The sequence below is a fragment of the Pseudophryne corroboree genome, chromosome 2 (assembly GCF_028390025.1).
Source record: "Pseudophryne corroboree isolate aPseCor3 chromosome 2, aPseCor3.hap2, whole genome shotgun sequence".
Lineage (NCBI taxonomy): Eukaryota > Metazoa > Chordata > Amphibia > Anura > Myobatrachidae > Pseudophryne > Pseudophryne corroboree.
Genome location: NC_086445.1, coordinates 869,806,444 through 869,878,532, shown reverse-complemented (window position 1 = coordinate 869,878,532; position 72,089 = coordinate 869,806,444).

Here is a 72,089-nt window from a genome sequence, read left to right as displayed (position 1 = left end):
TTGGGGTGTAGAGTTGGATTTTGATCCAAGGCACCAACAGGCTAAAGCTTTGACTGTTCCCAGGATGCACTGCACCGCCTCCTCTATATCCCCGCCTCCAGGCACTGGAGCTCAGTTTGTATTTTGGTGCCTGCAGTGCAGTCAGCAAACAGGGAGGGCTGCTTTCGGCAGCCCTGAAAAGAGCTTTTCTGACAAGAAAGAAGACTTCAAGTGCCGCGGCATAGGCACTTGATGCTATATGTCATACTGACAAATCGTGCTGCGGCTCCATCACCTCCCCCAGCGGCGCTGTATACTCCCGCGCCCTGGTTGCCGGGTACTTACAGTAGATGCGCTCTGGTCTTCTCAGGCACACACACCGCTGCTGCTCTCCAGGATCGCGTGGCCGCACGATAAGGAGGAGGTTAGAGGGTCCCCGAGGTGGGACCCGCTGAAATAGCGATCCGGCTGTGGTCTCCACTGGCATGGACACTGTGGCCGTACAGGGACCCCACTAAATCGACCAGGGCTTTGTTATTTTGTTAGTTTAGCCAGCAATGTCCATAACCTAGGTTATATTAAGCATCAGGTTAGAAACCTTAGCAACCAAGCCCGCTCAGTAACCAATATCCAGGACAGATTATTAGAGCCCAAGATAGAGGGCATTATATCAGTGTGGTTGCATGCCCATGTTAATCTTAAGTGGACCGGAGTGACTCACTAACCTAATGCTTAATATAACCTAGGTTATGAACATTGCTGGCTAAACTAACAAACTAACTCATTATTATATGGATGCACATGTGCTAAGTTCTTAATCTACACTTATGGACACAACTTTGACAGAGTATTGGATGCTATATGCTGTGGACATTTATAGCCTAATTGCCTTTGTGCTACAAAGCGACTGATGGATAAGTTTTAATCATCAGGGGCCCCTTAGTCAATTATACGCACCTAACTGTTTGATTAATGTGCAATACCAGTGTTGTACCATGTATTGGTGATGAATGAAATAGAGGTCATTCTGTGATATATGAAATCTGTATGGGTCGATGGTGTTTTTAATTTCTTAAATTTATAGGTCATTTTAATACCGGCCGGGTCTATGTGTGTGTGTTATGTTTGTTGTTTGTTTATTATACTGTGTGAATAAAATAATATGAATTGATTCTGGCTATGCAGCGCTTTATTTAATATTTTTCTTGTATCTGGATGACTTGCTGATCCTGGCGAACTCCCCAGAGGTTCTCATCCGTCATCTGGAACTGACGGTCCAATTCCTGCAAGCACTCGGGTGGCTCATCACTTGGAAGAAGTCCTCACTGGTCCCTCCTCAGAGCATGGTGCACCTGGGGGGCACTACTGGACACACACAACCAACATTTGTTCTTGTCTCCAGAGAAGGTCCTGAAACTTCAGGACAGGAAAATACGCTTCCTTTCTCACCCACGAGTGTTGATACACTCGGCGATGCAAGTACTAGGCCTCATGGTGTCGGCTTTCGACATGGTAGAGTACGCTCAATTTCACTCTCGCCCTCTGCAGAAGCTTATCCTTGACAAGTGGGATGGCCTGCCTCACCAGATCAGATCTCATATGATCTCCTTGACTTCGGAGGTTCGTCTGTCACTGAGCTGGTGGCTTCAGGATCAACAATTGAGCAGGGGTCGTCTTTTCTGGATTTATGGTAAGACTTACCATTGTTAAATATCTTTCAGTGAGATACACTGGATTCCACAGGGCGCCCACCCTGACGCACTTAGCTTCTTTGGGTTTGTATGGCATTAGCCACTGGTACCTTCTCCAGTCGCGATAATGTGGTTCTATGTGGCTAACTACTATCATCTCTTTTACCTTCTACTTGTTAGGGTCTCCTGCCCTGTGCTGCCACGTCGTCATGGCAACCGGGAGACAAGTGCTAGTGGAGTAACCTGAGCGCAGCTGATACTCCGGTTCGGGTCTTTTGCTGTGCAGTGGTTATAGGCTCTGTGCACGGCAGGGGATCCGGTGCTGGTTTTTGTGCTCACAGTCTGTGAGGTCTGAGTGGGGCGTGGACAGCACCTGCTTTATAAGGCCTCTTTTCAGGGTAAGCAGATGCTGCTGAATCTCTGTTGGTTAGTCAGTTCATGAAAGTTAGCCAGTACTGTGTAGCTTTGTATTTGTTTGTTGCTTACTGCAAATAGGCCTGGGGATTTGGTATTACACTCTGCCAATCCAGACCTAGCAGTAAGACTGGAGTCAGTCGTTTAGCTTGCTGGGGTTCTGTTATTACTCTGTGAACTTAGCAAGTTTGCGGCTGTATTCTAACACTTGCCTGTCTAATCCTGTCTCACTGTGCTAGGTGTCAGGGGTCAGTTTAGTGGCAGTAAGCTTAAACCTGTGCACTGCAAGTGAGAATCAGGATTGTGGAGGCTCTCCTTGTGTCTATCATTCCATCTCTGACCAAGGAGTTTACTGCCACACCCGTTGGTAACCCTTTAGGGTTTTGCTGTTGCCCTTAGCAACAGCATTTCGGGTTCTCTACGTATTAAAACACAACATCTTGCTTTTTACATCTGAGCAGTTCTAATACAAGGGAGATACCCAGTTCCTTAGCCTCTGGGCTTCTCTGTTCACTGTGTGTGTATTTTGTTACCCTATCACCTTCTGTGTACGTTATGTCATATTCCCCAGTTTGTCTGTGAGTCCATTTGTTTTGCATAACAGTTCAAACACCAGTACATTCCTGCAGACACTGGAGTGCATAACAGTTCTGACACTAGTACTTTCCTGCAGGCACTGGTGTGCATAACATATTCAGCAGCCTAATACTCCTGTTGAAATTTTGTGGGAATATGGAGCATACCCCTCAAAATACGTTGCAACAGGTGGTCGATCAGGTGCAGGTCCTGACTCGACAATTTAATGATTTGTCCATTAAAATGCACACCTCCCAGGCTGCTGGCGGAGCTCCCGCAGCAGCAGCACCTGCAGGGGTTAAGGAGCCGAAAGTAAATCTCCCGGATCGTTTTTCTGGAGATCGCTCGCAGTTCTTTTGTTTCAAGGAGAGCTGCAAGCTATACTTCCGGCTTAGGCCTCAGTCTTCTGGGTCGGAGATTCAGCGGGTGGGCATAGTGATTTCCTTGCTACAAGGAGACCCACAGGTCTGGGCATATGGGTTGCAGCCTGACTGTCCGTCGCTTAAAAGTGTTGATGCTTTTTTTACGGCACTGGGCATGTTGTATGATGACCCTGACAAGACGGCCTCAGCCGAGGCTCAGATTTCGATCCTTAAGCAAGGGCGAAGGCCAGTTGAGGTTTACTGTACGGAGTTTCGGAGGTTGGCCCATGATACCCAGTGGAATGACCAAGCCCTGAGACACCAGTACCGAAGAGGTCTTTCTAACCAGATAAAGGACCAACTGGTACAATATCCCTTGCCTGATAGCTTGGATCAGCTCATGCAGTTATCCATCCGGGTGGATAGACGGCTGAGAGAGCGTAGGCTTGAAAGGGAGACTGAGATTTCCTTCCTTCCCAAGGGAACCTCAGACTCTGAGGAATTTTCTGAGGAGCCTATGCAGATTGGGGCTACCCGCCTCTCCTCGCGTGAGAAGACGCGGAGGAGACAGCAGGGGTTGTGTTTGTACTGTGGGAATAAAGGTCATGTGGTAGTATCATGCCCAGAAAAGCCGGAAAACTTCAGGGCCTGAGGGTGATGGGAAATATCCTGTCAGGCCAGAAGTCAGAATTTCCCAAGAAGACTTTTATCATTCCGGTGACCTTGAAGATCCTCGGTCAAACTGTCAAGACTGAGGCCTTTGTGGACAGTGGGGCCGACGGGGTTTTTATGGACCGCCAATTCGCCCTAAAACACTCTGTTCCCTTAGTACCCTTGGCATCGGAAATTGAGATTTGTGGGTTAAACGGGGAACCATTATCCCAAGGTAAAATTAACTCTTGCACTAGCCAGATTTCTTTGTTTATTGGAGCCACACACTCTGAAAAATTGTCCTTTTATGTGACTGTCTGTACTTTTGCCCCATTGGTGTTGGGGTTACCCTGGTTAAGGGCCCACAATCCTCAATTTGACTGGGTCTCTGGGGAGATTCTTAGTTGGGGTACTGATTGTTTCAGGAGTTGCTTGAGCCTTCCAGTCAGGCTCTCGCAGCTAAGTTTGCCAGGATTGCCAGGGTGTTATGCAGATTTTGCGGACGTGTTCTCCAAAAAAGTTGCAGAGGTACTACCTCCCCATCGCCCCTATGACTGTGCCATTGATTTGTTGCCAAATGCTAAGCTTCCCAAGAGCAGGTTGTACTCCCTGTCACGTCCTGAGACTCAGGCTATGGCAGAGTACATTCAGGAGAACTTGGCTAAGGGATTTATCAGACCTTCACAGTCTCCAGTTGGGTCGGGGTTCTTCTTCGTGGGTAAAAAGGACGGTTCGTTGCGACCCTGCATCGACTTCAGGGAATTGAACCGTATCACGATTAAAAACTCATACCCACTGCCTCTCATTTCGGTCTTGTTTGACCAGCTTCGTACTGCCACCATTTTTTCTAAGATTGACCTACGCGGTGCGTACAATCTAATCCGAATAAGAGAGGGGGATGAATGGAAGACTGCCTTTAATACCCACTCAGGGCATTATGAATATTTGGTGATGCCTTTTGGGCTCTGTAATGCCCCGGCAGTCTTCCAGGATTCCATGAATGATGTGCTCAGGGAATATTTGGATAGATTCTTAGTTGTATACTTAGATGACATCCTAATCTTCTCCCATTCCCTGGAGGAACATCGGAAGCATGTACGCTTAGTCCTCCAGAAACTCAGAGACCACCGGCTTGGGGCGAAGCTGGAGAAGTGCGAATTTGAAGTTCAGCAAATCGCATTTCTAGGATATATTATCTCCCCAGAAGGTTTCCAAATGGAGGGTTCCAAGGTACAGGCAGTCCTGGATTGGGTGCAGCCCACTAGTTTGAAGGCGCTTCAGCGTTTCCTGGGCTTTGCGAATTTTTATAGACGATTTATCGCTGGATTTTCGTCTATAGTGGCGCCCTTGGTGGCACTCACTAAGAAAGGGGCGGATGTTGCTCACTGGTCTTGTGAGGCTAAAGCGGCTTTTGCCCGTCTCAAAAGGGCATTTGTTTCGGCCAAGGTGCTGCGACACCCAGATCCAGAGCGTCCTTTTGTGGTGGAGGTGGATGCCTCTGAGATGGGTATTGGGGCAGTGCTTTCTCAGATGGGAGTGTCTGATAATCGCCTTCATCCCTGTGCTTACTTTTCCCGTAAATTTTCGCCTGCCGAGATGAATTATGACGTGGGTAACCGGGAATTGTTGGCTATTAAGGATGCACTCGAGGAGTGGAGACACTGGCTTGAGGGGGCTAAGTTTGTGGTCTCAATTCTCACTAACCATAAGAATCTGGCATATTTAGAGTCAGCGAAGCGTCTCAATGCCAGGCAGGCACGATGGGCTTTGTTTTTTGCTCGCTTTAATTTTCTGATAACATATCGCCCTGGGTCAAAAAACATCAAGGCTGATGCGCTCTCGCTGAGTTTTGCTCCAATCCAGGAGACCACCGAGGAGCCGTTGCCCATTGTTTCCCCATCATGTATTAAAGTGGGCATTACCCAGGACCTCTTATCATTAGTCCTTAGAGCACAGGAGCAGGCTCCTCCAGACCTTCCGGTAGGTCTTTTGTTTGTGCCTCCTAGGTTAAGACAGCGAGTGTTCCTGGAATTCCATGCCAAGAAGTCTGCAGGTCACCCGGGTATTGCCAGAACTCGGGAGTTGCTATCTAGGGCGGTGTGGTGGCCCTCGGTGGCTAAGGATGTGGATCAGTGGGTTCGGGCATGTGACATCTGTGCCCGAAATAAGACTCCTAGAGGGGTTCCTGTTGGCCCATTACATCCACTCTCTATCCCATCTAAGCCATGGACCCACATTTCAATGGATTTTGTGGTGGACTTGCCCAAATCCTCGGGGATGACAGCCATCTGGGTTGTCGTTGACAGGTTTTCGAAGATGGCGCACTTCGTTCCACTGGTTGGGCTGCCATCAGCCAGACGCCTGTCTGAATTATTTATGCTGCATGTTGTGCGTCTCCACGGGTTGCCACTTGATGTGGTCTCTGACCGCGGATCCCAGTTTGTGGCCAAATTCTGGAGGGCATTTTGTTCCGATCTCCAGATTTCTGTCAGCTTGTCGTCAGGCTACCATCCGCAGTCTAATGGGCAGACTGAAAGGGTGAACCAGTCCTTGGAGCAGTTCCTCAGGTGTTATGTCTCCAAGTGTCAGACTGACTGGGTTGCTCATCTGTCCATGGCGGAGTTTGCCTATAACAACGCGGCTCACTCTGCTACAGGGATCTCTCCCTTCCTTTGTGTGTATGGGCATCATCCTAAGGCCAATTCTTTTGACCCCCTGGACTCCACGCCTGGTGGTTCCTCTGTGGTTTCGGTCCTTAGAGGTATTTGGCGGAAAGTGAAGAAAGCCCTTGTGTCTGTGTCATTAGTGACCAAAAGGGTTTTTGATAAGCGGAAAAGACCCTGCAGCTTCAAATTAGGAGACTTCGTCTGGTTGTCTACCAAGAATTTGAAGTTGAGACAGCCATCTCATAAGTTAGGGCCCCGGTTCATCGGCCCTTATAAGATCACCAGGGTTATCAATCCGGTGGCATTTCAGTTAGATCTGCCCCGTTCTTTGGGTATCAATAAAACATTTCATTGTTCCCTTTTAAAACGGGCGATTAGTAATCCTTCTTCCAGTGGAAGACCTTCCCCTCTTCTGATACGTGGCCAGAGGGAGTTTGTTGTTGAAAGGATTCTTGACTCCAAGGTGGTTCGGGGTCGGCTGTCATTTTTGGTGCACTGGAAGGGGTATGGCCCGGAGGAGCGGTCGTGGGTGCGCAGTTGTGATCTTCATGCCCCCAGACTGATACGCTCTTTCTTCTCGCAGTTCCCCGATAAACCCGGTGGTAGGGGTTCTTTGACCCCTCGTCAGAGGGGGGGTACTGTTAGGGTCTCCTGCCCTGTGCTGCCACGTCGTCATGGCAACCGGGAGACAAGTGCTAGTGGAGTAACCTGAGCGCAGCTGATACTCCGGTTCGGGTCTTTTGCTGTGCAGTGGTTATAGGCTCTGTGCACGGCAGGGGATCCGGTGCTGGTTTTTGTGCTCACAGTCTGTGAGGTCTGAGTGGGGCGTGGACAGCACCTGCTTTATAAGGCCTCTTTTCAGGGTAAGCAGATGCTGCTGAATCTCTGTTGGTTAGTCAGTTCATGAAAGTTAGCCAGTACTGTGTAGCTTTGTATTTGTTTGTTGCTTACTGCAAATAGGCCTGGGGATTTGGTATTACACTCTGCCAATCCAGACCTAGCAGTAAGACTGGAGTCAGTCGTTTAGCTTGCTGGGGTTCTGTTATTACTCTGTGAACTTAGCAAGTTTGCGGCTGTATTCTAACACTTGCCTGTCTAATCCTGTCTCACTGTGCTAGGTGTCAGGGGTCAGTTTAGTGGCAGTAAGCTTAAACCTGTGCACTGCAAGTGAGAATCAGGATTGTGGAGGCTCTCCTTGTGTCTATCATTCCATCTCTGACCAAGGAGTTTACTGCCACACCCGTTGGTAACCCTTTAGGGTTTTGCTGTTGCCCTTAGCAACAGCATTTCGGGTTCTCTACGTATTAAAACACAACATCTTGCTTTTTACATCTGAGCAGTTCTAATACAAGGGAGATACCCAGTTCCTTAGCCTCTGGGCTTCTCTGTTCACTGTGTGTGTATTTTGTTACCCTATCACCTTCTGTGTACGTTATGTCATATTCCCCAGTTTGTCTGTGAGTCCATTTGTTTAACAGTTCAAACACCAGTACATTCCTGCAGACACTGGAGTGCATAACAGTTCTGACACTAGTACTTTCCTGCAGGCACTGGTGTGCATAACACTACTGCATTGGCCTGGTTAACAAAACTGAGCTCCAGTGCCTGGAGACGGGGATATAGAGGAGGCGGTGCAGTGCATCCTGGGAACAGTCAAAGCTTTAGCCTGTTGGTGCCTCGGATCAAGATCCAACTCTACGCCCCGATGTTATTCCCTATGGAATCCAGTGTACCTCGCAGAAAGAGATTTAACAATGGTAAGTCTTACCATAATTCTCCTTTTATATATATCTATATATATAGATACCAATATGTAATGTCCGCACTCACAGCAATCAAAGTCACCATATAGATATATATAAAACACTCACTTCTCCAGCGATGCAGAAAAAGTAGACAAGCCAGCACTCACGTGTAGATGAAAGAAAAGCAGGATTTATTCCTTAACCAAACGGCATGGTGAAGTACAGCAAATAAAGCAAACACAGCCCGACAGCTGTTTCAACCGACTGGTCTTCCAGTCGGTTGAAGTTTACCCAAATGTATTTTGCATTATTATTAATATGATATGATTATTATAATAATAATAATTATTATTATTATTATTATTATTATTATTATTGTCAGAGACATCTTTTTCTATGGACTTTATAGAGTTTGCCAAAAACAAATTTGATGACCTAATTGCAACTTTAAAAAGCATCAAAATTAGTCCCCAAGCCAACATATCAATATAAAACAGGACAAAAGACTTCTAGCTAAAGGCACTTATCCTGTATAATACTCTAGGAATTTAGTATTCATGCCACTTGCTCATTCTTGTAATATCACAAGAGTTTCTACTGATTGCTATACCAAAACTTTTCTTAAACAATGAGGGTCTTGTTACCTATCGATCTAGAGAAGGAAATTTATAAGACTAGAATCCATTGACTTCGTCATGGCAGTGACCACACAAATCAATATTAATTGTAATAATGGACAGGATTGAATAAAACTAGTTACTAGCAAATCAATGCTGCTCAGCAAAGATAAGTGCCACTGTTTATTCATGTCATCCTAGAATAACCCTGACTTATGAATGTTTCTTTGTTCTATACTTCTAAAGACTGCATTCATTAGGGAAAACGATGTTAAGAAGAGTTGAGGAACATGGAGAAACTGCTTGTGCATTTCATTATTTGCATTAAAGTCTCCAGAGATCTGGTTTTCTATTGCTTTATGTAGTGAACACTTTAATCCTTTTTGTGCTAATGGTACATTACTACCAATTACAACAGTTTACTTAGCCGTCATGTAAAATTTACTTCTACAGTAGCCACACAGAATTAGGTTTCAAAGGGTGGTCACAAATTTACAATGTACATTTCATAACAAAAATTGCCCATTTAAATGATTACTTCGAGGGGTGTGCAATAAGTTTCCAGATGTGCAGTGTATAGGTAGACAGTCCAGACAGTCAGACATAATCTGACTGTCTGGTTGTGAACTGTGATCTCTGACTAAAGTTCTTGTGACATGTCAAGGCAGAGAACTGTATTTAAGCAGCACTGCACGCCAAAAAAATCTGCATGTTCCCTTCCTTCACAAACTCATTATGGAGCTCAACAGAGGCACTAGAGAACCATGATCTGCTACTACTACAAGAGTGGTCTGCAACACGACGAGAGTTTAGACCGACTGCAAGTTGCTTTTGGGGAGGAAGCACCATCCCAGACCACTGTATATGAGTTGTTTACAGAATTTCGGTGCAGGAGATAGAAGACAAGAAGTGTTGCAGCCGACCTGTGTCAGTCATCACTGGAGAAATTGCTGCCGTGCGGACCATTGTTGAGGTGGATGCCGGGAGTGACAGTGGTCCAGTTAGAGAAGGAGATAGGCATGTCATTGGCATCCACCCACTTGATACTCCACGCTTGGCTTTAGCAAAGTTTCCCGTCAGCAGACTCATGAGCAGAAGGAGGCTTGGGTGATTTGCTTGCCAGGTTTGATGGCGGTCGCTCAAACTGTGACTGGGAGATGAATTCTGGATCTACACTTTTAACCGCTAGACTAAACAACATTCAGCCCAGTGGACCCCTGTTGGAGGTGCACCACCACAGAAGTCCCAGTGTGAGCATGGCCAAGCAAATGGTTGCTGTTTTAGTGGCCAAGACTGTTAATGTAGCTTCCATACCACTCATGCAGCTGAAGATCATCACTGGGGACTGGTACGCCACCCAATGCCTGCCACAAGTGCTGGAAGCCATTTCCAGGTGGCAGCCAAGAGCTCATGCTCGTGGTGCCCTTCTCCATCGCAACAATGCACCTGCCAACAAGTCCAAGAAAGTGTTGGAATTTCTGGCCCATGAACGCATCAAGGAGCTTGGTCATCCACCTTACAGTCCAGACCTGGCCCCCTGTAGTTTCTTTGTGTTCCCACAAATCAACGCAAGATGCGTGGGATTCATTTTGAATCACCGGAAGCTGCAGTGAAGACCTTCATACAGCATGTAGAAGACATACCTGCTTCAGACTGTTCAAGCTGTAAGTGGTTTGAGCAGATGCAATTTTGTATGGACTCCTCTGGCGAATACTTTCAAAAAGTGTAATGTTCAGTTTGTAAATATAATACTTTTTGTGCATCCAGATACTTATTGCACACCTCTTGTATATTGGAGAATATAAAATACAAAGGTCAGTCTTTTGTGATCAACCAAATGATTTTTGGAAAATGTTGAACTAGATCTGTCTAGATCTCTCTAGTTGCACAATGTTCTTTTCTGTGTTTACAGTATGACTTGAAGTTCTTAAATGGACTGTACCAAACTGCTGCTATGAACAGCTGATTGTGTTATTAAAGGGAAGTCAGCTGTGACACTTTTGCAAGACTAAAATAAAAAAATTTTTGTGGTGTTATGGGTCAAAGTGAACTGCATGTGATTAGATGGAAGCTGACCATTTCAGAAATTCTCCTGCTCCTAAATTTAAGACACTTTCTCTAGGAAGAAATGGATTGCTGTTTTTAGTCTTTGCAGTGTCTCATCAAATCACAGTAAGGGGGTCATTTTGACCCGTTCGCTCGCTGCATTTTAATGCAGCAGAGCGCGAACGGGTCCCTACTGCGCATGCGCCGGTGCCGTTGTGCGCCGGCGCATGCCAGACGGCCGAAGGACGTAGCAGGGAAGCGATCGCCTCTGCCTGATTGGCAGGCAGAGGCGATCGCTGGGTGGGAGGGGGCAGAACGGCGGCGGTAGGCTGCTGTTCCATGGGTGCAGTCCGGCCACGCCTGCGTTGGCCGGCTCGAATGGGGGGCGGGCCGTAGCGGCTGCAAGACATCACACACAGCCGCTGTGGGCCGGGGAGCGATGAGTAGCTCCCGGCCAGCACGCTAAAGCTGCGCTGGTCGGGAGGTACTCTTGAAGTGCAAAGGCATCGCAGCTGTGTGATGCCTTTGCACTTCTGTGGGGGTAGGGAGGGCCGGACTGACATGCGGAGCGGACTAGCCCTGTGCTGGGCGTCCCCCCGCATGTCAGGGAAGATGATCATAGCTGTGCTAAATTTAGCACAGCTACAATCAACTCGGAATGACCCCCTAAATTCAGCAATCCACTGATTATTACAACTCATTAGCCTTTTTTTAGGTCTGGATCCTGAGCAAGTCAGGGAATCAGATTTATGACCTCTGTTTCAATTATGAATGTAATAATTTATTTCAGTAAAGTGCTGAAATAAAATATAACAACATTAAATTATACAAACTAAATATACACACTAAAATATAAATAAATAATTTATTTGTTTGAAGTACACACTATTTTAGCAAATTTGCCAAGAGGATAATTACCAGTTTCTATTGGTTTTGACTCATTGGATGAGAATCTATAGTCTAAACTACATCTCTGATTTCCTATCTGGGAGATGCCCAGAGAGGAGAAGCAGGTGGGTAGTCACAGGGGCGAGGCTGAGCTAATCGTGTCATTAGGTGCTGTCCCCCTCCTCACAGATACCTCCGGGGGCATTAACCATCGGGGGCTCCCCTCCCACCTGCTGTCACAGTAATTGCGCTATGGGTGTATGCAACTGGCCCTGTGTCACATCTGCACTGTAACCTGCACTGTATCCAACTGGCAGTATATCCGGTCTTCACTGTATCAAGCCCGCACTGTATCCAAATCACACTGAATCTGACCTGCACTGTATCCGACCCACATTATATCCAACCTGCTCTGTAACCTACACTGTTTTCGACCTGCACTGTACCCAACCCACACTGTGTTCGACTCACACTGTAGGCAACCCATCAGAAGGGTAGCTTGATAGAAGCCCCATATGCAGTGACAGTAGACTTGTCAGTAATCATTGGCAGGTCCTTCAGTCCGGACCAGATGTCAACACTTGCTCATAACTAGATATTTTAGCACTGTGTGCAAGAAACAGCATTGGCGCCCCCCCATATACAAATCAGGGTCAATGCGCATGCCAAAAATATAGGGGCGTGCCTTCATGTGGAAGGGACGTGGACCCAGAGCTCCCTTTTATACATTATGTTAGGCAGAGCTCCCTTTTACACAGTATGGCAGGTATAGTCCCCATTTTTACACATTACGGCAGCAGAGTCCCTATTTTTACACATTATGGTAGCAGAGTCCCCTTTTTTTACACATTAGGCAGGCAGAGTCCCCCTTTTTTTTTACACATTAGACAGGCAGAGTCGCCCTTTTTTCACATTAGGCAGGGTGCCCTTTTTTTTTTACAAATTACAGTAGCAGAGTCCCCCTTTTTACACATTAAGTAGGCATAGTCCATCTTTTTTTACACATTACATCAACAGAATCCCTCTTTTTACACATTAGGCAGGCAGAGTCCCCCTTTTTTACACATTACAGTAGCAAAGTCCCCCATTTTTACAGATTATGTCAGTAGAGTCCCCCTTTTTTACACATTAGAGTAGCAGAGTCCCCCTTTTTGCACATTAAGCAAGCAGAGTCCACCTTTTTTTACACATTATATCAGCAGAGTCACCCTTTATTTTTACACATTAGGCCGGCAGAGTCCCCATTTTTTACCCATTATGGCAGCAGAGCCCCCCTTTTTTACACATTACAGTAGCAGAGTCCCCCTTTTTACGCATTAAGCAGAGTCTCCCATTTTTACACCTTATAGTAACAGAGTACCCCTTTTTTACACATTACATTAGCAGAGTCCCCCTTTTTACACATTAAGGAGAGTCCCCCCTTTTTACACATTACAGTAACAGAGTCCCCCTTTTACACACTAAGCAGGCAGAGGTAGAAGGGAGGGTGGTGTGTGTTTGTGTGTGTGTGTGTGTGTGTGTGTGTGTGTTTGTGTTTCTACTCACCTGTGGAGAGGCCATGTTCCAGCATCCACAGAACGCTGACACTCTCCTCGGGTCCAGCAGCTGCAGCCACGCTATGGAGTCCTGTATACCTGTACTGCAGCAGCATAAGACAGCTGTCGGTGCAAGCAGGGCTCAGGGACAGAGTGGGGGGAGTGGCGATGCTCCACAGCCCTTACCAGCGGAAACGGAAGACAGCCGTCAGCGCCAGCGGGACTCAGCCATGGAGTGAGGGGATGACTGGTCAGACATGGCGGCTGTGGCACACCTCCCAGTCCCTTGCAGACACAGCGGGACTTAGGGACAACAGCAGTGGGACTCAGGGATGGTGGCAGCGGTACAGGGGGAAGGTGTGTGCTGCCATATGGTGCCTACAAAAGTGCTCCCACTCTTTCCAAAAGTGCTCCCACTCTTTCCAGAGGCGGGACACAAGTGGCAGTTGCAGCAGGACTTCAAGTAGTAGTGCTTGACTGACTGGCGAAAAAGGCCATATGGGGATGTGATACCAGATGGTGCTCCTTTAGTGCATTTGCAATGTGGGCAGGGCACCATCGGCACACACCTATTTAAAGCCCTGCCTGACTGCCCTGCATCACCGCCAGTGGCTGGGCTAGGAGAAAATGAAGGAGGAGCTGTTGATGGGTCATGTTCCGCTTGAGTAAACAATTTTCTCACCAGTAGGTCTTTGCAGACTTGTGTCTGCTGGAAAGAGAGATATAGCATAGGCTTGAAACCTAGGATCGAGAACGGTGGCCAAAATGTAGTGCTCTGATTTCAACAGATTGACCACCCTTGAATCCTGGCAAAGCGAATTAAGGGCTTCATCAACAAGTCCCACATACTTAGTGGAATCGCTCCATCAAAGGTCCTCCTTCAATTTCTCCAGCTGCTTCTGCAAAAGCCTGATGAGTGGAATTGCCTGACTCAAGTTGGCAGTGTCTAAACTGACTTCACGTGTGGCAAGTTCGAAGGGTTGGAGAACCTTGCACAAGCCATTGTGCGATGATGTCCCTCACCAGTAGCAGCATCTCGCAAATGCCAACTCGTTCCTAGGCAGGCTACGCTATGTATCACTGCTTTCCGTAAGAGGCACACTGCTGACAACCTCTTACGGATGAGGGGAATGACCTGACTCAAGCTGGCAGTATCTGAACTGACTTCACGTGTGGCAAGTTCGAAGAGTTGGAGAAGCTTGCACACCACGGAAATCATTCTCCAATGCGCTTGAGTCAGGTGCATTCCCCCTCCTTTGCCTATATCGTAGGTGAATGTATAGGCTTAAATGGCCTTTTGCTGCTCCTCCATCCTCTGAAGCATATAGCATGTTGAATTCCACTTCGTTACCACCTCTTGCTTCAGGTGATGGCAGGGCAGGTTCAGAAGTGTTTGCTGGTGCTCCAGTCTTCGGCACGCAGTGGTTGAATGTCGAAAGTGGTCCACAATTTTCAAGGCCACCGACAGCATCTCCTGCATGCCCCTGTCATTTTTCAAATAATTCTGCACCACAAAATTAATTGTATGTGCAAAACATGGGACATGCTGGAATTTGGAATGTAATGCACGCACACTATTGGTGGCATTGTACGATATCACAAACCCCAGGAGAGTCTAAGTGGGGTAAGATATTGTGCGATGATGTCCCTCAGTTTCCGTAAGAGGTTGTCAGCAGTGTGCTTCTTACGAAAACCACTGATACACAGCGTAGCCTGCCTACGAATGACTTGGCATTTGTGAGATGCTGCTACTGGTGCCACTGCTGTTGTTGCTGCAGGAGGCAATACATCTACACAGTAGGCTGTCACAATCATGTAGTCCTTAGTTTGCCCTGCTCCACTTGTCCTCATATCCGTGGCTAAGTTGTCCACATATCCGTGGCTAAGTGAACACTGGGTACAACCGCATTTTTCAGGACACTGAGGACACTTTTCTTAATTTCCCTATACAGTCTGGGAATCAATTTCCTAGTGAAGTGGAATCTAGATGGGATTTGGTACCAGAAACACTGTACGTCCATCAACTGTCTAAATCCCACTGCACTAATGGTAGATACCGGACACACGTCTAACACCAGCATAGTTGCTATGGTCTCAGTAATCCACTTTGCAACAGGGTTACTGCTTTCATATTTAATCTTCTTCGCAAAGGACTGTTGGACAGTCAAATGCTTAGTTGAAGTAGTAAAAGTGGTCTTCTGACTTCCTCTCTGGGATGACAATCGACTCCCAGCTGCAACAACAGCAGCGGCAGCAGCAGTAGTAGGCATACCACTCAAGGATTCTCCGGAAGAATCCTGGTTAGGAGGACTCATCAGTCATGCCAGTGACATGGCCTGCAAGACAACTTCCATTCCTGACTGAGGAGGAAACTGATGTTGAGGGAGTTGGTGGTGTGGCTTACAGGAGCTTGTGTACAAGAGAAAGAAGGGATTTAGGTGTCAGTGGACTGCTTACGCTCTTACCCAAAGTTTCTGAACTTGACAATGACTTCTGATGAATGTGCTGCAGGTGACATATACGGGAGGATGTTCCTAGGTGGTTAATGTCCTTACTTACACTTATTATGGATTGACAAAGGCAACACACAGCTTGACACCTGTTGTCTGGATTTGTGGAGAAATAGTTCCACACTGAAGAGGTGACTTTTTTGGCATTTTGCCCAGGCATGACAATGGGCTTTCTCATCACATGGACATAAACTGTCTCCACTGGTGCCTTATTCAAATAAAGCACATAAAAAATACAGGGGTGCTGGCCCGGTCTTGTATGCTGTAAAAATTCTGGGGTGCTGTAGTTAAAATAAAAGTACACTGGTCCTGTATGCTGTAAAAATACAGGGGCACTGTTAAAATAAAAGTACACTGGCCCTGTATGCTGTAAAAATACAGGTGTGCTGTTGTTAAAATAAAAGTACACTGGTTCTGTATGCTGTAAAAATACCGGGGTGCTGTTGGTAAAATAAAAGTACTCTGGCCCTGTATGCTGTAAAAATACAGGGGTGCTATTGTTAAAATAACAGTACACTGACCTGTCTTGTATGCTGTAAAATACAGGTGTGCTGTTGTTAAAATAAAAGTATACTGGTCCTGTATGCTGTAAAAATACAGGGGTGCTTTGAGAATAAAGGGGCACTTGTCTGTGTGCTGTAATAATAAAGGGGTGCTGTCCTGTGAAATGGAGAACAAAAATTAGGAGGAAAAAAATAGTGGAAGATTAAGAACCGCTTCCAGTTGCTAGTACTAGTGCTGAAGCTGCTGCTGCCACTAGTCATGACATTGACGATGCAATTCCATCAAAGTCGTCTGCTAAGGCCGATGCCCAATGTCATAGAGGGCATGTAAAATCCAAGAAGCAAAAATTAATAATCAGGAAAAAAAAAGAAATTATCTGTTGAGAAATGTAAAATTGGCAATACAGTATGCCATTCACAACACTAAGTGGCAAGGAAAGGCTAAGGCCTTGGCCTATGTTCATGACTGGTGGATCAGCTTCTCATGAGGATGGAAGCCCTACTCCCTCTCAATTTTTTTTAAAAATTAAGCTTGTTAAAGCACAGGAAAAAACAGCTGTGCATTCAGAGATATCACAAATCCCCAAGGTGAGTCCAAATGTGTCCGCAGTTGTGACGTCTAGGCCTGACCTTCCCAAGACTGTATGGAAAGAGGAGGCTCCTACCACCATTTGCATGCACCCTGCAATTGCTGGGAGGGGCACCGCCAGTCCAGTTGCTGATATTGAGATTGAGGATGTCACTGTAGAAGTACAACAGGATGAGGAGGATATTGGTGTATTTGGCGCTGAGGAGGTAGTTGGCAATGAGGATTCTGATGGCGATGTGGTTTGTTTGAATAAGACACCAGTAAAGACAGTTGTTGGCCATGGGATGAAAAAGCCCATCGTTATGCCAAATACCAAAAAATCCACCTCTTCGGTGTGGAATTATTTCTCCACAAATCTGGACAACAGGTGTCAAGCCATGTGTTGCCTTTGTCAATCCACAATAAGTAGGGGTAAGGACGTTTACCACCTAGGAACATCCTTCCTTATACGTCACCTGCAGCACATTCATCATATGTCATTGTCAAGTTCAGAAACTTTGGGTAATAGCGTAAGAAGTCCACTGACACCTAAATCTCTACTTCCTGTTGATCCCAAGCTCCTGCAAACCACACCACCAACTCTCTCAACGTCAACTTCCTCCTCAGTCAGGAAAGGAAGTAGTCCTGCAGGCAATGTCACTGGCATGACTGACGAGTCCTCTTCTATCTGGGATTCCTTCAGAGGATCCTTGAGTGCTATGCCTACTGCTGCCACTGCTGTTTTTGCTGCTGGGAGTCGATCGTCATCGCAGAGAGGAAGTCGGAAGACCACTTGTACTACTTCAACTAAGCAATTGACTGTCTTACAGTCCTTTGCGAGAAAAATGAAATATGACAGCAGTCACCCTATTGCAAAGCGGATTACTGAGGCCATAACAACTATGCGGGTGTTAGACGTGCATTTGATATCCGCAATTAGTGCAGTGGGATTTAAACAGTCGATGGACGTACTGTGTCCGCGGAACCAAATCCCATCTAGATTCCACTTCACTAGGCAAGCGATTCCCAGACTGTACAGGGAGAAAGTGTCCTCAGTGTCCTGAAACATGCGGTTGTACCCACTGTCCACTTAACCAGGGACATGTGGACAAGTGGAACAGGGCAAACTAAGGACTACATGACTGTTACAGCCCACTAGGTAGATGTATTGCCTTCCGCAGCAACAACAGCAGTGGCAGCAGCAGCAGCATCTCACAAATGCCAACTCTTTCCTAGGCAGGCTACGCTGTGTATCACCGGTGTCCGTAAGAAGCACACCACTGACAACTTCTTACGGAAACAGAGGGACATCATCGCATAATGTCTTACCCTACTTAGACTCTTCTGAGGAATTGTGATATCTGACAACGCCACCAATATTGTGCGTGCATTACATCTGGGCAAATTCCAGCATGTCCCATGTTTTGCACATACAATTAATTTGGTGGTGCAGAGTTTTTTTAAAATGACAGGGGCATGCAGGAAATGCTGTCAGTGGCCCGGAAAATTGTGGGCGTTTTTCGACATTCATCAAATACGTGCTGAAGACGGGAGCGCCAGCAAACACTCCTGAACCTGCCCTGCCATCACCTGAAGCAAGAGGTGGTAACAAGGTGGAATTCAATCCTCTATATGCTTCAGAGGATGGAGGATCAGCAAAAGGCCATTCAAGCCTATACATTTACCTATGATATAGAAAAAGAGGGGAAATGCACCTGACTCAAGTGCACTGGAGAATGATTTCCGTCTTGTGCAAGGTTCTCCAACCCTTCGAACTTGCCACACGTGAAGTCAATTCAGACACTGCCAGCTTGAGTCAGGTCATTCCCCTCATCAGGCTTTTGCAGAATCAGCTGGAGAAATTGAAGGAGTAGCTAAGACAGAGTGATTCCGCTAAGTATGTGGGACTTGTTGATGAAGCTCTTCATTGGCTTTGCCAGGATTCAAGGGTGGTCAATCTGTTGAAATCAGAGCACTACATTTTGGCCACCGTGCTCGATCCTAGGTTTAAAGCCTATATTGTATCTCTATTTCTGGCAGACACAAGTCTGCAGAGGTTCAAAGACCTGCTGGTGAGAAAATTGTTAACTCAAGCGGAACGTGAACCGTCAACAGCTCCTATTTCTTTTTCTCCCACAAGTGTGGCTGTGAGGAAAATTATAAAATTTCCTAGCCTACCCGCTGGTGGTGATGCAGGGCAGTCAGGAGCAAGTGCTGACATCTGGTCCAGACTGGAGGAGCTGCCAACACTTACTGACATGTCTACTGTCACTGCATATGATGCTGTCACCATTGAAAGAATGGTGGAGGATTATATCGATGACAGCATCACTGTAGGCATGTCAAATAGTCCATATGTATACTGGCAGTAAAAAGAGGCAATTTGGGGGCCCTTGCACAAACTGGCTTTATTTTACATAAGTATGTACTCCAAAAAGTGTGTTTAGTGCAGCCGGAAACCTTGTCAGCGATCAGCGTAGGAGGTTTCTTCCACAAAATGTGGAGAAGATGATGTTCATCAAAATGAATTATAAATTCCTATAGGAAGACCTTTACCAGCAGTTGCCTCGAGAAAGTACACAGGGACTTGTGATGGTGGATACCAATGGGAATTTAATACTCTGTGAGGATAAGGATGTACACACTGAAAGGGGGGTTTAATCAGAGGATGAGGATGACATCTTGCCTCTGTAGAGCCAGTTTGTGCAAGGAGAGATTAATTGCTTCTTTTTTGGTGGGGGGGATTAATTGCTTCTTTTTTAGTGGGTGTCCAAACAAAACAATCAATCAATCAAACACAACAATCAATTCAGTCACAGTTGTGTGGCAACCCTGTCAAATTTAAAGTGAGCATGTCCTGTTTATACAACATAAGGGTGGGTGGGAGGGCCCAAAGACAATTCCATCTTGCACCTCTTTTTTTCTTTGCATGATGTGCTTGGGGCCTATTTTTTAACAATGCCATCCTGTCTGCCACTGCAATGCCACTCCTAGATGGGCCAGGTGTTGTGCCGCCCACTTGTGTCGCTTAGCTTAGTCATCCAGCTACGTCGGTGCAACCTTTTGACCTAAAAACAATATGGTGATGTGTTCAGAATAAACTGGAAATTAGTGGAAATTAAAGTTATTGAGGTTAATAATACCGTAGGATCAAAATGAACCCCACATTCTGTGATTTTAGCTATTTTTATGTTTTCTTCAATAAACATCCAGATCCAAAACCAAAACCCGAAAGGGTGGTTTTGACAAAACCAATTCAGATCCAAAACACGAGAGGAGATCCAGATCCAAAACCAAAACCCAAAAAGTGTTCGCCGCACATCCCTAGTTCATATGGAGCCCTGCTCATCTATCCCTTTAATAGGATTAATTGAGCCAGTGCTGTCGGACATAATCCCCTGCTGTAATGACTTAATCCCCTGCTGTATTGTTTTCTCTGTATTGTATTACAGCTGAGAACTAGAGATGTGCGGTGGGCACTTTTCGTGTTTTGTGTTTTGGTTCTGGTTCCATCCTCATGTTTTGGATCTGGATCAGTTTTGCCAAAACCACCCTTTTGTGTTTTGGTTTTGGTTTTTGATCTGGATGATTTTTGAAAAATCATAAAAACAGCTAAAATCACAGAATTTGAGGGTAATTTTGATCCTACAGTATTATTAACCTCAATATCATTCATTTCAACTCATTTCCAGTCTATTCTGAACACCTCACACCTCACAATATTGTTTTTAAGCCAAAAGGTTGCACCGAAGTGGCTGTATGACTAAGCTAAGTGACACAAGTGTGCGGCACAAACACCTGGCCGATCTAGGAGTAGCACTTCAGTGGCAGACAGGATGGCAGATTTAAAAAATAGGCCCCAAACAGCACATCATGCAAAGAAGAAAAAGAGGTGCAATGAGGTAGCTGGATGACTAAGCTAAGCAACACAAGTGTTCGGCACAAACACCTGGCCCATCTAGGAGTGGCACTGTAGTGGCAGACAGGATGGCACTTAAAAAAAATAGTCCCCAAACAGCACATCATACAAAGAAGTAAAAGAGATGCACTGAGGTAGCTGTATGATTAAGCTAAGCGACACAAGTGTGCAGCACAAACACTTGGCCCATCTAGGAGTGGCACTGCAGTTGCAGACAGGATGGCACTTAAAAACACTAGGCCCCAAACAGCACATCATACAAAGAAAAAAAAGAGGTGCAATGAGGTAGCTGTATGACTAAGCTAAGCGACACAAGTGTGCAGCACAAACACTTTGCCCATCTAGGAGTGGCACTGCAGTTACAGACAGGATGGCACTTAAAAACACTAGGCCCAAAACAGCACATCATACAAAGAAGAAAAAGAGGTGCAATGAGGTAGCTGTATGACTAAGCTAAGCGACACAAGCGTGCGGCACAAACAACATGGGACATGCTGGAATTTGCCCAGATGTAATACATGCACAATATTGGTGGCACAGGAGAGTGTACCCCTAAACCACACACACACACACACACACACACACACACACATGGCAAAGCCTGTAAAATTAATTTGGATAATAATAACCCTTTTATTTGGAGCTATTATATAATATGCAGCACAGGAGAGCGTACCCCTACATCACACAGGGAAAACCCTGTAAAAAATATTTGGATAGTAATATAAGTAATAAATATAACTCTTTTATTTGGAGTAAATAATATACAGCACAGGACACCACCACTGGACTGATGCAGCACAAGACAGCATCACTGGATTGGACTTATATGGCAGTACTCCTGGACTTATACAACAGTACCGCTGGAGTTGTACGACAGTGTCAGACAGGATGGCACTTTAAAAAACAAGTCCCCAAACAGCACATGATGCAGAGAAGAAAGAGAGGTGCAAGATGGATTTGTCCTTTTGGCCCTCCCACCCACCCTTATGTTGTATAAACAGGGCATGCACACTTTAACAAAACAATAATTTCAGCGACAGGGTCTGCCACACGACTGTGGCTGAAATGACTGGTTTGTTTTGGCCCCCACCAAAATAGAAGCAATCAATCTCTCCTTGCACAAACTGGCTCTACAGAGGCAAGATGTCGACCTCATCCTCCGATTCCTCACCCCTTTCAGTGTGTACATCCTCCTCCTCACAGAATATTAATTTGTCTCCACTGGAATTCACCATCACAGGTCCCTGTGTACTTTCTGGAGGCAATTGTTGGTGTCTTCCCGGAGGAATTTATAATTCATTTTGATGAACATCATCTTCTCCACATTTTGTGGACGTAACCTCCTACACCGATCGCTGACAAGGTTACCGGCTGCACTAAACACTCTTTCGGAGTACACACTGGAGGGGGGGCCACTTCGGTAAAATAAAGCCAGTTTGTGCAAGGGCATCCAAATTGCCTCTTTTTCCTGCCAGTATACATACGGACTGTCTGACATGCCAACTTGGATGATGTCACTCATATAATCCTCCACCATTCTTTCAATGGTGACAGAATCATATGCAGTGACAGTAGACATATCAGTAATCGTTGGCAGGTCCTTCAGTCCGGACCAGATGTCAGCACTCGGTCCTGACTGCCCTGCATCACCGCAAAAAAATGGTGAACTGCTCAATCAGATAGTGATGTCACTCAGGTGCTAAAAGGGAGGGGTAATTCTGTGAAGGAAAAAACAATGGTTCCCTAATGCACACTGAGTGAATAATATTCCTACATAATAGTCAGATAATACGGAGATCTTGGTTGCGTATATCTGCAGATATAGGGTTAAGCCCCCAGGCCGATCGACAAGGCCTCTCCGTCACTGGGGGTCCCTAATATTAGGTATGGGTCCGGGGTGCAGGACCCCATAATGTCGGCACAGGTCGGCTACCCCAGGTCAGCACACAGGTGAGAGTTAATAGGGTTAATAAGAAGCACAGAAGTGCTATGTGAGTGGTGTGATTAAAATAATACAAAAATATATACAAAGTGATAGGGAAACTCATAAGTGTTAATAAAGTGTTAGGGTGTGCCGACCTGAAGCAGCCCAGCGATACCGACACAGGGGCCACCACACCCCACACCCACCCCATAAATAATTCCAAATATGTCTGGGTTGAATTCCCAGTGTAAGGCCACATGGTAATGGCTCCTACAGCATCTGAGAGCCAGCTTACCTGGGGATACCCCTGACTTCCCCCTATGGCAGTCTAGAGTCAGCAATCCCTCCTAATGCTGACCCGTTCATGCCTCTCAATACAATGCAAAAAAATGGTGAACTGCTCAATCAGATAGTGATGTCACTCAGGTGCTAAAAGGGAGGGGTAATTCTGTGAAGGAAAAAACAATGGTTCCCTAATGCACACTGAGTGAATAATATTCCTACATAATAGTCAGATAATACGGAGATCTTGGTTGCGTATATCTGCAGATATAGGGTTAAGCCCCCAGGCCGATCGACAAGGCCTCTCCGTCACTGGGGGTCCCTAATATTAGGTATGGGTCCGGGGTGCAGGACCCCATAATGTCGGCACAGGTCGGCTACCCCAGGTCAGCACACAGGTGAGAGTTAATAGGGTTAATAAGAAGCACAGAAGTGCTATGTGAGTGGTGTGATTAAAATAATACAAAAATATATACAAAGTGATAGGGAAACTCATAAGTGTTAATAAAGTGTTAGGGTGTGCCGACCTGAAGCAGCCCAGCGATACCGACACAGGGGCCACCACACCCCACACCCACCCCATAAATAATTCCAAATATGTCTGGGTTGAATTCCCAGTGTAAGGCCACATGGTAATGGCTCCTACAGCATCTGAGAGCCAGCTTACCTGGGGATACCCCTGACTTCCCCCTATGGCAGTCTAGAGTCAGCAATCCCTCCTAATGCTGACCCGTTCATGCCTCTCAATACAATGCAAAAAAATGGTGAACTGCTCAATCAGATAGTGATGTCACTCAGGTGCTAAAAGGGAGGGGTAATTCTGTGAAGGAAAAAACAATGGTTCCCTAATGCACACTGAGTGAATAATATTCCTACATAATAGTCAGATAATACGGAGATCTTGGTTGCGTATATCTGCAGATATAGGGTTAAGCCCCCAGGCCGATCGACAAGGCCTCTCCGTCACTGGGGGTCCCTAATATTAGGTATGGGTCCGGGGTGCAGGACCCCATAATGTCGGCACAGGTCGGCTACCCCAGGTCAGCACACAGGTGAGAGTTAATAGGGTTAATAAGAAGCACAGAAGTGCTATGTGAGTGGTGTGATTAAAATAATACAAAAATATATACAAAGTGATAGGGAAACTCATAAGTGTTAATAAAGTGTTAGGGTGTGCCGACCTGAAGCAGCCCAGCGATACCGACACAGGGGCCACCACACCCCACACCCACCCCATAAATAATTCCAAAAATGTCTGGGTTGAATTCCCAGTGTAAGGCCACATGGTAATGGCTCCTACAGCATCTGAGAGCCAGCTTACCTGGGGATACCCCTGACTTCCCCCTATGGCAGTCTAGAGTCAGCAATCCCTCCTAATGCTGACCCGTTCATGCCTCTCAATACAATGCAAAAAAATGGTGAACTGCTCAATCAGATAGTGATGTCACTCAGGTGCTAAAAGGGAGGGGTAATTCTGTGAAGGAAAAAACAATGGTTCCCTAATGCACACTGAGTGAATAATATTCCTACATAATAGTCAGATAATACGGAGATCTTGGTTGCGTATATCTGCAGATATAGGGTTAAGCCCCCAGGCCGATCGACAAGGCCTCTCCGTCACTGGGGGTCCCTAATATTAGGTATGGGTCCGGGGTGCAGGACCCCATAATGTCGGCACAGGTCGGCTACCCCAGGTCAGCACACAGGTGAGAGTTAATAGGGTTAATAAGAAGCACAGAAGTGCTATGTGAGTGGTGTGATTAAAATAATACAAAAATATATACAAAGTGATAGGGAAACTCATAAGTGTTAATAAAGTGTTAGGGTGTGCCGACCTGAAGCAGCCCAGCGATACCGACACAGGGGCCACCACACCCCACACCCACCCCATAAATAATTCCAAATATGTCTGGGTTGAATTCCCAGTGTAAGGCCACATGGTAATGGCTCCTACAGCATCTGAGAGCCAGCTTACCTGGGGATACCCCTGACTTCCCCCTATGGCAGTCTAGAGTCAGCAATCCCTCCTAATGCTGACCCGTTCATGCCTCTCAATACAATGCAAAAAAATGGTGAACTGCTCAATCAGATAGTGATGTCACTCAGGTGCTAAAAGGGAGGGGTAATTCTGTGAAGGAAAAAACAATGGTTCCCTAATGCACACTGAGTGAATAATATTCCTACATAATAGTCAGATAATACGGAGATCTTGGTTGCGTATATCTGCAGATATAGGGTTAAGCCCCCAGGCCGATCGACAAGGCCTCTCCGTCACTGGGGGTCCCTAATATTAGGTATGGGTCCGGGGTGCAGGACCCCATAATGTCGGCACAGGTCGGCTACCCCAGGTCAGCACACAGGTGAGAGTTAATAGGGTTAATAAGAAGCACAGAAGTGCTATGTGAGTGGTGTGATTAAAATAATACAAAAATATATACAAAGTGATAGGGAAACTCATAAGTGTTAATAAAGTGTTAGGGTGTGCCGACCTGAAGCAGCCCAGCGATACCGACACAGGGGCCACCACACCCCACACCCACCCCATAAATAATTCCAAATATGTCTGGGTTGAATTCCCAGTGTAAGGCCACATGGTAATGGCTCCTACAGCATCTGAGAGCCAGCTTACCTGGGGATACCCCTGACTTCCCCCTATGGCAGTCTAGAGTCAGCAATCCCTCCTAATGCTGACCCGTTCATGCCTCTCAATACAATGCAAAAAAATGGTGAACTGCTCAATCAGATAGTGATGTCACTCAGGTGCTAAAAGGGAGGGGTAATTCTGTGAAGGAAAAAACAATGGTTCCCTAATGCACACTGAGTGAATAATATTCCTACATAATAGTCAGATAATACGGAGATCTTGGTTGCGTATATCTGCAGATATAGGGTTAAGCCCCCAGGCCGATCGACAAGGCCTCTCCGTCACTGGGGGTCCCTAATATTAGGTATGGGTCCGGGGTGCAGGACCCCATAATGTCGGCACAGGTCGGCTACCCCAGGTCAGCACACAGGTGAGAGTTAATAGGGTTAATAAGAAGCACAGAAGTGCTATGTGAGTGGTGTGATTAAAATAATACAAAAATATATACAAAGTGATAGGGAAACTCATAAGTGTTAATAAAGTGTTAGGGTGTGCCGACCTGAAGCAGCCCAGCGATACCGACACAGGGGCCACCACACCCCACACCCACCCCATAAATAATTCCAAATATGTCTGGGTTGAATTCCCAGTGTAAGGCCACATGGTAATGGCTCCTACAGCATCTGAGAGCCAGCTTACCTGGGGATACCCCTGACTTCCCCCTATGGCAGTCTAGAGTCAGCAATCCCTCCTAATGCTGACCCGTTCATGCCTCTCAATACAATGCAAAAAAATGGTGAACTGCTCAATCAGATAGTGATGTCACTCAGGTGCTAAAAGGGAGGGGTAATTCTGTGAAGGAAAAAACAATGGTTCCCTAATGCACACTGAGTGAATGATATTCCTACATAATAGTCAGATAATACGGAGATCTTGGTTGCGTATATCTGCAGATATAGGGTTAAGCCCCCAGGCCGATCGACAAGGCCTCTCCGTCACTGGGGGTCCCTAATATTAGGTATGGGTCCGGGGTGCAGGACCCCATAATGTCGGCACAGGTCGGCTACCCCAGGTCAGCACACAGGTGAGAGTTAATAGGGTTAATAAGAAGCACAGAAGTGCTATGTGAGTGGTGTGATTAAAATAATACAAAAATATATACAAAGTGATAGGGAAACTCATAAGTGTTAATAAAGTGTTAGGGTGTGCCGACCTGAAGCAGCCCAGCGATACCGACACAGGGGCCACCACACCCCACACCCACCCCATAAATAATTCCAAATATGTCTGGGTTGAATTCCCAGTGTAAGGCCACATGGTAATGGCTCCTACAGCATCTGAGAGCCAGCTTACCTGGGGATACCCCTGACTTCCCCCTATGGCAGTCTAGAGTCAGCAATTCCTCCTAATGCTGACCCGTTCATGCCTCTCAATACAATGCAAAAAAATGGTGAACTGCTCAATCAGATAGTGATGTCACTCAGGTGCTAAAAGGGAGGGGTAATTCTGTGAAGGAAAAAACAATGGTTCCCTAATGCACACTGAGTGAATAATATTCCTACATAATAGTCAGATAATACGGAGATCTTGGTTGCGTATATCTGCAGATATAGGGTTAAGCCCCCAGGCCGATCGACAAGGCCTCTCCGTCACTGGGGGTCCCTAATATTAGGTATGGGTCCGGGGTGCAGGACCCCATAATGTCGGCACAGGTCGGCTACCCCAGGTCAGCACACAGGTGAGAGTTAATAGGGTTAATAAGAAGCACAGAAGTGCTATGTGAGTGGTGTGATTAAAATAATACAAAAATATATACAAAGTGATAGGGAAACTCATAAGTGTTAATAAAGTGTTAGGGTGTGCCGACCTGAAGCAGCCCAGCGATACCGACACAGGGGCCACCACACCCCACACCCACCCCATAAATAATTCCAAATATGTCTGGGTTGAATTCCCAGTGTAAGGCCACATGGTAATGGCTCCTACAGCATCTGAGAGCCAGCTTACCTGGGGATATCCCTGACTTCCCCCTATGGCAGTCTAGAGTCAGCAATCCCTCCTAATGCTGACCCGTTCATGCCTCTCAATACAATGCAAAAAAATGGTGAACTGCTCAATCAGATAGTGATGTCACTCAGGTGCTAAAAGGGAGGGGTAATTCTGTGAAGGAAAAAACAATGGTTCCCTAATGCACACTGAGTGAATAATATTCCTACATAATAGTCAGATAATACGGAGATCTTGGTTGCGTATATCTGCAGATATAGGGTTAAGCCCCCAGGCCGATCGACAAGGCCTCTCCGTCACTGGGGGTCCCTAATATTAGGTATGGGTCCGGGGTGCAGGACCCCATAATGTCGGCACAGGTCGGCTACCCCAGGTCAGCACACAGGTGAGAGTTAATAGGGTTAATAAGAAGAACAGAAGTGCTATGTGAGTGGTGTGATTAAAATAATACAAAAATATATACAAAGTGATAGGGAAACTCATAAGTGTTAATAAAGTGTTAGGGTGTGCCGACCTGAAGCAGCCCAGCGATACCGACACAGGGGCCACCACACCCCACACCCACCCCATAAATAATTCCAAATATGTCTGGGTTGAATTCCCAGTGTAAGGCCACATGGTAATGGCTCCTACAGCATCTGAGAGCCAGCTTACCTGGGGATACCCCTGACTTCCCCCTATGGCAGTCTAGAGTCAGCAATCCCTCCTAATGCTGACCCGTTCATGCCTCTCAATACAATGCAAAAAAATGGTGAACTGCTCAATCAGATAGTGATGTCACTCAGGTGCTAAAAGGGAGGGGTAATTCTGTGAAGGAAAAAACAATGGTTCCCTAATGCACACTGAGTGAATAATATTCCTACATAATAGTCAGATAATACGGAGATCTTGGTTGCGTATATCTGCAGATATAGGGTTAAGCCCCCAGGCCGATCGACAAGGCCTCTCCGTCACTGGGGGTCCCTAATATTAGGTATGGGTCCGGGGTGCAGGACCCCATAATGTCGGCACAGGTCGGCTACCCCAGGTCAGCACACAGGTGAGAGTTAATAGGGTTAATAAGAAGCACAGAAGTGCTATGTGAGTGGTGTGATTAAAGTAATACAAAAATATATACAAAGTGATAGGGAAACTCATAAGTGTTAATAAAGTGTTAGGGTGTGCCGACCTGAAGCAGCCCAGCGATACCGACACAGGGGCCACCACACCCCACACCCACCCCATAAATAATTCCAAATATGTCTGGGTTGAATTCCCAGTGTAAGGCCACATGGTAATGGCTCCTACAGCATCTGAGAGCCAGCTTACCTGGGGATACCCCTGACTTCCCCCTATGGCAGTCTAGAGTCAGCAATCCCTCCTAATGCTGACCCGTTCATGCCTCTCAATACAATGCAAAAAAATGGTGAACTGCTCAATCAGATAGTGATGTCACTCAGGTGCTAAAAGGGAGGGGTAATTCTGTGAAGGAAAAAACAATGGTTCCCTAATGCACACTGAGTGAATAATATTCCTACATAATAGTCAGATAATACGGAGATCTTGGTTGCGTATATCTGCAGATATAGGGTTAAGCCCCCAGGCCGATCGACAAGGCCTCTCCGTCACTGGGGGTCCCTAATATTAGGTATGGGTCCGGGGTGCAGGACCCCATAATGTCGGCACAGGTCGGCTACCCCAGGTCAGCACACAGGTGAGAGTTAATAGGGTTAATAAGAAGCACAGAAATGCTATGTGAGTGGTGTGATTAAAATAATACAAAAATATATACAAAGTGATAGGGAAACTCATAAGTGTTAATAAAGTGTTAGGGTGTGCCGACCTGAAGCAGCCCAGCGATACCGACACAGGGGCCACCACACCCCACACCCACCCCATAAATAATTCCAAATATGTCTGGGTTGAATTCCCAGTGTAAGGCCACATGGTAATGGCTCCTACAGCATCTGAGAGCCAGCTTACCTGGGGATACCCCTGACTTCCCCCTATGGCAGTCTAGAGTCAGCAATCCCTCCTAATGCTGACCCGTTCATGCCTCTCAATACAATGCAAAAAAATGGTGAACTGCTCAATCAGATAGTGATGTCACTCAGGTGCTAAAAGGGAGGGGTAATTCTGTGAAGGAAAAAACAATGGTTCCCTAATGCACACTGAGTGAATAATATTCCTACATAATAGTCAGATAATACGGAGATCTTGGTTGCGTATATCTGCAGATATAGGGTTAAGCCCCCAGGCCGATCGACAAGGCCTCTCCGTCACTGGGGGTCCCTAATATTAGGTATGGGTCCGGGGTGCAGGACCCCATAATGTCGGCACAGGTCGGCTACCCCAGGTCAGCACACAGGTGAGAGTTAATAGGGTTAATAAGAAGCACAGAAGTGCTATGTGAGTGGTGTGATTAAAATAATACAAAAATATATACAAAGTGATAGGGAAACTCATAAGTGTTAATAAAGTGTTAGGGTGTGCCGACCTGAAGCAGCCCGGCGATACCGACACAGGGGCCACCACACCCCACACCCACCCCATAAATAATTCCAAATATGTCTGGGTTGAATTCCCAGTGTAAGGCCACATGGTAATGGCTCCTACAGCATCTGAGAGCCAGCTTACCTGGGGATACCCCTGACTTCCCCCTATGGCAGTCTAGAGTCAGCAATCCCTCCTAATGCTGACCCGTTCATGCCTCTCAATACAATGCAAAAAAATGGTGAACTGCTCAATCAGATAGTGATGTCACTCAGGTGCTAAAAGGGAGGGGTAATTCTGTGAAGGAAAAAACAATGGTTCCCTAATGCACACTGAGTGAATAATATTCCTACATAATAGTCAGATAATACGGAGATCTTGGTTGCGTATATCTGCAGATATAGGGTTAAGCCCCCAGGCCGATCGACAAGGCCTCTCCATCACTGGGGGTCCCTAATATTAGGTATGGGTCCGGGGTGCAGGACCCCATAATGTCGGCACAGGTCGGCTACCCCAGGTCAGCACACAGGTGAGAGTTAATAGGGTTAATAAGAAGCACAGAAGTGCTATGTGAGTGGTGTAATTAAAATAATACAAAAATATATAACAAAGTGATAGGGAAACTCATAAGTGTTAATAAAGTGTTAGGGTGTGCCGACCTGAAGCAGCCCAGCGATACCGACACAGGGGCCACCACACCCCACACCCACCCCATAAATAATTCCAAATATGTCTGGGTTGAATTCCCAGTGTAAGGCCACATGGTAATGGCTCCTACAGCATCTGAGAGCCAGCTTACCTGGGGATACCCCTGACTTCCCCCTATGGCAGTCTAGAGTCAGCAATCCCTCCTAATGCTGACCCGTTCATGCCTCTCAATACAATGCAAAAAAATGGTGAACTGCTCAATCAGATAGTGATGTCACTCAGGTGCTAAAAGGGAGGGGTAATTCTGTGAAGGAAAAAACAATGGTTCCCTAATGCACACTGAGTGAATAATATTCCTACATAATAGTCAGATAATACGGAGATCTTGGTTGCGTATATCTGCAGATATAGGGTTAAGCCCCCAGGCCGATCGACAAGGCCTCTCCGTCACTGGGGGTCCCTAATATTAGGTATGGGTCCGGGGTGCAGGACCCCATAATGTCGGCACAGGTCGGCTACCCCAGGTCAGCACACAGGTGAGAGTTAATAGGGTTAATAAGAAGCACAGAAGTGCTATGTGAGTGGTGTGATTAAAATAATACAAAAATATATACAAAGTGATAGGGAAACTCATAAGTGTTAATAAAGTGTTAGGGTGTGCCGACCTGAAGCAGCCCAGCGATACCGACACAGGGGCCACCACACCCCACACCCACCCCATAAATAATTCCAAATATGTCTGGGTTGAATTCCCAGTGTAAGGCCACATGGTAATGGCTCCTACAGCATCTGAGAGCCAGCTTACCTGGGGATACCCCTGACTTCCCCCTATGGCAGTCTAGAGTCAGCAATCCCTCCTAATGCTGACCCGTTCATGCCTCTCAATACAATGCAAAAAAATGGTGAACTGCTCAATCAGATAGTGATGTCACTCAGGTGCTAAAAGGGAGGGGTAATTCTGTGAAGGAAAAAACAATGGTTCCCTAATGCACACTGAGTGAATAATATTCCTACATAATAGTCAGATAATACGGAGATCTTGGTTGCGTATATCTGCAGATATAGGGTTAAGCCCCCAGGCCGATCGACAAGGCCTCTCCGTCACTGGGGGTCCCTAATATTAGGTATGGGTCCGGGGTGCAGGACCCCATAATGTCGGCACAGGTCGGCTACCCCAGGTCAGCACACAGGTGAGAGTTAATAGGGTTAATAAGAAGCACAGAAGTGCTATGTGAGTGGTGTGATTAAAATAATACAAAAATATATACAAAGTGATAGGGAAACTCATAAGTGTTAATAAAGTGTTAGGGTGTGCCGACCTGAAGCAGCCCAGCGATACCGACACAGGGGCCACCACACCCCACACCCACCCCATAAATAATTCCAAATATGTCTGGGTTGAATTCCCAGTGTAAGGCCACATGGTAATGGCTCCTACAGCATCTGAGAGCCAGCTTACCTGGGGATACCCCTGACTTCCCCCTATGGCAGTCTAGAGTCAGCAATCCCTCCTAATGCTGACCCGTTCATGCCTCTCAATACAATGCAAAAAAATGGTGAACTGCTCAATCAGATAGTGATGTCACTCAGGTGCTAAAAGGGAGGGGTAATTCTGTGAAGGAAAAAACAATGGTTCCCTAATGCACACTGAGTGAATAATATTCCTACATAATAGTCAGATAATACGGAGATCTTGGTTGCGTATATCTGCAGATATAGGGTTAAGCCCCCAGGCCGATCGACAAGGCCTCTCCGTCACTGGGGGTCCCTAATATTAGGTATGGGTCCGGGGTGCAGGACCCCATAATGTCGGCACAGGTCGGCTACCCCAGGTCAGCACACAGGTGAGAGTTAATAGGGTTAATAAGAAGCACAGAAGTGCTATGTGAGTGGTGTGATTAAAATAATACAAAAATATATACAAAGTGATAGGGAAACTCATAAGTGTTAATAAAGTGTTAGGGTGTGCCGACCTGAAGCAGCCCAGCGATACCGACACAGGGGCCACCACACCCCACACCCACCCCATAAATAATTCCAAATATGTCTGGGTTGAATTCCCAGTGTAAGGCCACATGGTAATGGCTCCTACAGCATCTGAGAGCCAGCTTACCTGGGGATACCCCTGACTTCCCCCTATGGCAGTCTAGAGTCAGCAATCCCTCCTAATGCTGACCCGTTCATGCCTCTCAATACAATGCAAAAAAATGGTGAACTGCTCAATCAGATAGTGATGTCACTCAGGTGCTAAAAGGGAGGGGTAATTCTGTGAAGGAAAAAACAATGGTTCCCTAATGCACACTGAGTGAATAATATTCCTACATAATAGTCAGATAATACGGAGATCTTGGTTGCGTATATCTGCAGATATAGGGTTAAGCCCCCAGGCCGATCGACAAGGCCTCTCCGTCACTGGGGGTCCCTAATATTAGGTATGGGTCCGGGGTGCAGGACCCCATAATGTCGGCACAGGTCGGCTACCCCAGGTCAGCACACAGGTGAGAGTTAATAGGGTTAATAAGAAGCACAGAAGTGCTATGTGAGTGGTGTGATTAAAATAATACAAAAATATATACAAAGTGATAGGGAAACTCATAAGTGTTAATAAAGTGTTAGGGTGTGCCGACCTGAAGCAGCCCAGCGATACCGACACAGGGGCCACCACACCCTACACCCACCCCATAAATAATTCCAAATATGTCTGGGTTGAATTCCCAGTGTAAGGCCACATGGTAATGGCTCCTACAGCATCTGAGAGCCAGCTTACCTGGGGATACCCCTGACTTCCCCCTATGGCAGTCTAGAGTCAGCAATCCCTCCTAATGCTGACCCGTTCATGCCTCTCAATACAATGCAAAAAAATGGTGAACTGCTCAATCAGATAGTGATGTCACTCAGGTGCTAAAAGGGAGGGGTAATTCTGTGAAGGAAAAAACAATGGTTCCCTAATGCACACTGAGTGAATAATATTCCTACATAATAGTCAGATAATACGGAGATCTTGGTTGCGTATATCTGCAGATATAGGGTTAAGCCCCCAGGCCGATCGACAAGGCCTCTCCGTCACTGGGGGTCCCTAATATTAGGTATGGGTCCGGGGTGCAGGACCCCATAATGTCGGCACAGGTCGGCTACCCCAGGTCAGCACACAGGTGAGAGTTAATAGGGTTAATAAGAAGCACAGAAGTGCTATGTGAGTGGTGTGATTAAAATAATACAAAAATATATACAAAGTGATAGGGAAACTCATAAGTGTTAATAAAGTGTTAGGGTGTGCCGACCTGAAGCAGCCCAGCGATACCGACACAGGGGCCACCACACCCCACACCCACCCCATAAATAATTCCAAATATGTCTGGGTTGAATTCCCAGTGTAAGGCCACATGGTAATGGCTCCTACAGCATCTGAGAGCCAGCTTACCTGGGGATACCCCTGACTTCCCCCTATGGCAGTCTAGAGTCAGCAATCCCTCCTAATGCTGACCCGTTCATGCCTCTCAATACAATGCAAAAAAATGGTGAACTGCTCAATCAGATAGTGATGTCACTCAGGTGCTAAAAGGGAGAGGTAATTCTGTGAAGGAAAAAACAATGGTTCCCTAATGCACACTGAGTGAATAATATTCCTACATAATAGTCAGATAATACGGAGATCTTGGTTGCGTATATCTGCAGATATAGGGTTAAGCCCCCAGGCCGATCGACAAGGCCTCTCCGTCACTGGGGGTCCCTAATATTAGGTATGGGTCCGGGGTGCAGGACCCCATAATGTCGGCACAGGTCGGCTACCCCAGGTCAGCACACAGGTGAGAGTTAATAGGGTTAATAAGAAGCACAGAAGTGCTATGTGAGTGGTGTGATTAAAATAATACAAAAATATATACAAAGTGATAGGGAAACTCATAAGTGTTAATAAAGTGTTAGGGTGTGCCGACCTGAAGCAGCCCAGCGATACCGACACAGGGGCCACCACACCCCACACCCACCCCATAAATAATTCCAAATATGTCTGGGTTGAATTCCCAGTGTAAGGCCACATGGTAATGGCTCCTACAGCATCTGAGAGCCAGCTTACCTGGGGATACCCCTGACTTCCCCCTATGGCAGTCTAGAGTCAGCAATCCCTCCTAATGCTGACCCGTTCATGCCTCTCAATACAATGCAAAAAAATGGTGAACTGCTCAATCAGATAGTGATGTCACTCAGGTGCTAAAAGGGAGGGGTAATTCTGTGAAGGAAAAAACAATGGTTCCCTAATGCACACTGAGTGAATAATATTCCTACATAATAGTCAGATAATACGGAGATCTTGGTTGCGTATATCTGCAGATATAGGGTTAAGCCCCCAGGCCGATCGACAAGGCCTCTCCGTCACTGGGGGTCCCTAATATTAGGTATGGGTCCGGGGTGCAGGACCCCATAATGTCGGCACAGGTCGGCTACCCCAGGTCAGCACACAGGTGAGAGTTAATAGGGTTAATAAGAAGCACAGAAGTGCTATGTGAGTGGTGTGATTAAAATAATACAAAAATATATACAAAGTGATAGGGAAACTCATAAGTGTTAATAAAGTGTTAGGGTGTGCCGACCTGAAGCAGCCCAGCGATACCGACACAGGGGCCACCACACCCCACACCCACCCCATAAATAATTCCAAATATGTCTGGGTTGAATTCCCAGTGTAAGGCCACATGGTAATGGCTCCTACAGCATCTGAGAGCCAGCTTACCTGGGGATACCCCTGACTTCCCCCTATGGCAGTCTAGAGTCAGCAATCCCTCCTAATGCTGACCCGTTCATGCCTCTCAATACAATGCAAAAAAATGGTGAACTGCTCAATCAGATAGTGATGTCACTCAGGTGCTAAAAGGGAGGGGTAATTCTGTGAAGGAAAAAACAATGGTTCCCTAATGCACACTGAGTGAATAATATTCCTACATAATAGTCAGATAATACGGAGATCTTGGTTGCGTATATCTGCAGATATAGGGTTAAGCCCCCAGGCCGATCGACAAGGCCTCTCCGTCACTGGGGGTCCCTAATATTAGGTATGGGTCCGGGGTGCAGGACCCCATAATGTCGGCACAGGTCGGCTACCCCAGGTCAGCACACAGGTGAGAGTTAATAGGGTTAATAAGAAGCACAGAAGTGCTATGTGAGTGGTGTGATTAAAATAATACAAAAATATATACAAAGTGATAGGGAAACTCATAAGTGTTAATAAAGTGTTAGGGTGTGCCGACCTGAAGCAGCCCAGCGATACCGACACAGGGGCCACCACACCCCACACCCACCCCATAAATAATTCCAAATATGTCTGGGTTGAATTCCCAGTGTAAGGCCACATGGTAATGGCTCCTACAGCATCTGAGAGCCAGCTTACCTGGGGATACCCCTGACTTCCCCCTATGGCAGTCTAGAGTCAGCAATCCCTCCTAATGCTGACCCGTTCATGCCTCTCAATACAATGCAAAAAAATGGTGAACTGCTCAATCAGATAGTGATGTCACTCAGGTGCTAAAAGGGAGGGGTAATTCTGTGAAGGAAAAAACAATGGTTCCCTAATGCACACTGAGTGAATAATATTCCTACATAATAGTCAGATAATACGGAGATCTTGGTTGCGTATATCTGCAGATATAGGGTTAAGCCCCCAGGCCGATCACACCACTCACATAGCACTTCTGTGCTTCTTATTAACCCTATTAACTCTCACCTGTGTGCTGACCTGGGGTAGCCGACCTGTGCCGACATTATGGGGTCCTGCACCCCGGACCCATACCTAATATTAGGGACCCCCAGTGACGGAGAGGCCTTGTCGATCGGCCTGGGGGCTTAACCCTATATCTGCAGATATACGCAACCAAGATCTCCGTATTATCTGACTATTATGTAGGAATATTATTCACTCAGTGTGCATTAGGGAACCATTGTTTTTTCCTTCACAGAATTACCCCTCCCTTTTAGCACCTGAGTGACATCACTATCTGATTGAGCAGTTCACCATTTTTTTGCATTGTATTGAGAGGCATGAACGGGTCAGCATTAGGAGGGATTGCTGACTCTAGACTGCCATAGGGGGAAGTCAGGGGTATCCCCAGGTAAGCTGGCTCTCAGATGCTGTAGGAGCCATTACCATGTGGCCTTACACTGGGAATTCAACCCAGACATATTTGGAATTATTTATGGGGTGGGTGTGGGGTGTGGTGGCCCCTGTGTCGGTATCGCTGGGCTGCTTCAGGTCGGCACACCCTAACACTTTATTAACACTTATGAGTTTCCCTATCACTTTGTATATATTTTTGTATTATTTTAATCACACCACTCACTTAGCACTTCTGTGCTTCTTATTAACCCTATTAACTCTCACCTGTGTGCTGACCTGGGGTAGCCGACCTGTGCCGACATTATGGGGTCCTGCACCCCGGACCCATACCTAATATTAGGGACCCCCAGTGACGGAGAGGCCTTGTCGATCGGCCTGGGGGCTTAACCCTATATCTGCAGATATACGCAACCAAGATCTCCGTATTATCTGACTATTATGTAGGAATATTATTCACTCAGTGTGCATTAGGGAACCATTGTTTTTTCCTTCACAGAATTACCCCTCCCTTTTAGCACCTGAGTGACATCACTATCTGATTGAGCAGTTCACCATTTTTTTGCATTGTATTGAGAGGCATGAACGGGTCAGCATTAGGAGGGATTGCTGACTCTAGACTGCCATAGGGGGAAGTCAGGGGTATCCCCAGGTAAGCTGGCTCTCAGATGCTGTAGGAGCCATTACCATGTGGCCTTACACTGGGAATTCAACCCAGACATATTTGGAATTATTTATGGGGTGGGTGTGGGGTGTGGTGGCCCCTGTGTCGGTATCGCTGGGCTGCTTCAGGTCGGCACACCCTAACACTTTATTAACACTTATGAGTTTCCCTATCACTTTGTATATATTTTTGTATTATTTTATCACACCACTCACATAGCACTTCTGTGCTTCTTATTAACCCTATTAACTCTCACCTGTGTGCTGACCTGGGGTAGCCGACCTGTGCCGACATTATGGGGTCCTGCACCCCGGACCCATACCTAATATTAGGGACCCCCAGTGACGGAGAGGCCTTGTCGATCGGCCTGGGGGCTTAACCCTATATCTGCAGATATACGCAACCAAGATCTCCGTATTATCTGACTATTATGTAGGAATATTATTCACTCAGTGTGCATTAGGGAACCATTGTTTTTTCCTTCACAGAATTACCCCTCCCTTTTAGCACCTGAGTGACATCACTATCTGATTGAGCAGTTCACCATTTTTTTGCATTGTATTGAGAGGCATGAACGGGTCAGCATTAGGAGGGATTGCTGACTCTAGACTGCCATAGGGGGAAGTCAGGGGTATCCCCAGGTAAGCTGGCTCTCAGATGCTGTAGGAGCCATTACCATGTGGCCTTACACTGGGAATTCAACCCAGACATATTTGGAATTATTTATGGGGTGGGTGTGGGGTGTGGTGGCCCCTGTGTCGGTATCGCTGGGCTGCTTCAGGTCGGCACACCCTAACACTTTATTAACACTTATGAGTTTCCCTATCACTTTGTATATATTTTTGTATTATTTTAATCACACCACTCACATAGCACTTCTGTGCTTCTTATTAACCCTATTAACTCTCACCTGTGTGCTGACCTGGGGTAGCCGACCTGTGCCGACATTATGGGGTCCTGCACCCCGGACCCATACCTAATATTAGGGACCCCCAGTGACGGAGAGGCCTTGTCGATCGGCCTGGGGGCTTAACCCTATATCTGCAGATATACGCAACCAAGATCTCCGTATTATCTGACTATTATGTAGGAATATTATTCACTCAGTGTGCATTAGGGAACCATTGTTTTTTCCTTCACAGAATTACCCCTCCCTTTTAGCACCTGAGTGACATCACTATCTGATTGAGCAGTTCACCATTTTTTTGCATTGTATTGAGAGGCATGAACGGGTCAGCATTAGGAGGGATTGCTGACTCTAGACTGCCATAGGGGGAAGTCAGGGGTATCCCCAGGTAAGCTGGCTCTCAGATGCTGTAGGAGCCATTACCATGTGGCCTTACACTGGGAATTCAACCCAGACATATTTGGAATTATTTATGGGGTGGGTGTGGGGTGTGGTGGCCCCTGTGTCGGTATCGCTGGGCTGCTTCAGGTCGGCACACCCTAACACTTTATTAACACTTATGAGTTTCCCTATCACTTTGTATATATTTTTGTATTATTTTAATCACACCACTCACATAGCACTTCTGTGCTTCTTATTAACCCTATTAACTCTCACCTGTGTGCTGACCTGGGGTAGCCGACCTGTGCCGACATTATGGGGTCCTGCACCCCGGACCCATACCTAATATTTGGGACCCCCAGTGACGGAGAGGCCTTGTCGATCGGCCTGGGGGCTTAACCCTATATCTGCAGATATACGCAACCAAGATCTCCGTATTATCTGACTATTATGTAGGAATATTATTCACTCAGTGTGCATTAGGGAACCATTGTTTTTTCCTTCACAGAATTACCCCTCCCTTTTAGCACCTGAGTGACATCACTATCTGATTGAGCAGTTCACCATTTTTTTGCATTGTATTGAGAGGCATGAACGGGTCAGCATTAGGAGGGATTGCTGACTCTAGACTGCCATAGGGGGAAGTCAGGGGTATCCCCAGGTAAGCTGGCTCTCAGATGCTGTAGGAGCCATTACCATGTGGCCTTACACTGGGAATTCAACCCAGACATATTTGGAATTATTTATGGGGTGGGTGTGGGGTGTGGTGGCCCCTGTGTCGGTATCGCTGGGCTGCTTCAGGTCGGCACACCCTAACACTTTATTAACACTTATGAGTTTCCCTATCACTTTGTATATATTTTTGTATTATTTTAATCACACCACTCACATAGCACTTCTGTGCTTCTTATTAACCCTATTAACTCTCACCTGTGTGCTGACCTGGGGTAGCCGACCTGTGCCGACATTATGGGGTCCTGCACCCCGGACCCATACCTAATATTAGGGACCCCCAGTGACGGAGAGGCCTTGTCGATCGGCCTGGGGGCTTAACCCTATATCTGCAGATATACGCAACCAAGATCTCCGTATTATCTGACTATTATGTAGGAATATTATTCACTCAGTGTGCATTAGGGAACCATTGTTTTTTCCTTCACAGAATTACCCCTCCCTTTTAGCACCTGAGTGACATCACTATCTGATTGAGCAGTTCACCATTTTTTTGCATTGTATTGAGAGGCATGAACGGGTCAGCATTAGGAGGGATTGCTGACTCTAGACTGCCATAGGGGGAAGTCAGGGGTATCCCCAGGTAAGCTGGCTCTCAGATGCTGTAGGAGCCATTACCATGTGGCCTTACACTGGGAATTCAACCCAGACATATTTGGAATTATTTATGGGGTGGGTGTGGGGTGTGGTGGCCCCTGTGTCGGTATCGCTGGGCTGCTTCAGGTCGGCACACCCTAACACTTTATTAACACTTATGAGTTTCCCTATCACTTTGTATATATTTTTGTATTATTTTAATCACACCACTCACATAGCACTTCTGTGCTTCTTATTAACCCTATTAACTCTCACCTGTGTGCTGACCTGGGGTAGCCGACCTGTGCCGACATTATGGGGTCCTGCACCCCGGACCCATACCTAATATTAGGGACCCCCAGTGACGGAGAGGCCTTGTCGATCGGCCTGGGGGCTTAACCCTATATCTGCAGATATACGCAACCAAGATCTCCGTATTATCTGACTATTATGTAGGAATATTATTCACTCAGTGTGCATTAGGGAACCATTGTTTTTTCCTTCACAGAATTACCCCTCCCTTTTAGCACCTGAGTGACATCACTATCTGATTGAGCAGTTCACCATTTTTTTGCATTGTATTGAGAGGCATGAACGGGTCAGCATTAGGAGGGATTGCTGACTCTAGACTGCCATAGGGGGAAGTCAGGGGTATCCCCAGGTAAGCTGGCTCTCAGATGCTGTAGGAGCCATTACCATGTGGCCTTACACTGGGAATTCAACCCAGACATATTTGGAATTATTTATGGGGTGGGTGTGGGGTGTGGTGGCCCCTGTGTCGGTATCGCTGGGCTGCTTCAGGTCGGCACACCCTAACACTTTATTAACACTTATGAGTTTCCCTATCACTTTGTATATATTTTTGTATTATTTTAATCACACCACTCACATAGCACTTCTGTGCTTCTTATTAACCCTATTAACTCTCACCTGTGTGCTGACCTGGGGTAGCCGACCTGTGCCGACATTATGGGGTCCTGCACCCCGGACCCATACCTAATATTAGGGACCCCCAGTGACGGAGAGGCCTTGTCGATCGGCCTGGGGGCTTAACCCTATATCTGCAGATATACGCAACCAAGATCTCCGTATTATCTGACTATTATGTAGGAATATTATTCACTCAGTGTGCATTAGGGAACCATTGTTTTTTCCTTCACAGAATTACCCCTCCCTTTTAGCACCTGAGTGACATCACTATCTGATTGAGCAGTTCACCATTTTTTTGCATTGTATTGAGAGGCATGAACGGGTCAGCATTAGGAGGGATTGCTGACTCTAGACTGCCATAGGGGGAAGTCAGGGGTATCCCCAGGTAAGCTGGCTCTCAGATGCTGTAGGAGCCATTACCATGTGGCCTTACACTGGGAATTCAACCCAGACATATTTGGAATTATTTATGGGGTGGGTGTGGGGTGTGGTGGCCCCTGTGTCGGTATCGCTGGGCTGCTTCAGGTCGGCACACCCTAACACTTTATTAACACTTATGAGTTTCCCTATCACTTTGTATATATTTTTGTATTATTTTAATCACACCACTCACATAGCACTTCTGTGCTTCTTATTAACCCTATTAACTCTCACCTGTGTGCTGACCTGGGGTAGCCGACCTGTGCCGACATTATGGGGTCCTGCACCCCGGACCCATACCTAATATTAGGGACCCCCAGTGACGGAGAGGCCTTGTCGATCGGCCTGGGGGCTTAACCCTATATCTGCAGATATACGCAACCAAGATCTCCGTATTATCTGACTATTATGTAGGAATATTATTCACTCAGTGTGCATTAGGGAACCATTGTTTTTTCCTTCACAGAATTACCCCTCCCTTTTAGCACCTGAGTGACATCACTATCTGATTGAGCAGTTCACAATTTTTTTGCATTGTATTGAGAGGCATGAACGGGTCAGCATTAGGAGGGATTGCTGACTCTAGACTGCCATAGGGGGAAGTCAGGGGTATCCCCAGGTAAGCTGGCTCTCAGATGCTGTAGGAGCCATTACCATGTGGCCTTACACTGGGAATTCAACCCAGACATATTTGGAATTATTTATGGGGTGGGTGTGGGGTGTGGTGGCCCCTGTGTCGGTATCGCTGGGCTGCTTCAGGTCGGCACACCCTAACACTTTATTAACACTTATGAGTTTCCCTATCACTTTGTATATATTTTTGTATTATTTTAATCACACCACTCACATAGCACTTCTGTGCTTCTTATTAACCCTATTAACTCTCACCTGTGTGCTGACCTGGGGTAGCCGACCTGTGCCGACATTATGGGGTCCTGCACCCCGGACCCATACCTAATATTAGGGACCCCCAGTGACGGAGAGGCCTTGTCGATCGGCCTGGGGGCTTAACCCTATATCTGCAGATATACGCAACCAAGATCTCCGTATTATCTGACTATTATGTAGGAATATTATTCACTCAGTGTGCATTAGGGAACCATTGTTTTTTCCTTCACAGAATTACCCCTCCCTTTTAGCACCTGAGTGACATCACTATCTGATTGAGCAGTTCACCATTTTTTTGCATTGTATTGAGAGGCATGAACGGGTCAGCATTAGGAGGGATTGCTGACTCTAGACTGCCATAGGGGGAAGTCAGGGGTATCCCCAGGTAAGCTGGCTCTCAGATGCTGTAGGAGCCATTACCATGTGGCCTTACACTGGGAATTCAACCCAGACATATTTGGAATTATTTATGGGGTGGGTGTGGGGTGTGGTGGCCCCTGTGTCGGTATCGCTGGGCTGCTTCAGGTCGGCACACCCTAACACTTTATTAACACTTATGAGTTTCCCTATCACTTTGTATATATTTTTGTATTATTTTAATCACACCACTCACATAGCACTTCTGTGCTTCTTATTAACCCTATTAACTCTCACCTGTGTGCTGACCTGGGGTAGCCGACCTGTGCCGACATTATGGGGTCCTGCACCCCGGACCCATACCTAATATTAGGGACCCCCAGTGACGGAGAGGCCTTGTCGATCGGCCTGGGGGCTTAACCCTATATCTGCAGATATACGCAACCAAGATCTCCGTATTATCTGACTATTATGTAGGAATATTATTCACTCAGTGTGCATTAGGGAACCATTGTTTTTTCCTGCCCTGCATCACCGCCAGCGGGTGGGCTAGGAAATCTTATCCTTTAACTTGTAGCCCCAGTTGCGGGAGAAAATGAAGGAGGACTTGTTGATGGGTCACGTTCTGCTTGAGTAGACAATTTTCTCACCAGCAGGTCTTTGAACCTCTGCAGACTTGTGTCTGCCGGAAAGAGAGATACAACGTAGGCTTTAAACCTTGGATCGAGCACAGTGGCCAAAATGTAGTGCTCTGATTTCAACAGATTGACCACCCTTGAATCCTGGCAAAGCAAATGAAGGGCTCCATCTACAAGTCCCACATATTTAGCGGAATTGATCCATCTTAGCTCTTCCTTCAATTTCTCCAGCTGCTTCTGCAAAAGCCTGATGAGGGGAATGACCTGACTCAAGCTGGCAGTGTCTGAACTGACTTCATGTGTGGCAAGTTCGAATGGTTGGAGAACCTTGCACAAGACAGAAATCATTCTCCAGTGTGCTTGAGTCAGGTGCACATGAGGAAGTCTGCCGGCAGCCATCACCATCTCCCCCGGAAAAGGACGCCCACCACTAAGAGACACCCTGGGCACTCCGGACACACCATGGAGGAGGTAAGGAATACACTCCTGCCTCACTCATAACGGAGCAGCCGGAACCCTCCTTGCACGGGGAAATATACCCACAGGTTCCACATATTGCCGCACATGACTTTGCCTATATAGGATGCTGTGTTCATACGGACTAATCCCAGGAATTTGGGATATCAAGTGACTATACACAACAGCTCACAAGCATTTCTATCACTACGGCAGATGAGAGTAAGACGCAGTTACCGCTTCACTCTGCTGAACATTGAAGTTTTATATATGTTTGTGTTTTGTCTTTATCTATATATATGTATGTTTGTCTAGTGTACCGGTACTAGGATTGTTCACGATCATTCTCACTAAAACTCCCTCCCCATATAATATTTTATAGAATTCATATACATATATATATATATATTTTTTTTTCACAGCCCTCTGTGACTGTTTTCAAAAGCATAGGCACATGCCAAATCAGAATAGCTGTTTTTTATATAACTGTCAGGTAATAAACCTTTCTGAAATTACTATTATTGAGTTTATTGAATTATTCCTGTTTGGGTAATGCGCAGGGAGCAACCTCACATTTTTTACTTGTAATACTTCTTCAGTGGGGTGACGTAGTACAGCCACCCCCCAGCTGCATATCCCTCACAGGTCACCCTTTGTTACACAGAGAGCGCAGTATCACCTTTCTTTTCTTTGCCACAATGGGGGTCATTCCGAGTTGATCGCTAGCTGCTGTTGTTCGCAGCACAGCAATCAGGCTAAAAATCGGCATTTCTGCGTATGGCCCACAATGCGCACACGCGTCGTATGGGTCCAAAGCCCATTGTGGTTGTGCCCAGGTTCTAAAGAAGTTTTCAGCCACACTGACGGCCGCAAGAAGATTGACAGGAAAGAGGCGTTTCTGGGTGTCTACTGACCGTTTTCAGGGAGTGTTTGCAAAAACGTAGGCGTGTCTGAAAAAACGCAGGCATGGCTGGGCGTTGGCTGGGTGGGTGTATGATGTCAAATCCGTACACGAATAGGCTGAACTGATCGCAAGCGCTGAGTAGGTTCAGAACTACTCAGAAACTGCACAAACTGTTTTTGCAGAACTCGGCTGCACATGCGTTCGCACTTCTGCTAAGCTACAATACACTCCCCAGTGGGTGGCGGCATAGCGTTTGCACGGCTGCTAAAACTAGCTAGTGAGCGATCAACTCGGAATGACCCTAAATAACAGTTCCTAGTGCTATAAAGTTTTTGCATTTTTAAATTGTGCTATTTATTCTGTGTCTTTCTGCCTTTATCAGTTCTGGATATTTCATTATATATTTTATTAGTTGCCATCAGTGACTTTATCGCAACGTTTGGCAGCTCTATATTTAACATTTTAACCACATAACTGGCATGGTCAGATCACATATGACCGGGCCCCCCAAAATGTGTCCCCTAGTTTGTGACAAGGAGATCCATTCTGCAGATGTGCATAATATTTAAATATTTTTTTTATAAAATACTTTTTAAACTATAATAAACAAAAAAATAAAATAAAAAAATTATATGAACGGTTTTCAAAGGAAACATTCACAGTTAAGTGGTTAAATAACAACTAGAGCCACTGTGGAAAATAAAAATGCAGGAAGCATGGAGTCATAACAAAATGAACAGTTCTGTAAATCTTCACACCATCACAAACAACCTGCAGTATGTAGTCAATGGCTAAATAGCAACCTGGATGAGTTATAAGTGAGTATACTAAATGAGTAATCTGTAGCTATAGCCATTCAGGATTGTAGCTCAGTTCATGTAAGTGAATCACACAGCACAGCTTTCACTCTTGCAGAATTCAGTATGAGATAGACAACAAACGTTAGGTATATATTATAGACAGTTTGATTCAATGTCCAATAGTGATATACCTTGTTCTTCAATAAAGATTTTCAATGCAATTTTCCCATATCTACATAGTATAGCAACCAGTAAAGGCTGTAAAGACTCCCTGCCTTGGATATAAGACACCTTGCAATAGTAGAAATCCTAAAGAAACCATCAAGGCATAAAATGATAGCTATTTACTATGTTGGACACATGTAAAATCATTCAGTTCAAGTGAAAGGACCATTTACCAGAGCTCTCCATACCCATCATTCTCAGCCCCTGTGTTAGTAGAGAAAGAACCTTGAATGACACTATTATACTATATTTACTATTGTGAATTTGTGAGCCAATTACTGTATTATGATGTTTAGCATTCTGCATCATGTCATATGACAATGTGACAATCTATCCTTCGAGAATGAAATGGGAGCATACCTTAAAGTGGCTGATACAAAGCAGCTAATTGATTCTTTAGCCAAGGTAGGGCTTTTATATTTTCCGATTTACAGGCTGCCTATTATGCAATAAACAAGAAGATTTCTTCCTCCATCGTTCTGGTGCTTATCTTTAATGAGTTAAGAATCCAGCCAGCTTTTCTAAGGACTCAAGATCGATAAATGATTAAAGACTATTTTTCATCCCCGGCTCTTGTTTGACAATGGCAGGCATAATTTTTGGCCTTGGTTCTGATGCACATATATTTCAGTATAACAGAAAGTCTGAGCCATTGATTCAACAAGAGCTGTACAAACAGCCTTAGAACTGTTCTGAGATGACAGCTACAAAAGAACGTCAATGCTCCCTATCATGCAAACTTTAAATGGCCCGCACTATATGCCATGCTAACATGTCAATGCTATTTATTGAGCTAAAGTGTTATAAAAGAGCGGGTGGATGCTACTTGTTTTACTGAGAGTACTTTATGTTTTATCTGTATGGAATGGTCATTCATCATTTACTTTGTGGCAGCAAGAATCTGAAGGTGGCTGGTGCTCTGCAACCAGATGTAAAAACACCCTGACTGGGGTTCCTCACTCCATATTGCCTGTGTCTCCAAGTTACTAAGTGTACAGTAAGTGGAGAAAGAAGACACTTAACAATAGAAAAAAATCCTTCAAATTGATCACTTGAGATCTTTGTGAACTGTCCAAAGATTTTCTTCAGCCTTCAGCTTTACAGAAGATATCCAGTATCTATTGTGCACAATATATTTTATGTACATAAAAACATTTAGCACTGGGTATTATAATACAGTATATAGAGAATCATGTTTTTAAAAGAAACAATACAATAAAGATAAAGCATTAGAAAATTGTTTTGTTTCATAATTTGCAATAAAGCTAAATAACTTCTGCTATTAATAGTTAAATGCACTTCTTAAAGTTACTTTTAAGGACCTAAGTTTCACGCATGCACATGGCTACTAGTGTTACTATGCAGTGGCAGAAAAGAGAACTGCTTGGATCCCTCTTCACAACCTTCAGTCTGGCTTCTTCCCATAGGAAGGAGCTGGATCCCAGAATCAGCGCCATCTGAAAACTTTGCTGAATACTAGGCAGCTCCATCGGGCCCCTAATAATGAATAGATCCATTACATAAAACATATGGAAACTAACATTTCCCCATTTGTAATGGACCCATAAGGAATAATTAATAGCAACCTGAATGTGGTCTGAATAAATGCGACTTTCCAAGCTGCAAGTCTTGTAGTGTCTTGCTTTCACCAATGTTTCCATCCTTGGTATTTCAGTGTTAGAGGTGCTTGTGATGTAAAAGGACTCTGTAGTGATTTAATATACACATTCTGTCCTAAACTGCCATGCACCAAGGAGCTGTCAGACAATAATGAGTTTGTCACTACTGACCTTAAGGCCACCATTGATCAGCACTGCCTCACGCAAAGACAACTGTCTACATCAATTTCACATACTCAATGAATCTTTTTCTGTACTAACAATCAAGGAATGATCCTCATGCCATCTATAATAATATAACTATAGCACTAGCTACTAAAGAAATTATTGTTGTTATTATTATTATTATTATTATTATTATTATTTTACATTTGTGTTATATAAAACATTACAACATGCCCGGCATGTTTAAACATAAATTAAATACAAAATCACTAATAAATTATTACAATTTACTAAAAAACAGTATCCTCACTTTTCAAAAAATCATTGCCTTTTATTATTATTATTATTATTATTAATAATAATGATGTTGGGGGGACAATCAAGAGGGCAGAATTAAGTGAGTCTTATTGGTTATCGGGGAAGTCAGTGTTATATACGCTTCATAAGTATCAGTATCCAATAATCAACAGGATAATTACAATAATGGTCAGATATGCATGATATGATTTGAAGACGTTCTGGGATATACATAACATATGGTGAAATGTCAACCATGGCTCCAAAATTTGATCAAATGTTCACCTTTGCTCTCCCTGCAAGCAGATTTTTATTTTATTTTTTAGTAGTGATCAACCTAGTTCTGTTTTTACCTGCATTTAAGGGGTTAATGGGATAATGTAGTTTCCAGAACTTTACTACCATGCTCTTAGCTGCTTGTATAATGTGAAAGGCTAATTACAGGATGTAAAGTTCTTACTACAGTATGACCTACAATAGAAGTTTCATCTGTACAGGGAGTCCCAGAGGCGGGCTGGGCTGAGGTGCATTATGACATTTGACCCCCAGGCCGGTACAAATTTGTTACTACGAGGGCTGCAGGCATGCATTGCACTCACATGTCTGACGGTCGGCAGAGAGTGCTCCCTGCTCTGCTCCCCAGTTGCTCTGATCAATCAGCGTCAGATCCATAGGGAGAGACTTGGCCGCTGCCACCCCAGCCAACTTTACTTTGCCTGTCGATGCTCCGACTGCAGAGCACGATGCAGGGCAGCATCTAGTTACCCTTTGTGGAGAGGACCTTTCCCATATTCCCCTGGGTCCTTGTCACCAACTATTTGGAATAGTAACTTGTGGCAAGCTAAGCAGAGTGAAGCGAGACACCGAGCCCAAAGCGTGTTGAGAGAAGCGAGCCCACGAGGGTACAATGGTGCATAACCTAAAACTAACGGAGAATGGATATAACATTAATGTGCTGTAAGGGTAGAAGTTCTGTTCTGCCCTCTTGTGCTGTCACTTACTGGTCCTTTCCACGAGGGGAACATAGACACAACCCACAGTGCAGTGTCGGGCGTCAGCCGTAATGGATAATAGCCGAGCGTTGCAGTCGGCTGTCTCTCTGGCTCCCAGCCCTGAGTCCCCTCCTCCTGCTGAGTATAGGGAAGGCTATCGATGATTTCAAATCATTGATGGCCTATGACCAATGGTAACTACTTTTATCATCGATCGTGGGGAACCAGATGGTTTCACGCCATTGATGAAAAAGAGCTAGCAAATATTTATTTATTTTTCCTCCAGGATGTCAGGGATGTCCTTCCCACAACACCTGAGAAGCCACACCCCAAGGCCCTAATTTACCTGCAACTCACTCAATATCAAAGTACTAGGTGCTTCATCGCGCCCTACGGGCGCTCTTCACACCGTTGCAAGGGGCTACGCCCCCTTAACCCTTGGATGCCTATCTGGGGTTCAATATTTGTATTATATGGAGTATTACCTGCATTCCTTTGTTAGTGGTTAAATATTGCACAATGAAAGGGCATGCGATGGTGAAGGAGGTGCAGCCCCTTGTGACAGCGTGAACAGCACCTGCAGGGCACGATGTACAGAATGTAGCGGGTGTGGGGGGGCACTGCGGATGGGGGAGGGTGTCTGTAGATGCTGTGGGTGGAGGGGGGGTGGATTCGGGGGGTGATGCGGGGGGGGGAAGATGGGGAAGGGTTGGGAGGTGCTGCGGGTGGGGGAGGGGCAGAGGAGTGGGGGCTGCAGATGGGGGAGGGGTCCAGAGGCACTGCCGGTGGGGGAGGGGCAGGGGTGCCACGGGTGGGGGAGGGGCAGGTGTGGGGATGTTGCAGATGGGTTAAGGGTTCTGGAGGTGCTGTGGGATGGGAAGGGGCGGGGGTGCCGGGGGTGGGGTAGGGGGTCCGGAGGCGCCGTGGGTGGGTGAGGGGCAGGTGCAGGTGGTGCGGCGGATGGGGAAGGTGGTCCGGAGGTGCTGCAGGTGGTGGAGGGGCCGGTGCGGGGTGCTGTGGGTGGGTGAGGGGGGGACCGCGGATGGAGGAGGGTGTCTACAGATGGTGCGCATGGAGGGGGGGCAGGTGTGGGGGGAGACATATATAGGGGGTGGATGGTGGAGGGGATCTGGAGGTGCTGTGGGTGGTGGAGGGGTGGGGGAGTGGGAGCTGTGGGTGGTATAGGGGTTCTGGAGGCACAGCATGTGGGGGAGGGGTGGAGTGCCGCATGTGGTGGAGGGGAAGGTGCGGAGGTGTGGTGCATTGGGGAGGGGTCTGGAGGCGCTGCGGGTTCTGTACCTGCCAAAAAGGTAGTTGGAGGTTATGCAGTAACAGGGCCAGGACAGGGGTGACAGGGTCAGAACAGGGGTGACGGGGCTAGGACAGGGGTGACACAGTCAGAACAGGAGTGACGGGGCCAGGACAGGGGTGACAGGGCCAGGACAGGGGTGACGGGGCCAGGACAGGGGGGACGGGGCCAGGACAGGGGCCAGGACAGGGGCGATGGGGACAGGATAGGGGTGACAGGGCCAGGGTAGGGGCGGCAGGACCAGGACAGGGGTCACAGGGCCAGGATAGGGTTGACAGGGCAAGCACAGGGGTGACAGGGCCAGGATAGGGGTAACAGGGCCAGGATAAGGGTGAAAGGGCCAGGATAAGGGTGACAGGGCAAGGCCAGGGGTGACAGGGACATGACAGAACACAGGTCACGGGAGAGATTGGTATTAGGGACAAAACAGTGGTGACAGACAGATGTGTCTTACTGGAGTCACTGCTGCTGGCTGCTGCTGTTCCACTCCAACCTGTTGGGATCTGCTGGTGGAGACTTGGCATGGCTGACTCTCTCAGGCTGGAGTCCTACTTCCTCTGCCTGTACACACATCCCTCCCCCCCACTCCTCAGTCACACACCGCGGACCTCGCGCGGCTGCCGGGCACTGTGGTAAGGGGAGACTGGGAGTGACTGGTTAGCCCCCAGGAGACGCTGCGGCTGGAGGGAGGAGGGGGTCACAGCATGCACACGGCGCGGACCTCGCGGCTGCCGGGCACTGTGGTAAGGGGAGACTGGGAGTGACTGGTTAGCCCCCTGGAGACGCTGCGGCTGGAGGGAGGAGGGGTTCAGAGCCTGCAAGCAGCGCGGACTTCTGCAGGGCTGCCCGCCGGCTAAAGTGTGTGAAGGAGCTGGGCGCACCTCACTGCGGGCGACAGCGCTGCAGCTAGCGGTGGGGTTGCCGGGGCTGGAGATAACAGAGGCAGTATGGAACCTGCACAGCGGCAGGTGCCCCACAAAACTGCAGCTAAGAAACGTGGAGTGTGCCAGAAAGTGATGCTCCTCCACGCCAGAGAGACCCTGCTGAGTTTGCTGATGTGGGGGGTCAAGCACACAGTGAGCCGGTGCCCATCTGTCTGTACGGCATACCCCCTCACACACCCCCGTACCTCCCAACTGTCCCGATTTCCACGGGTCAGTCTCATTTTTTGGGGTCTGTCCCGCTGTCCCACCCGCGGGCCGCAGTGTCCCGCGGTGGGGGGGTGGAGGGGCAGTTGGGAAGCTCCTGTACTGGCTGTTCTGCTTAGCAGAGCAGCGGTGAATAGACGCTGTGCTCATGTGCACAACATCTATTTAGTGGAAACAGAGGGAGAGGGGGCATCAGGGGGTACGGATTAAGGGGGATCCGGCAGCAGAGCCGGATTAAGGGGGGGCCCAGGGGGTATGTACCGTGGGCCCCACAGTTTTAGGGAGCCCCCCGGCTGGAGTAGCTCTGTCCCAGCTCTGAAGCTCCCCCGTCCTGCCAGCAACAGCAGCAGCATTGTGCTACAGTCAGCACACACTGCTGCGTGTTGGCAGGTCTGTGGTGTTGCAGGGAGTCAGCAGCCTCCCTGCTTTCTTCTGCCTGTGCGGGTGTGTAGGGGGGAGTGACCACCCCTTCTGGATTTACCCCTAGCTGAGGTGCCAAAATCCCATAAAAAAACAACAATTCCCAGAATTTGCACAAGGGGGCGTGACAACGCCTCCCGCAATTAGGCCACACCTCCAAACCCACAGCAGGCACAGCAATGAGATAGGGCCTCCCTGTCTCAAGTGCCCTGGCCCCCCCGGACTCATAATCCGCCCCTGGGGGCATGCCAGCAGCTCACAGAGCATTGGGCATGCCCCCTCACTGACAAAAATGGGGCGTCGATCATGATCGCGGGTCCTTCCATGAAGCCACGCCCCTTATTATTGACCACGCCCCTTTTCGGCACGCGTGAGACCCTCCTTCTGCCTGAAGAAAGCTGGGAGGTATGCACCCCTGCCTGTGCCATGCCCATACCATCTGCTTCTGCTCCTAGTCTCCTATAGTTTTGCCCAGATCTGTGGCTCATTTGACTAACTCCGCCCTGTGTTGTGACTCCGCCCAGCATTAGCAAATGAGGCACAAAGTCACAGATCTGGGCTATTATATAGGAGAAGGGTGACGGGTGACCATCAATGGTCAAAAACATCAATGATTCCCTTACATATTGTTTCCCACCATTGAGGTTATCCATAAATGGTACCATCAATGGTAACCATTGATGGATAACCCACCGATGGCCATCCCTAGCTGAGTATAGCCGAGCAAGGGCTGCTGCAGCGCTGAGACAGGGGAGTGAGATGTTGTGACTGCCTTAACACGCACACCCCTGGTCAGCCTGAACTGAATCCCAGCAGCAATCACGCAGAAGAAATGGAGTAACAAAAGAAACACATGAACATGTATGTAAAAAAAGGGGAGACAGGTTCTTTATCAATAAAAACACATATTGTACAGGGGAAAAGGTTGAGGTGTCTTTGGGAAAGAAAAGCATAAAATACATATATAGTGTATGATTTTGTTCTTTTAGGCAATTGGGGGGAGCACAAATGCAATATATATATATACACTGCTCAAAAAAATAAAGGGAACACTAAAATAACACATCCTAGATCTGAATGAAGGAAATATTCTTATTAAATACTTTGTTCTTTACATAGTTGAATGTGCTGACATCAAAATCACACAAAAATGATCAATGGAAATCAAATTTATTAACCCATGGAGGTCTGGATTTGGAGTCACACTCAAAATTAAAGTGGAAAAACACACTACAGGCTGATCCAACTTTGATGTAATGTCCTTAAAACAAGTCAAAATGAGGTTCAGTAGTGTGTGTGGCCTCCACGTGCCTGTATGACCTCCCTACAACGCCTGGGAATGCTCCTGATGAGGTGGTGGATGGTCTCCTGAGGGATCTCCTCCCAGACCTGGACTAAAGCATCTGCCAACTCCTGGACAGTCTATGGTGCAACGTGGAGTTGGTGGATGGAGCAAGACATGGGCCTATATTTACTAATAATCCGAGTTTGACCGATTTGTGTTTTTTTTTCTAAGTCCCAACACGGGAATTCACTAAGCACAAATCTCGGCAGTGTTTGGGCTATTCGTAATGGTTTTAATGGCAAAGTTCAAAAATACGAATGAATAGACCATCGGTCAAACGCGGCTGTTATTTCATACAACACGGGTATTCACTATTCATTCGTATTTGGGTGTTAGTCTCTGAGTGCTCAATTGCGGTAGTATTTATTTGCGATTCGTTAAAAAAAGCGGCAAAAAAAATAGACCTGCTTTTTTCAGGCGTGTTTACATGTGTTGCAACTAACAAATCACTCACACCTGAATTAGGATGCCTATAAAAGAATCTTAGGCCCATTTCAATCCACCTACTCTCAGAAATGGCAGCAGGACTGTGGGCCAGTGATATTTTGTGTGCTGTGGGATTCCTCAGACTCAGACATCAGCCTGTAAGTAACAAGGGCCAAGAAACTGAACATGGTCAGCAGGTTGTACAGGTTCCGTGGAGGCTGCGCAGGCCTCGTTTTTTTAGGGGGCATTTAAACTTGAACTCATTGTCCCATGATACGGTCATACAGATGTTCCGTCTAAATCGTAACAACATTTTCCGTCTGTATGACCCTGTCAAACTGGGCCTAGACCATGAGACAGCACACTCTCGCTCTGTCTCAGGCCTGCACAAACTCCTGGCTGTGTTGCACTTTATGGCTACTGGCAGCTTTCAGGCTATGTCTGGGGATGTCATAGGAATCTCACAGCCCTCATTTTCAAGAATATTAACACAGGTGATGTTTACCTAACTACCTCCTCTGTTTTTGGTTGGTTTTAATTACTCGGTGGCCAGTTCTGTCCTAAAATCTCATGTTTAATTTTCTTTCAAATATACACGCAGGTGTTGGCTGTTTTGCAGCCCCACATCGATGCCTCAATCTGCTTCCCTACCCAGGAGTCTCAGTGGCATGCCGTCAGGGTAGATTTCTATGAGCTGGCTGGCATGCCCAATGTGCTGGGAGCCATAGATTGCACACACATTCAGCTGAGACCAACTAGGGGCAGGCTGCACATCTATACTAATCGTCATCTAGAGCACTCCACAAATGTGCAGGTGGTTTGTGATGCAAATCTCAAAATAATGAGTGTTGTTGCTGGTTACCCTGGGGGCTGCCATGACTCCTTCATCCTCAGTCAATCATCCCTCTTTGATAAGTTTGAGGACGGACAAATGCCAGATGGATGGCTGCTGGGTGTGTAATTTTATATGTGTAGGCCTGTGTTTACTTTGTCCAAATACAGGGGCAGATGTATTAACTTGGAGAAGGCATAAGGCCTGGATAAAGGCAGCAGCCAATCAGCTCCAATATGTAAATTATCATTTAGGAACAGATTGTCCGCTGCCTTTATTACCTTGCACATATCACTGGTTTATCACTTCCTTATGCCTTCTCCAGGTTAATACATCTGCCCCACAGTGTGTTACTTATGTGTTGCTGTATCTTAACATGAATCATGTAACTATATCTGTCTTTTAGTTGATGGAGGATATGGCTGTTTCTCTTGGCTTCTAACTCCATTGTCCTGACCTGATACCCCTGCTGAACACAATTACAATCATGCACATAAGTCCACGCAGAATGTGATAGATGTTTTGGTGTGCTGAAATCTAGGTTTCGGTGTCTGGATAAGTCTGGTGGCCTTTTGTTGTATAGTCCCTTGAAGGTGACTCAAATTGTGTTCTGCTGCTTTCTTCATAACATGTGTTTGCAACATCTGCCACATGTTGAGGAGGAGGAGGAGGATGAAGAAAGCAGCCAGCAAGCAGAGAAATTAGAGACATCTGGTGATACTTGGAGTACAGATGTAGGGAGGCAGGTTAGGCAAGACCTCATAAATCGTTATTTTTACGGTAAGTTTTGTTTGCTTCTTTCATTTGTTGTGTAAGCCTAAATATATGTTGTCCCATTTTTCATTTAAAAACCATTACTCAGAATATGTCTGTCTCCTTGAGACATACAAACATACCCTCGCTTTATGCAAAACAAATGTAGAATGTGTCTTGTGTTTATTTTAAAACTCAAAACAACAGATTATGAGTGGCATGCATGAAGTCTGGATAAGTGTTATTAAACATGCACAGATAATTTATTACAAGCACACATAATCCACATAGAAATTTATTTAGTATTTTACTTTATGATTGTGTGTAATGTCCTAATGCACAGGTTCTCAAACTCGCCCCTCAGGACCCCACACATTGCATGTTTTGCAGGTAACCCAGTAGAAGCACAGGTATATGAATTACTCACAGACACATTTTAAAAGGTTCACAGGTGGAGCTAATTATGTCACTTGTGATTCTGTGAGGAAACCTGCAAAACATGCACTGTGTGGGGTCCTGAGGACCGAGTTTGAGAACCTGTGTCCTAATTAAACAATCCTCCACATATAATATGTTAGCCTTGAGGAATACATGTACTATGGGGGTAATTCCAAGTTGATCGCAGCAGGATATTTTTTAGCAATTGGGCAAAACCATGTCCACTGCAGGGGGGGCAGATATAACATGTGCAGAGAGAGATAGATTTGGGTGGGGTGTTGTCACGATCCGGGTATCTGGACACCATTTCTTACCCATCAGATGCCTCCTAAGGCTGGCTCAGCGCTCCAGGACCGGATCCCATCTGTTATCCTGATGTGCATATTCCCGCATCCTCTCCTGTCTCTCTGGACGCTGTCACAGTAACGCCTTATACATCTGGCATGGCGTCTCCCGCGGACTCCGCCGCCGTTCCTGAGCTTCTGCATTCAGAGTGGCGATTACGTCAGCCGCGGCCTCCGCTGTGTCCGCGTGGTTGGATGTGCACCTGTCAGCCTGGCGTCTCCTGTCTCCGGTGGCCGGCGCCGCCATTACTGTTTTCCAGACCACATGGATTACAAACCAAACTTCCCTCCAAGTGTCGGCATGGGCGCAGCCATCTTGGATTCTGTCATCTGATCATATTCACCAATCTGCTGTCTGTATTATTAATTTGCATAATTGCCTAGCCAATGCCTTCCTTGCTGCAGGTATAAATAGGTTGTGCCTGAGCAAGGAAGGCGTCAGTGCTTTGGTTGTCAAACCTAGTTCCAGTTTGTCTCTCTCCTGTGAATGTCTTCCAGGTTCCAGCTCCTGTCTCCAGACTTCTGCTATAGAGACCCGCACCAGCATTCCATCTGCGGTGTAGCCTGACTCTCCGATCCATTCTGGACTCACCTGTTTCCAGCTACAACATCACCTGCTTCCAGCTCAGCTTCCAGCAGTGTACAGCTTCTCTTAAAGGGCCGGTGTCCTTTCTGCAGTTTACCACTCTCCACCGGTATTATTATTTCTCCGCTCTCAAATTCTACATTTCATCTATATTGCATCACTCTCAAGCTTTATCTATTATTTAACTGGTTCCAGCCAGTATCCACTCCGTGCCAACACCTGTCTGGTTCTAACCAGTACCCACAGCAGCATTTTATCTACAGCAGTCCAGCTTTCCCTGGAACACCAGCTGGTACGACCCTGGGCTTTCCTCATTGCTACAGTTGAGCCTGGTAAGGACTTTCCAACTTGCAGATAATAAGAACTGTCTCATACCACCAGAGCTCTGTGGCCCCTGCCACCCTGTAGTACCCAGGAACTGTATTATTATTTCTCTGCTGATTTTTATGTTTCTTTTTACTGCTACTGTGATGCATGGAGTTTGTCATAAATAAATATCATTGACTTTTACTCAAGTTGTCGTGGTCACGCCTTCGGGCGGTTTCTCTTCATGTTACTTACATGTCCAGGGGTCTGATACAACCTCCCAGGTTCCGGTACATCTCAGCCCCTACAACTGAGACTGCCTTCCGTCAGCTCAGGCCCTCAGTTGTGACAGTAAGCACTGACCAAATGAATCCAGCCGGAGACCAGGATCAAGCGGCCAGGCCGATGCAAGAACTGGCAGCCCGACTTGAACATCAGGAGGCTGCACAGGGCCACATCATCCGCTGTCTCCAGGATCTCTCTACTCAGCTGGATGGGATTCAGACAACTCTCCGTGGATCAGACGCTTCCGGTGCGTCAACCACAGTGACTCCAGCTATAACCCCATCCACCTTACCCATTTCTGCTCCACGTCTTCATCTTCCAACGCCAGCAAAATTTGACGGTTCTCCAAGATTCTGCAGGGGATTTCTCAACCAGTGTGAGATTCAGTTTGAGCTACAACCTGGCAATTTTCCCAGTGACCGTACAAAAATTGCCTACATCATCTCTCTTCTCAGTGGCTCAGCCCTTGATTGGGCATCACCGTTATGGGAGAGGTCCGACACCCTGCTATCTTCTTACACTGCATTCGTGTCAACATTCAGGCGCATCTTCGACGAGCCAGGCCGGGTAACTTCAGCTTCGTCTGAGATTCTCCGTTTACGCCAGGGATCACGTACTGTAGGACAATATCTTATACAGTTCCAGATCCTGGCATCCGAACTGGCATGGAACGACGAGGCCCTGTATGCTGCATTCTGGCATGGTTTATCTGAGTGTATTAAAGACGAGTTAGCTACCAGAGTCTTACCCTCCAAGTTAGATGAGCTAATCTCACTTTGTACAAAAGTTGACTTACGTTTCAGAGAGAGAGCAACTGAGCGTGGAAGATCATCTGCTCCAAAATCTTCTGCTCCTCCTCCTCGCCAACTGTCACCAACTAAAGATGAGCCCATGCAAATTGGCCGTTCCCGTTTAACTCCTGCTGAGCGCCGAAGACGTCTCTCCGAGTCTCTCTGTCTTTATTGTGCAGCTCCGTCTCAAACCATTAATGCTTGTCCCAAACGTCCGGGACTCCAGACCCTAGCTCGCCAAGGAGAGGGCCGGCTAGGAGTAATGATCTCCTCTCCATCCCCTCAAGATTGTAATCTCCCAGTCTCGCTTCAAGTTTCTCAACGTTATCAGAACGTCATTGCCCTCCTTGATTCCGGAGCAGCTGGGAACTTTATTACCGAAGCCTATGTTAAACGGTGGTCCCTACCCACCGAGAGACTTCCTTCCTCCTTTTCCTTAACTGCCGTGGATGGCAGTAAAATTTTTGATACAGTTATTGCTCTAAGGACTCTACCAGTTCGTCTGAGAGTGGGAGTTCTTCATTCCGAACTTATTTCACTTTTAGTGATTCCAAGAGCCACACATCCTGTGGTCCTGGGCCTTCCACGGCTCCGTCTTCACAATCCTACAATTGATTGGACGACTACGCAAATCCTGGCATGGGGTCCCTCCTGTGCTGAGACATGTTTGTTTAAAGTGTTGCCTGTCTGTTCTTCCTCCCCCAGGTCGTCTGATGTTCCACCTCCTCCATATCAAGATTTCACGGATGTGTTCAGTAAGGCTTCTGCTGATATCCTTCCTCCTCATAGAGAATGGGACTGCCCGATTGATCTCGTTCCAGGGAAGGTTCCACCTCGAGGCCGAACTTATCCATTGTCTCTGCCCGAGACGCATTCTATGGAGGAATACATTAAAGAGAACCTAGCAAAGGGGTTCATTCGACCTTCTTCTTCTCCAGCCGGCGCAGGCTTCTTTTTTGTAAAAAAGAAAGATGGTGGTCTGCGGCCGTGCATCGACTACAGAGGTTTGAACGACATTACCATCAAGAACCGCTATCCTTTACCCCTGATTACTGAGCTCTTTGACAGAGTTAGCGGAGCTACCATCTTTACAAAGCTGGACTTGAGAGGTGCATACAATCTCATCCGGATCTGTGAGGGTGACGAGTGGAAGACCGCATTTAACACCCGTGACGGACATTATGAGTACCTCGTCATGCTCTTCGGATTGAGCAATGCTCCAGCTGTCTTCCAGCATTTCGTCAATGAGATCTTCAGAGACATTCTATACCGTCATGTCGTGGTCTATCTAGATGATATCCTCATTTTTGCCAACAATTTAGAGGAACATCGTTTTTGGGTAAAGGAGGTTCTGTCCCGTCTCCGTGTCAATCATCTCTATTGCAAATTAGAGAAATGCGTCTTTGAAGTCAAGTCCATTCCGTTTCTAGGGTACATTGTGTCCGGTTCCGGACTAGAGAAGGATCCTGAGAAACTACAAGCAATCCAGAATTGGCCGGTACCCTTAACCCTCAAAGGGGTCCAGAGGTTCTTAGGGTTCGCCAATTATTACCGAAAGTTTATACGAGACTTTTCCACCATTGTGGCGCCTATTACTGCTTTCACCAAGAAGGGTGCTAACCCGTCCAAGTGGTCTGAAGAAGCCATGCAAGCTTTTCATCTTTTAAAACAGAGGTTCATCTCTGCACCTGTCCTGGCCTGACATCGACTCTCCTTTCATCTTAGAGGTGGATGCCTCCTCCGTTGGAGTAGGAGCGGTGTTATCTCAGAGGGCTAAAGATGGCCATTTACATCCTTGCAGTTTCTTCTCACGGAAGTTCTCCCCAGCGGAACGCAACTATGCCATTGGCGACCAGGAGTTGCTAGCCATCAAGCTCGCTCTAGAGGAGTGGAGATATCTGTTGGAGGGAGCCTCTCATTCAATCACCATCCTTACAGACCACAAGAACCTTCTATATCTGAAAGGCGCACAATGTCTCAACCCTCGTCAGGCCAGATGGGCACTTTTCTTTTCCAGGTTCGACTTTAAACTCCAGTTCTGTCCGGGCTCTCAGAATCGCAAGGCCGATGCCCTTTCCCGCTCATGGGAGCAAGAAAATGAGTCAGAGTCTTCAGACAAGCATCCTATTATAAATCCGTTGGCATTCTCCACGGTAGGGATGGACTCTACGCCCCCATCAGGGAAAAGTTTTGTGAAGCCGACACTAAGGAAGAAGCTCATGCATTGGGCCCATGCTTCCCGCTTTGCCGGACATACAGGTATCCAAAAACCCCTGGAGTTTATCTCTAGGTCCTATTGGTGGCCAACTCTGAAAAAGGACGTTTTGGAGTTTATTGCATCTTGCCCAAAGTGTGCTCAACATAAAGTATCCCGCCAGTCGCCTGCGGGGCAACTGGTTCCACTATCTGTTCCCCGTCGACCATGGACCCATTTGTCGATGGATTTTATTACTGATTTGCCCATGTGCAACAAGTTCAATACCATCTGGGTGGTAGTTGACCGGTTCACCAAGATGGCACACTTCATTCCTCTCACCGGTCTTCCGTCAGCTTCCAAGTTGGCTCAAGTATTCATACAAGAGATCTTCCGACTCCACGGTCTTCCAGAAGAAATTATCTCAGATCGAGGAGTTCAATTCACAGCCAAATTCTGGCGAAGTTTATGTCAAGTCCTCCAAGTCAAGCTAAAGTTTTCCACGGCTTACCATCCTCAGACCAATGGTCAAACTGAGAGGGTGAATCAGGACTTGGAGTCCTTCCTCCGCATCTATGTGTCCTCCTCTCAAGATGACTGGGTTCAATTACTTCCCTGGGCCGAGTTCTGTCATAACAACCAGTATCATTCTTCATCTTCTTCAACACCATTCTTCACCAACTTTGGATTCCACCCTAAAGTCCCTGAGTTCCAACCGCTTCCAGCAACTTCTGTTCCCGCAGTGGATATCACCTTGCATCAGTTTGCCAATATCTGGAAGAGCGTACGATCAGCTCTGCTCAAGGCATCGTTCAGGTACAAGAAGTTTGCGGATAAGAAGCGTCGAGCAGTTCCTGCTCTCAAGGTGGGTGATCGGGTATGGTTATCCACGAAGAATTTGAGGTTGAGAGTTCCCAGTATGAAGTTTGCACCTCGCTTCATCGGTCCTTTTAAAATTGATCAAGTCATCAATCCTGTTGCTTACAGACTCCAGTTACCTCCTTTCTTAAAAATACCCAGGACATTCCATGTTTCCCTGTTGAAACCGTTAATCTTGAATCGGTTTCATTCCTCACTTCCTCCAACTCCGAAAGTCCAAACTCAACGAGGCGTTGAGTATGAAGTGGCCAAGATCCTGGACTCACGTCACCGTTACGGTCAACTTCAGTATCTTATTGACTGGAAGGGTTATGGCCCTGAGGAACGTTCATGGACCAATGCTTCTGATGTCCATGCTCCTGCCTTGGTCCGGAGATTCCATTCCAAGTTTCCTCAAAAGCCAAAGAAGTGTCCTGGGGCCACTCCTAAAGGGGGGGTGCTGTCACGATCCGGGTATCTGGACGCCATTTCTTACCCATCAGATGCCTCCTAAGGCTGGCTCAGCGCTCCAGGACCGGATCCCATCTGTTATCCTGATGTGCATATTCCCGCATCCTCTCCTGTCTCTCTGGACGCTGTCACAGTAACGCCTTATACATCTGGCATGGCGTCTCCCGCGGCCTCCGCCGCCGTTCCTGAGCTTCTGCATTCAGAGTGGCGATTACGTCAGCCGTGGCCTCCGCTGTGTCCGCGTGGTTGGATGTGCACCTGTCAGCCTGGCGTCTCCTGTCTCCGGTGGCCGGCGCCGCCATTACTGTTTTCCAGACCACATGGATTACAAACCAAACTTCCCTCCAAGTGTCGGCATGGGCGCAGCCATCTTGGATTCTGTCATCTGATCATATTCACCAATCTGCTGTCTGTATTATTAATTTGCATAATTGCCTAGCCAATGCCTTCCTTGCTGCAGGTATAAATAGGTTGTGCCTGAGCAAGGAAGGCGTCAGTGCTTTGGTTGTCAAACCTAGTTCCAGTTTGTCTCTCTCCTGTGAATGTCTTCCAGGTTCCAGCTCCTGTCTCCAGACTTCTGCTATAGAGACCCGCACCAGCATTCCATCTGCGGTGTAGCCTGACTCTCCGATCCATTCTGGACTCACCTGTTTCCAGCTACAACATCACCTGCTTCCAGCTCAGCTTCCAGCAGTGTACAGCTTCTCTTAAAGGGCCGGTGTCCTTTCTGCAGTTTACCACTCTCCACCGGTATTATTATTTCTCCGCTCTCAAATTCTACATTTCATCTATATTGCATCGCTCTCAAGCTTTATCTATTATTTAACTGGTTCCAGCCAGTATCCACTCCGTGCCAACACCTGTCTGGTTCTAACCAGTACCCACAGCAGCATTTTATCTACAGCAGTCCAGTTTTCCCTGGAACACCAGCTGGTACGACCCTGGGCTTTCCTCATTGCTACAGTTGAGCCTGGTAAGGACTTTCCAACTTGCAGATAATAAGAACTGTCTCATACCACCAGAGCTCTGTGGCCCCTGCCACCCTGTAGTACCCAGGATCTGTATTATTATTTCTCTGCTGATTTTTATGTTTCTTTTTACTGCTACTGTGATGCATGGAGTTTGTCATAAATAAATATCATTGACTTTTACTCAAGTTGTCGTGGTCACGCCTTCGGGCGGTTTCTCTTCATGTTACTTACATGTCCAGGGGTCTGATACAACCTCCCAGGTTCCGGTACATCTCAGCCCCTACAACTGAGGCTGCCTTCCGTCAGCTCAGGCCCTCAGTTGTGACAGGTGTATTCAAACTGAAATCTAAATTGCAGTGTAAAAATAAAGCAGGCAGTATTTACCCTGCACAGAAACAATATAACCCACCCAAATCTAACTCTCTCTGCAAATGTTATATCTGCCCCCCCCCCCCCCTGCAGTGCACATGGTTTTGCCCAATTGCTAACAAACGTGCTGCTGCGATCAACTCAGAATTACCCCCTATGTGTGATGCTCCATCGTATTTAAGGGACACAAACTTAGTATCATCCAAAATAATTTATTTCGTAATGTTTGCTGCAGTGAACTTGCTGATTTGTAAGTCAATACACAGTTTGCCACATACATCCATTATTATACACATTATTTGTGCTTATTTAAAAAAAATACAATTTCTTTGTTTCTGCATCATGTGTAAGAAACTGATTACTCATTTTTAACACACACAGACATGGCCCAACAATAATGACATTCATTTTGGCACTGAATTATCTAAATTCGATCACAACATATTAGGACCTTTTTAGCCAACTCAATTGTGTTATTCTTGTAATGTTGTATAGAGAAGAAAGGTAAAAGAGTTAACAATCACATTGTAATTTGTATTGGTCATGGATGAATCTGCATGGCTGCCAATTAGTCTGCCTGCAGGATATAAGAATGATTGGAATCTAGAAAGAGTAATGATTAGAAAAAAATCAAGTGGTCTTGTTACTGCATGTTAAAGACATTCTGCATGGCTGCCAATTAGTCTGCCTGCAGGATATAAGAATGATTGGAATCTAGAAAGAGTAATGATTAGAAAAAAATCAAGTGGTCTTGTTACTGTATGCTAAAGACATTCTGCATGGCTGCCAATTAGTCTGCCTGCAGGATATAAGAAAGATTGGAATCTAGAAAGAGTAATGATTAGAAAAAAAATCAAGTGGTCTTGTTACTGCATGCTAAAGACATTCTGCATGGCTGCCAATTAGTCTGCCTGCAGGATATAAGAATGATTGGAATCTAGAAAGAGTAATGATTAGAAAAAAATCAAGTGGTCTTGTTACTGCATGCTAAAGACATTCTGCATGGCTGCCAATTAGTCTGCCTGCAGGATATAAGAATGATTGGAATCTAGAAAGAGTAATGATTTGAAAAAATCAAGTAGTCTTGTTACTGCATGCTAACATCAATGTGCAGATCAAATAACTTTGTCCTCCTCCTAAAAAATTCAAAGATGTGAAAGAATAAATGTGTTGGCCAAAATCCTGTTGTTGTTTGTAACACTTATAATTAATGATGTTTTCAAAATTGACAAGGTGGTAAGTGTAATAGATATTGTGACAAACCTACACTTACTAAATGTGTTTATTTACTTCTCTATACAGAGATCGGTGTATCTATTTTTTATGTTTTTGTGGTTGGCTGCTTGGACTGGCCTTTGCCTTTACCACTGTCGTGTTGGCGTGCTCTGGTGAAGCGCCTTGGTGGTGAGGACACTGGCGATAGAATCGGAGTAGTCGTACCAGAACTGGTGCTTGGTTGCTGATGGTGCTGGGATCTGAGTGTTTCATTGAGGTTAGTGAGGGTGGCATTAAGTTCACGTGTTGCAGCATTTTGATTCTCTAAAATTCTGGTGATAGATTTATTGATCATTTGATTGTTTTCTAAGATGTTGATGTAGCTTTGCTGTTGTCTGTGCTGTTCTTCCATTATGCGTTGTAAGTTGCCCATGACATGTGTAATGTCTGCACGCATGATTTCCATGGTATTGGCAATTCTGGTGGTTGGTTCATTTTGGCGACTGATATTTCTGCTGATTCTTCTGAGGTGAGCTGGTAGGTTTGCAAATATTTGGGTCTGCCTATGCAGGCAATCGTCATTAGTGGCCTGCTGTGTAGCCCAACTGTCCCAAAACACTTGATCAGGGCCTTGTGCTACTGGTGTTGTTGGGCTGTGTTGTGGTGGAGTGCTTTGCTGTGGTGGTGTACTCACAGGTGCTGGGTGGCTGATTCCTTGGATTAATAGTGAAACATGATGTCCTCACGCTGCTGTTTTTCCCTGAGATCTACACAAGCACAGCACCACAGTCCGGACTCCAGCACACGGCAAACTGCCTGAATTCTGCAGCTACGAATGGCACCCTCCCTCCCCGATGAACTGAATAGAACACCGCTGCTCCCACCAACTACAACGGATTCCGCATGCTGACAGCCAGCCTCACATGAGACTCTAAGGAATAAGTGGTGAGCACAAAATTGTTTGGCGGTCGGGGGAGGTAGTAGCATAGCGCCCATCATTTATACAGCTGAACATTCACCATCTAGTGAACACCATTCACATTCCCTAAAACAAATTGGGACTTTATCATTTGCTTTGTAGCGAACCAGCCACACTGGTCTTTTGGATGTGGACATCTGTGCAATATACAATTGGGATACAGTATATGGCAGCGTGTAAATAATATCAGCAGTGGGAATAATTCTTTTATGAAAATATGCATTGCATTTTTTATGCTTTTATTTTATGTGATTGAATAAAATGTTTATATAGTAATGATCGGTATCTAGCGCTCTCTTGTGATAATGCATGTTTCACAATTACTTTGTATCTATTTGAGTATCGCAGAATACTCATGTGGGAGCAGCTATAAGTATATAGATATCAGTGTATCAATTCTATTATATAAATTGGGTGACCAACAGCTTTATTTTGTGCCTTATATCAGAGCGCCTTATTTGATAATTTTAGGAGTCATAATTATTAAGCACTATAGTCCTTGGATTAATGGCTGCATTTGTAACATGATTGTCTCATCCATGTCACTGTGTTGCTACTGTTGCGTCTGGATGCTGGTACCAGTACTAGAATCTGTAATTAGAACCATTTTGGCGTAAGTTTGACATATGTTTGAAAAATGTAAGCAAACCAATAAACATGGAACACATGTATTTAAATGGTACATTCAGATATCCAGCATAGCAACATCATCACTCAGAACTACAAAACAGACATATTCCTGTTTGTGGCAAATGTGTCTGGTTACTTCATTATTAAAACAAGCACATGAGTTGTATGGTAGATCAGACATACTCCACCATAAAAACACACTTAAAATCTTAATTTTTGGCCTTATAGTGTTTAAATCTTAAACTTAGTAATGTTTTGGCATGTTGGTGCCAATGTTACGACAAACACATAAGTTAAATTGCTGAAAAAAATAATACTATTTTGCAAGCTTACACATGTGTTTATTTTGCAGCATCTTCAACACAATCTGCTGCTGTATGGCTGAAGTGGACATACATATCTTTACTGGATGTGGACAAGGCCATTTTGGTCAGAATCCATTTGATGTTTTTTTATTTCGGTAAGTATAGCAGATTTTGTGGAATTTAGTTAATTAGTCTCATTAAATGGATTATTATGAGATGATTAATTTATTTCATCATTACAGTTTCTTACTCACAATCAAGATGAGGGGAGTGTGGTTGGCGTCTTGGAGGTGTGACCAAAATTTGGAGAAACTGATGACAATCTTCGTGGCGGAGTAGACTGCTGTGGTTGTGATTGGACATCAGACCTTGCTTTCTTTGTTGGCACATGTACTTTTGTTTGGTGTGCTACAGGAGTCCTTCTGCTGGTCAAAACTTCTTAGGATGGACCTGGGATTTAAAGTGTACTTTTGTTATGGCCATTCCTTTACAAACATAACCTATACTACAATGGACACTTTACCTGCTTCCGCAGCATCATCATCATCAGATGTAATGGGAGTGACTGTAGGCCGACCAGTACTGCTTTTTTTCAACACTGTAAATAATTAAACAAATAAAAGAACTAATTTCTTCATGCTATTGTTGATACATCCACCCATTATGTTTACTAACATTAAATCTTTCTCAAGTGGATGCTTATTTATGTGTGCATAATTTCAGTACCAAACCATAAAAGTTTAAAAAAAATACACACATTGGCCAATAGCCATATGCACTATGGAAAGTGCAACACAGGAAATAATGTACAGGACACAGACATAGGACACAGGGGCAGATTTAATAATCCTGGTGAAATGATAAAGTGGTTGTTAATAAAGCACCAGCCAATCAGCTCCTAAGTGACATTTTGCAAACCCAGGCTGTAACATGGAAGTTATGAGCTGATTGTTTGGTAATTTATCAACTTCAACTTTATCACTTCACCAGGTTTAATACATCTGCCCCACAATTACTAATACATACACTAACTACCCAAAACACAGACATCTTCATTGAAAAATGTTATGTCATTAATGAAAGATGCAATATAGAAAATGCTCTGTGATGTTGCACTACAAACACACATTAGCACAATATGAGCCAAAAACCAAAACACATTTAAAAAAAACCATCATAATAGTACAGTAACTAAGTCTGCAGTGTTGTGTCAGGGTACACATACAGACTGAAAATGTACCAAAAAATAGTGGTTTTGTCTTAAACAAGATTACATACAGTACTAATGAAATGACACATGTAACTGGCTTCAAAGCCACTTTACACTACTCCAGCCTCTAACATGTCAACCACTGATTTACAAACATTGCACATGGATAACTGAAAACCAAAACATAAGCCAACTTGCAAACTGGCAAATGTGCCAAAGGAAAACATTATTGCTGTACAATTCAATGACACACCAAGTCCAAACTACACATGGAAAATGTACAGTAAAAAAAGCACATGACATACTATAAAGTACTATGTTATATTGGCTTTGGAAAAAACAAAAACCCAAAAACAATGTATTTGCTGACGCACACATGAAGATGGGAGTAATATGCAACGTCACATGACACACATTAACAAAAAACATAAAGACAGAAGTAATGGAATGGAATGATAAGACAAATACACATGCTCACCATCCTTCCTGGGCAGATCGGAATCAAGGACATGGGTTGCAGACACTACTTCAGGAGGTATTAAACTCCGCAATGGGCTCCTCATAGTCCAGATATCTGGCAATATAGGGCTGTCCACCATCGGTTTTGCGAGCCGACTTCGCCTCCTTGGCCATTTTGGACTTGACACGTCGCTTTATGTCATAGTACCGTTTGCGGCACGTGTCCTCCGTCCGCTTGACCACCCCCTCACTATTTACAGCAGCAACAACTTTCGCCCACAACACCGTCTTCTTCCGTGTTGGCACCTTGGCGGACTCAGGCCCAAATAGCTGCTGCTGATACTTCATCAGCTGCCGCACCAATGCCACATTTTCTGCATAACTAAACTTTACATTCCGCCCAGTCTTAGTAGTGGTGCGTGGCTGCGGAGCTGTCTGACTGTCACTATCACTGGCACTTGAGGCTGCTGCAGCAATCTCACCCACCTCCTCCACCTCACTAACCTCACTCTCACTCACCTCCTCCACCTGACCAACCTCTTCCCCCTCACTCACACCCACCACCTCACTCACCTCTGAGTCACACATAATTGTCTGGTTAAACAATTAACACAGAAAAAATAAAAACAAACAACACACTCCTCCACTACCACTGCACAACTCACACACACACACACACACACACACACACACACACACACACACACACACACACACACACACACACACACACACAAGACAAGGGACTCTAAACCAAAAAAACTAGGACAAAAAATGAGACAAAAAAAAAAAAACAAGACTACAAGAATGACAAGACTACTTTCAAACACAATACTACACTCAGAAATCGCCCAAAAAACTTCTCACCAAACCAACTACTCACCAACCTCCACAGCACAACCTCCCTCCTCACCACTAACTAAACCCACGAGGTGCAGACGGTTTGGGGCGTATTTATATGGTTGCACACAGACACTCCTACATCTGAAACACAACCAATCACGAACAGGGATGAAAAACAAAACTAAAAGTGAAAATGCGGCCGTGGTTGGAAAAAAACCCTGCCGCGTTTAACATAGAAAATAAACCTGTAAAAACAACAAAAACACGTACGCAAACGACAATGACGGCCGTAAATGTGCCAAAAAAACCGACTGGCATCGACATCGGAAAACACGAAAACCATAAACTCGACTGCTTAGTAACTTGGCGTATATAGTTTCAAAAAGTTGCATGAAAAAATGCACCCGATACAAAACGAGTTTAAACACTACATAAACCGACTCAAACACGAATATTAGTAAATATAGGCCATGATGTCCCAGATGTGCTCAATTGGATTCAGGTCTGGGGAACGGGCGGGCCAGTCCATAGCATCAATGCCTTCGTCTTGCAGGAATTGCTGACACACTCCAGCCACATGAGGTCTAGCATTGTCTTGCATTAGGAGGAACCCAGGGCCAACAGCACCAGTATATGGTCTCACAAGGGGTCTGAGGATCTCATCTCGATACCTAATGGCAGTCAGGCTACCTCTGGCGAGCACATGGAGGGCTGTGCGGCCCCCTAAAGAAATGCCACCCCACACCATTACAAACCCACTGCCAAACCGGTCATGCTGGAGGATGTTGCAGGCAGCAGAACGTTCTCCATGGCGTCGCCAGACTCTGTCACGTCTGTCACATGTGCTCAGTGAGAACCTGCTTTCATCTGTGAAGAGCACAGGGTGCCAGTGGCGAATTTGCCAATCTTGGTGTTCTCTGGCAAATGCCAAACGTCCTGCACGGTGTTGGGCTGTAAGCACAACCCCCACCTGTGGACGTCGGGCCCTCATACCACCCTCAAGGAGTCTGTTTCTGATTGTTTGAGTAGACACATGCACATTTGTGGCTTGCTGGAGGTCATTTTGCAGGGCTCTGGCAGTGCTCCTCCTGTTCCTCCTTGCACAAAGGCGGAGGTAGCGGTCCTGCTACCTCCTACGGCCCTCCTACGGCCTCCTCCACGTCTCCTGATGTACTGGCCTGTCTCCTGGTAGCGCCTCCATGCTCTGGACATTACGCTGACAGACACAGCAAACCTTCTTGCCACAGCTCGCATTGATGTGCCATCCTGGATGAGCTGCACTACCTGAGCCACTTGTGTGGGTTGTAGACTCCGTCTCATGCTACCACTAGAGTGAAAGCACCGCCAGCTTTCAAAAGTGACCAAAACATCAGCCAGAAAGCATAGGAGCTGAGAAGTGGACTGTGGTCACCACCTGCAGAACAACTCCTTTATTGGGGGTGTCTTGCCAATTGCCTATAAATCCCACCTGTTGTCTATTCCATTTGCACAATAGCATTTGAAATTGATTTTCAATCAGTGTTGCTTCCTAAGTGGACAGTTTGATTTCACAGAAGTGTGATTGACTTGGAGTTACATTGTGTTGTTTAGGTGTTCCCTTTATTTTTTTGAGCAGTTTATATATATATATATATATATACATATATATATATATATATATATATATATATATACAGGCTCGGACTGGCCCATAGGGGTACAGGGGAAACCAGCGGTGGACCCCACTGTCTGGGGCCCAACCCTCTCAGTTATACATTCTAAATATGTTACATTATACTTCACAGGACTATTATGTATTTTCTACAGTGCAGTGCTGTTATTAATCTGGTACATTATTATGTGCATGCACTAGCAGTATTCACAATATGTAGTATTTATCAAGGGCCCCAGACCATGCACTAATGGTTAGCCAAGCCTCTAAGAATTGGCCCCTAGCACTGCATTTTCCCGGTGGGCCCTTCATGCCCCAGTCCAACACTGTATATATATATATATATATATATATATATGTGTGTAAAAAATAGAGTTAATCAGTGCCTAATAATGCCTAGAAAATGATGGTGGGGACATAGAATGATATTTAGTGAAAAAAATGGGACAAGCACTTATCTCAGATAGGAATCTTCGGTCCTCAGACCAATATCATCACAGTAATATGCAAAAGAGAAAAAGAAACAACCAATAGTGTGTACCGTTTAAACCTATATGTACTTATAGCATTTTTCTACTTAGTGAGTGTTAATTGGAAATGCTCCCAGAATATCACACTCCACAATAGCGTAGTAGAAAGATAATTTTTCACATTTGATGAAGTCCTTTGCATTGGGACGAAACGCATCGGGAGTTACCCTGGACCCTCTTTTGATGGACAGATAAGCTTTTATATCTATTGTTTATGTACGTGTGATACCTGCTCGTTTTAAACCGTGGTTTAATTTATGTACTAAAGTAAATGTGAAGGGAGATATCCTGGACCCTATTTTTATGGACAGATAAGCTTCTATATAATTTGTTTCTTGTACGTGCGATACCTGCTCGTTTTAAACCGTGGATATATTTTATGTACTTAATTAAATGTGAAAAATTATCTTTCTACTACGCTATTGTGGAGTGTGATATTCTGGGAGCATTTCCAATTAACACTCACTAAGTAGAAAAATGCTATAAGTACATATAGGTTTAAATCGTACACACTATTGGTTGTTTCTTTCTCTCTTTTGCATATTACTGTGATGATATTGGTCTGAGGACCGAAGATTCCTATCTGAGATAAGTGCTTGTCCCATTTTTTTCACTAAATATCATTCTATGTCCCCACCGTCATTTTCTAGGCATTATTAGGCGCTGATTACCTCTATTTTTTACACATTCTAATCGCCATAATTTGTTATCAGCTGCCACCCACGTTTGTGAGGAATGCATGTGAAAATATTTTAATTATAAGAAAATATTTTAATATTTTACTACAAATTATATTTGATCCACATGAGCGCACACTTATACATTTTGATTATATATATATATACATATATATATACTGTATATATATATATATATATTTATATATATTTATATATGTGTGGGTAAAATACTTAAGGGAAGGGATGGGTACTGCAAGGAAAGAAATACATATTTCTCCATTTTGGATGCAACCTTTTTATCTATTCAATTTTATTACCAGACTTAAATGTCCCTCAGACCCCTCCATATGCTCCTTATGTACCATTTTTATTTTATTTTTACTGTATTTTTATTTGTTTTTGTGTGCAATTTGTTGTGTGTGTATGCTTGTGTGTCTACATTAATGCATGCATACTTGCTCTCCGTATTGTCTGGCATTCACTTACCGTATATACTCGAGTATAAGTCGACCCGAATATAAGCCGAGGCACCTAATTTTACCACAAAAACCTGGGAAAACTCATTGACTCGAGTATAAGCCTAGGGTGGGAAATGCAGCTCTAGCCGTACACAGCCCTCATACTGCCAGATATGCCCCACAGTGCCAGATATGCCCTCATGCTGCCAGATATGCCCCACAGTGCCAGATATGCCCTCATGCTGCCAGATATGCCCCACAGTGCCAGATATGCCCTCATGCTGTCAGATATGCCCCACAGTGCCAGATGTGCCCTCATGCTGCCAGATATGACAGATATGCCCCACAGTGCCAGATGTGCCCTCATGCTGCCAGATATGTCAGATATGCCCCACAGTGCCAGATGTGCCCTCATGCTGCCAGATATGTCAGATATGCCCCACAGTGCCAGATGTGCCCTCATGCTGCCAGATATGCCAGATATGCCCCACAGTGCCAGATGTGCCCTCATGCTGCCAGATATGTCAGATATGCCCCACAGTGCCAGATGTGCCCTCATGCTGCCAGATATGACAGATATGCCCCACAGTGCCAAATGTGCCCTCATGCTGCCAGATATGCCCCACAGTGCCAGGAAGG